This window comes from Bufo gargarizans, chromosome 2, assembly GCF_014858855.1.
Source record: "Bufo gargarizans isolate SCDJY-AF-19 chromosome 2, ASM1485885v1, whole genome shotgun sequence".
Lineage (NCBI taxonomy): Eukaryota > Metazoa > Chordata > Amphibia > Anura > Bufonidae > Bufo > Bufo gargarizans.
In genome coordinates, this window is record NC_058081.1 from 127,645,994 (window position 1) to 127,718,082 (window position 72,089).

A 72,089-nucleotide genomic window follows, 5' to 3' on the forward strand; every position below is an offset into this window, starting at 1 on the left:
TGGTGTAATGGGGTCACTATTTACACAGGGACATGAGAGAACACATAAATAACTTAATACTGTGACACATAAGGCCATGAGAGGACCAGCATAAAGTGCTATATGTGTGTTATCCACAGATCCCCCATAACAGTGTCATCCACAGATCCCCCATAACAGTGCGTCATTCTCAGATCCCCCATAACAGTGCGTCATTCTCAGATCCCCCTATAACAGTGCGTCATCCACAGGCCACCATTAGTACAAAACCCACCAAAAGCACACCTTTTGGTTCAAAATCTTGTTTTTCTTATTTTCCTTCTCAAAAGCCTAGGTGCGTCTTATCAGGTGAATCTTATAAAGCAAAAAGTGCAGTAAATTCCGTTTTTTGGGCGGACCCATTGAAATGAATCGTTCTGCATATGGTTCGCAAAAAAACTGTATGTACATTGAAAAAAAAAATACGTTCATGGAAATGCAAGCTGAAATAATTTTCCAGTATGTACTCTCAAGCTCTACTTTCACATCTGCGGGATGGAGATAGGGCCTTCTGATCCGGCAGAGAATGATGGGAATCAGACTGACACAAATCTCAGCATGCAGCAGTTTGTGTATAGCTGATTCTCAGTATTTATTCCGGAATGTGGCTGGATATCCACCAAACCCTATTATGCTTAATGGGACCAGAAGGCATTCCATTTGCATCCAGAAGTGCCGGATCTGGAGAATTCTGGCAGGCTGTTCTCTGCTGGAGCAGCCTGATGGAATCTATGCCACATACAGTATATTGTGCGTTGCACTTAGTATCCAGCGAGTGTGTGTCCTTAGCAGCATGATGCCGTGTGACGTCAGGCGATTGGGAGTTGCGAGCTGTTCACAACACATACGTCAGGTGACAATGATGACGTCTGGTGATGTGGAGGTATGAACATGTGAGTGCGAACAAGATCCCGCTGATTCCCGCAATGCTAGACGTGCGCGCGATGTTGCCATGTACACACAGGACACTTTGCAGTCAGACATGCACATTAGAGCTTGATGGACGCCAACATGCAGCTGGAATGTATTGTGTCATGATTACTCCTTGGAGGTAAGAACTCAGGTGCGATCATCTACTATGCAAAACAATCATTGGGATTTCTGCCCAATTGGATGTCTGAGTTTGGGGATGGCTATCTGCCCACACACTGCTGATTGGAGTGGATTGTTGGGGGCGGTATAAGTGTTTTACTATTTATATGTGGAATCAATGGTTGTACATTGTATGTTTGACAAAGGCTGAGGACAGCCGAAACGTTGCATTATCTATTTGCACATATACTTTGAAATACTACAATAAAGGAGATCGGTGGAGATGCTGCTGTAACATCATTTTATACAATTGTTCTGTGTCCAAGTGGGATCCGTGGTATTGAATACAGCTGCTGCATTCCACATACAAGCTCTGGGATACCGTTGTGTGCTGCTTTTATTCACCTTGATTTACTATCCTGAGGATAAGTCATCAGTATTAAACCTCTTTAATCGAAACTCTGGGGCCATTAAATTTGAGCTGACAAATTTAAAGAAGGTGTAAAAATGTTACAAGCATTATCAAAAATGATATCTTCTGTTCTTGTTCCCCCTTTTCAGCTGGAGTCAAGAGACATATACGGTACTGTATATCATAGAGGCAAATAATGTGACTGCTATACTGCCCTTGGAGAGAGGTGGGCAGGCCTGGTGGTCACATACCCTTTGTTACTCTGTTTATGACATCACTTTGCAAAGAAATTTTCAGTATACAATGGGGGAAGAGACCCCAAAAAACAGGCTTTTCTTCCTAGGTAAAAAACAAACAAAAAAAACAGCACTATAATGAAGGACCTATTTTTATATTTTTTAATGAGTCACCTTCTCATTTCTGTACGAGTTTAGCTGTTGGGCTTTCTGAGTTCTGCCCCCCATTATAAGGTTTTTATTTTATTTATATATTCTTATGTTTTCACTTGGGTTCACTTCTGGTTATAACTAGAAACAAAAAAACAAAAAAAAACCTTTGTGCAAAAATATACAACAAAATAAACTGCAACAACAGGGCAAAATTGCCTCTAGCATTTTAAGATCAAGACCTGATTCATTATACAAAAGCATGTCACAGCTGGGTCAATACCACAGCTTTGCTTTTATCACTTCTGCATTATAGTGGTTAAAATGAATTCCCATAATTTAGCCCAGCCACAGAATCCCCTGCTGAGGTAAAATATACAAACACTCTTAAACAATTTACAAGGTTGCATAACAAGATCTTTGCCTCATTTTCTTTTAATTTAGCTTTATGTGTGTAACCAACTTATTCTATCAGAGGTTACATATTGTCATTCTGTGTTAAATGGAAATAAAAATGCAGGCCTTTAAAATGCACTGAAGTGACAGAATATAAAGTGCTAAGTAAATGATGTTACTATTCGAGATGAGCGAATCAAAGTTGACAAAGTGGAATTTGATCTGAATTTCAGGTAAAATTCGATTTGCACCGAATCCTTATTTCCTCACGCTTAGTGGTAACGAATCACATTTTTTCCTAAAATGGCTGATGCACATAAGAGGACATGGAGCAAGGAACTCTGAGAAGGCGGGATCACCCATAATGTCATGCATGCAGCTAATCAGCAGCCAGACAGCCCTGTTATGTCACAGCCCTATAAATACCCTATACATTTTGGATTCTGCCATTTTCCAGTGTACTTAGTGCAGGGAAAGAAGTCAGCAGAGGCTACGGACAGTGCTAGGAAACACTTCAGCTAAAAAAATTATTTAAAAGTACAGGGAAAGATTATTCAAGGTGTAGGGAAAGGATAGGGAGGAATCATTCCACAGCATTTTCAATGAGCCGGACCATGGTACAGTTACACGGACACCAAATTATGCAGTGGTTCAGGATATGGGTATAACAGTTTATAGTTTTGTTTGTGACGCCAATTGCAGTGTGCGCAGGGTACTACCTTAGGGCCCTTTAAGGTGTTGTAACTCACATACTAGGTTAGGAATGCCAGAGTGGTATAATGTCTCGGTATGGTAGTAGTAATAGTATCAACTGTGTCTTCTACCTGGGTACGGCTGGACTCCGGGATCCTGGCTCACTTGCAATAAAATGAGTGTGGTGCTAGTAGGAGAATGGAGGAATTTGCAGCAGTAATTGAGATCCAGCAGTAATTGAGATCCAGACCTTTAGTAAAGTTCAAACTTGTCTTTACTAGTTGCAGCTTTCATCCAAGCGAGATACAGCATTAGTCTTTGGTCCCAGCAGGTATTGGCAATGTGTGGCAGGAATATATCTTCTGCTCTATCATGTGCCTGGAGATTTTGCAGGAAAGGGATGTCTGCTTTTTAGCTCTGTAATATGACAGGAATTTGGCTTCTACACTGACTATCTTCTGCTGTCTTGGGGACTGACTTGCTGAGGAGGAATATGGCTTTTCCTGGGGTCTCTGAACGGTACTCACAGTTATCTTCACAGGGTATGCTTCTTCCTGTAACTGGAGTTGTCTGCTTGCTTTCTTCCAGCTGAGGCTGCAAAGCACAGGCTGGGGATTATGATCAATTGTCTCAGCCGAGACAAGATCCTGGCTTTGGATCCCTATATCTTGGAGCGCCTACTCGCACACCCTACACTACAGCACTATAATGAAGGACCTATTTTTATCTTTTTTAATGAGTCACTTCCTCATTTCTGTACAAGTTTAGCTGTTGGGCATTCTGAGGGGGTGGGTTACAAACTGACTCTAACTTCCTCCTCTCCCCATGAGGCAGGACATGGGCAAGCCCACTTCTGCTCATAGAGGTGAAGCTGAACTGGAATGAACTATTCCAGTTCATAAACACTAAACTAGCTAAGTACTTGCTGAACACATTGCCATCTGCTGGTGAACATAGAAATTACAGCAATATATATTTTCAAGGCTTTACAATGCACATTTGTGAGAATATTATGTGAAATGACATTAGATGATAAGGTTAATGCTCTTAACAGGTTGTAGCGGGGTAAAATAGTTTCATAACACAACTCTGTGGTTTTACATTCCCCCTTACTTTGAGTTAAGCCGCCCTCGGCTTATGCTTTCGAGGGAAGAAGAACCAGCTCTGGGGTACCCAAATAAATAAAAAATGCTGCATGTATTACACATAAAGACATACAAAGACAAAACATATAACGGCTATCCCAAGGTTCCTGCCCGCATGAGTAGGTTGTCCTAATTAACAGTTTCCCTGTCGGTATAACCAGTGAACCAAGTACTGCACTAAGCAATAACTACTGACTGACTTTCAAGTGTTCTGAGCTCGGTAAACACCAAAGAAAGCATGGGGGTGTCTTTACTCTGTAGCCCCACCATTATGTAATGAAATGCCCCGCAAATAAAAGGATAGATTTATCCTGTATTCCCCTCCCTGCACCAAAGTCTGAAAAATATGGCTTATAGCACAATCACTATGGTGATGGGTAGCTAAATGTGTCTCTAAGGCTTGAGGTACCATATCTTAGGCAAAGGCTCAGAAGGGGAGGTATTTAGTGTCTCCATGCACTTCTGGCAATGTCATAGGAGGAGGGTATTATAATCCCATGGAACTCCTGGAAGAAACACCTCAGGATAGGAGCAATCCTGAACATTTAACAAGCAGGAAGGAGGGGTCTATGTCTTCTAACCATTCCTGAAGCAGTGGGGTTACCCATGTAGTTACTGGACCTGCCAGGATTTACCACTTGGTCCTACCTGTGCACTATGTGTAGGCCATTAGTATTAAGCGTACACATAACGGCAGTCCATTTAAAGAGGGTGAGAGAATAAGAGCTGTAAAATAAGGCACACTGGAGTAAGTTGCTACATTTCTTGTTAAGTGCAATTTTAAGTGCAATCATCACAAAAAGTGCATGAGTTCACATTGTGGCACCTAAAAGAGAATACACACAATGGGCATATTATTCTTAAACATTACATAACCTGTAAACTGGAAAAATTAGTGAAATTGCATTAAATAGGAATCACAAAGAGCTCAAGTATGCGTTTGAGTCTTTTCTTTGGGTGTAAGCTTTTTACGTTGCAATAAACATTTTTTTTGAAAATAGTGCAAATTTTATTAATGCAAGAGTATTCTCAAATATAGCTTGAGTCCTTTGACTTGAAGTGTTTGACGTAGAATCCTCTGGAAACTTTAAAAAGTCAATTGTAATCCACAGGAATACTACAAGTTAATTGTAATCCAAGGGAAGTATAAAATATCATAAAAGCAGCATATTTTAGAACCGTAGTTCCATAAGGTTATCATGTAACCTGAGAAAGGGGGTAAAACGATGAGCAAACTTGGATGCAAGGAGTTAAATTATGATGGAGGGTGTCCTTACAGTACATGACCATAAGGGTGAGGACAAAATAGGGCAACCTGTTAAAGAAAACATTAAAAAAATGCCAACAGGTCCTCACTCGTCAGGAACAGTCCATGACATGGCTCCCATTAGTATTTATTTTTTGAAAAGGAACCTTTTTAGAGAAGGACGTCCATGTCCTCCTCACTGCTAGAGCTGTTGAAGTGCATTAGGGGGCACTCTTGTCTCTGGTAGCTCAAAGTCGCAGCTATAGTGGTACGCCACTGCCTTCTAGTGGTGTCTTTAGGTGGTGGCTGTGCAGACAGCCTGGAGAATGCAGCTGTGACATGCTGCAAGACGGGATCCCTAGCCGGTGCAGAGGTGGTTAATACCTCCGGTTGAAGGGGTTCTGGAAGACAACTTGAGGGTGCCTGGGGCTGCTTCCAATCTAAAACATATGGCTGCACCTTGGGGTTAAAATTGAGAACAGAGTTGTTTATCTGGCCCACCCGCAGTGTTGGTGAGGCAGCCAAGTCAGGGATGAGTGGCTCAGGCTCAGGCTGAGACTGTTCCTTAAAATGCAATCTGCCATCCTGAGTCTCTTGCAGACATCTCATTTTCCCTGCAGAGCCTGGATCCTCCTGCAAGGTCTCTGGGGTAACTGCAGGGGTTAAAGTTTTGCACAGCAGGGTCACCCCGGCAGCAAATAGGCCATGTATTGAGCGCATGGGGGTGTATTCCACCTGGTCCCCTGAGTACAGATTATGACGGACCTGGGGCAAGTAGTGGCGCTTGACAGAGCGGCGGCCCACAAATAGGAATCCCACTCCTCTTTCAACGGAGAACCAGAGCACAGTCCCAGTGCGTCTGGTTAACTTAGGGTCTCCTGGCTGGGGTCATCTATCACTTGTTTACGCCATTCTTCCATGGCTGATTTATATTCCCAGGCCGTCTGGACATGGGTAGTGATCTCTGTGGGGACCTCTGGGTTTAAATGTCCCGCTCTGGCGGTATTGGTTCTGGGTGGCATAGTGGAAGTTCCGCCCGCCTCCGCCACACCGGTAGGTATCCTTAGCGGAGAAGGCTTGGGCCTATCTGGGGTATCGGGACCCACAGGGAGAAGTGCAGGGACTGTTTCAGACCGGGCATGGGCCTCAGGGAGAGCGTCTGCTCCTACCTGATGTCGCGGCCAGGCGTCCGGTTCCAGTGCCTCCTGGTGGTGTGCGGGGGCCTCTGCAATAGATGCCATCATCAGGGGCCTCTCTGAATGTGCAGATGCCGTCAGTGTCGCAGGTACATTCAGGACCTGGACAGCTTGACTGGCGGTGGTCTCCGCAGGAGCAGGTTTGATGCTGCCATCGGTTTGCGGCTAAGGGATCCACTGCCTCCGAGTCCTGGACTGGAGTTGCAACGTCTTCTTCCGCGGGAGTGGGTTCGGAAACAGCAGCCATCTCAGTCTGGTCTGCGGCGGCTGTCTCTTCACTGGTTGCGGCATGCGCAGGCTCTGGGGACACCCCGAATGCACAGGGGCCAGCTCTCTTCACGAGCTGGGAAACCTGGATCTCAGGTACAGTGGGCTAGTAGACAAGTTCTCCCTGTATGGCTATCTGGTCCCATTTTGGTGGAGGAAGCGATATATTGCTTGCGTCTCTCTTTTCACTTGGTACAGAGCATGAGGGTGGAGCCCAGAGGGAGGAGACTGCATTCCCTTGGCTCGCATAACAAAGTTGTTAGTGGGCAGGCTTTAGAGTTCCCGCTTCTAGGAGGCGTATTCGGCATCTTAGCGCTCTTAAGAAGGCGTTCTTGACTTTTCCCGCTTCTGACAGGAATGAAGAGGCGGCGCCATTTTGCGAATATGGCGAATTAACCCTTTGAGTGCTTGTGGGCACTGCATAGTGCTTTCTGGCACAGCAATAAAGCAATAAAGTCAATTTTCAGGGTTTTGGCACAATCCTCAGATCTTGTAGCCCTGTAAAACATGCAATTTGGTCCTGTTGGCACACAATTGTATTCTGTTCTGTTATGGCGCACAATTCAATTTGTATCCTGTTATGGCAAGGGTAGACACACAATGCAATTTCCTATCATGTTTCAGTGATGCTACTTTATGCAATGAGCCAGACCGTGGTACGGTTACATGGCCGCCAAATTATGCAGTGGTTCAGGATATGGGTATAATAGTCTATAGTTTTGTTTATGACGCCAATTGCAGCGTGCACAGGGTACTAACACAGGGCCCTTTAAGGTGTTGTAACTCATGTACCAGGGTGTAATGTCTCTGTATGGTAGCAGTAATAGTGTCAATGGTGTCTCCTACCTGGGTACGGCTGGACTCCTGGATCCTTGCTCACTTGCAATAAAATGAGTGTGGTGCTAGTAGGAGTAATTGAGGAATTTGCAGCATTAATTGAGTTCCAGACCTTTAGTAAAGATCAAACTTGTCTTTACTAGTTGCAACTTTCATCAAAGCGAGATACAGCATTAGTCTTTGGTCCCAGCAGGTATTGCAATGTGTGGTAGGAATATATCTTCTGCTCTATCATGTGCCTGGAGCTTTTGCAGGAAAGGGACATCTGCTTTGTAGCTCTATAATATGGCAGGAATTTGGCTTCTGCACTGACTATCTTCTGCTGTCTTGGGGACTGACTTGCTGAGGAGAAATATGGCTTCTCCAGGGGTCTCTGGACGGTACTCACAGTTATCTTCACAGGGTATGCTTCTTCCTGTAACTGGAGTTGTCTGCTTGCTTTTTTCCAGCTAGGGCTGAAAGGCTCAGGCTGGGGATAATGATCAATTGTCTCAGCCGAGACAAGATCCTGGCTTTGGATCCCTATATCTGGGAGCTCCTACTCGCACACCCTACCCCTAACAGGGGGTGGGTTACACAATGAATCTAACTTCCTCCTCTCCCCATGAGGCAGGACATGGGCGAGCCCACTTCTGCTCATAGAAGGGGGAGTGAACTGGAATGAACTATTCCAGTTCAGAAACACTAAACTGGCTAAGTCATTGCTGAACACATTGCTGCCACCTGCTGGTGAACATAGAAATAACAGTAATGTAACGGACCGTTTCAGCAGACAAGGGGTTAAGATCCGTTTAGGCGATATGCCCCTTTCTGAGAGACAGGCACAGCTACTGCAGAACACCAAACTCCCGAACTGGATACAAAATAGAACTCCAAACTGGAACCTCGCGATTAGCTGCCAGCAGACGAACAGGAAAAGCATACAATCAGCTTACGCTCCTGGCAATCAGTCTCTAACAGCATACAGGGAATCCCCCCAATAACGAGACAAGGCTCCGTGTTGAGGGTCAAGCAGTGGTCTGACGTGCTGGCACACCCAGCCTGGTTTTTATTACAGTTGTTGTAAATACAGGACAGATACAACACATCCCTACAATGCATCATGGTTTCCTCCTCTCTGTCCCGGAGACAACCGAGAAGTAGTCCAATTATCTCTCAGGACAAAGGGAAATCACCAATACACATGTGGAGACAACAGGACAGACATCACCATTTAAACACACAATGGGACAATGGCACAATGGAAACACACCCAGCAATATTCCTCCCAAGCTGACAAGTTACACTTATTATAAATTGTCCATACATATAACTTACATCAATTTAAACAGTATAACTTGGGGACAAACCTATCCAAAATTCACTTGAATAGGTTCAGGGGTTTAAAAGTTAGTATGGGCCATAATCCTGCGGCAAGAGGCTTTTAAACAGCCCCCTCCAAAACACCGTGGCGAGGTTGGTTTCGCCACAAGTAATATATATTTACAAGGCTTTACAATGCACAGGTTGTAGCGGGGTAAAAGTGTTTTGTAACACAACTCTGTTGTGTTACACATTTATGTTGAACAGGGTTCAGTAGGGGAGGTTACAGCCTGGGTAATAGCAACAATCCTATTACACCTTGCTGCACTGACTGGAGAACCAAATTGCCATTATACAGCTCTGTAATTCCAGCAAACCATTCTTGTTATTGGGATGTTACAGCCATTTACAGGGTTTATTGCAAGGAAATATTTCTATGTCTTATTTGCCCTTGTGTCGTGCAGTTATATGTTCTAAGGCATTTTTTGGCTTGTGTTAGTGGGGAAAAGGGGGCTTATTAGCTGTTGTATGGTGAAGTGCTATAATTGCAGCACTTTTTGTCTTGTATTAGTTGCAAAAGTAAAATATATTTGCCGTTCAGTGGTGCAGTTATATGTTCTAAAGCCTTTTGTGGCGCGTATTAGTGGTAAACAGAAATATTTGTTGTTCAGCGGTGCAGTTATATGTTCTAAAGCCCTTTTTGTCGTGTAGTAGTGGCAAAATAAAAATATATTTGCCATTCAGCTGTGAAATTATATGTTCTGAAGCTTTTTTTGTCATGTAGTAGTGGCAAAATAAAAATATATTTGCCGATCAGCTGTGCAGTTATCTGTTGGAAAGCCTATTGTGGCTTGTATTAGTGGAAAAAGAAAAAAATATATTTGCCACTCAGGGGTGCAGTTATCTGTTGTAAAGCCTTTTACAAGGCTGTATACAGTAAGTGGAATAAAATAATGGCCTATTTGCCGTTCAGTTGTGCAGTTTTATGTTCTAAAGCCCTTTTTTCCATGTATTAGTGGCAAAAGTAAAATATATTTGCCGTTCAGTTATATGTTCTAAAGACCTTTTTATCATGTATTATTGGGGAGTAAAAGGGGCTTATTAGCCGTTGTGTGGTGAAGTGAGAAAATTGCAGACTTTTTTGGGGTGTTTTAATTTCCTTTTTATTTATTTGACCTAACAGTCTGTCAGACAGAGAAATGCCATGCCCTGCACAGGGGAGTGACAGAGGCCTAAATGTTTCTGGTGCAGGCAGAGGTCGCAGAAGAGGCAGGAGTCACTTGGAGAGGCCTGAGCCCCCAGTTTCAGCTAGTGGTCGTGTCTTGACCAGCAACCCAGCAGTTCTTAAATGCTTGACTTAATCTCTGACTTTGTCGCAAGTGACATCAGAAACCCCCAGCCAAGAGTCAGTGGGTTCGTCAGACGCAAACCTTAGTTGGCATGGCCCGGGAATAGGCCCTGTGCAATCACCTATGCTCCACCTGCTTCTGTCCTTTTCTATTCCCTCAGCCGGAGAAGTATTGTATGCTGTGGGCTCAGCTCCACGATACAATGAGGACAAGCTACGAGGACAGTCAGCAGCTACTAGCAAGCCAAGATGTGGAGGAGACATCTGCAGCATCCTCCACTAGGCAGGCAAGTATGATAAGGAGAGTCTTTTTAAGCCGCCGGAGAAGGCTATATGTAGAATCTGTGGGCAGAAGGTAAAGCGTGTCCAGGATGCCAATGCTTGCACCATGGCCCTGCGTCAAAATATGCAGCGTCACCATAAAGTGGCCTGGTATAACCGTGGCTTCAATGTGGTGGTCCAGCCTGTTGCAGCAACTGCTGCATCACCCAGTGGCACGCCGCCAATTTCAGGCAGTCAAGGCTTCACCACCTAGGCCAAAGGGAGCTGTCTGTTCTTCCCATTATCTACTGGTCCTGATGCTCCTGCTCCTTTTCCTCCTACTCATCGTCACTCATTCTGTCAGCAATCGATCACCGAATTAATTGCCAAGAGACAACAGTATGCGGGCACTCATCCAACAGTGCAGAAGCTGAATTTGCTCTTAACCAAGTTGCTGGTGCTGCAGTCCCTCCCTTTCCAAGTGATTGACTCTGCACCTTTCAGAGAACTGATGTCTTGTGCCAAGCCGAGATGCAGAGTCCTAAGCCATCATATCTTTGCCAAAAAGGCAGTACCAGCCCTGCACACACATGGACGGCGATACAGATGACTATGGAGATGAGCGCAATGGAAGCGCTCATCTCCCTGTGCCCTGCTGCTCAGTTGGGGGGGGGGCGCAGCGTGATGTAGGGGGGCCGTGGCCCCCTCTGGCCCCCCTTGGCGATGCCACTGACTGCAAGGCACAGTGTTTTACACCGCTATAAAGGCTCTCTGCAGCCAGAAAATAGTTGTTTTTTTAATCCAATTTGCTGCAAATAAATTCGGATCGAAGCTAATTTTTTAAAAAATATTCTGCAAACCGTCCGAATCACATTTCTGAAAAATTCGCTCATCTCTAGTTACTATACTATATATAGAATGTTTAACACCTATAAATGTACAACACAGCCGTATGAAGTATAAAATAACAAATCTTTATTGTTACATAAACAACATATTAATAAAAAAACTTATATATGCGTGCCAATGCAGACACAGGAATAACACTGGACTACCAATGGTGTATTAATACAGTGAATGCAATAAACCCCATCTACCCCTGATAAATACCAAAGAGATAATAGTCTCAATAGATAATAATAAAGTGTAAAGTGCATGGGATAGGGATAAACATAGGAGAAATAGCTGCTCAGTGCATGCAGACCAATAGTCCTGACCCCGACACGTGTTTCGCTATCGCTTCCTCAGGGGATAAACATAGATTTTGCTCCTAGGTCTTATATACCCCTTTAATTGATCAGACGCTCAACACATGTGATGGAATACAATATCCTGTGGTAAAAACGGGTAGTTACTAGGAAATGTTTATACGTCACTTCCGGTAACACTCCATTACCAAAAACCCAAAGCAATAGCCATATAGAACAAAACAACAATCTACCTTAGGCATCACATTATCAAAGAAGTTATCGGCCTCTCCATGAAAGAAATGTCGGACGGGCGGCGCATGCGCCGCCTGTACTGTGCGACGTGCACGTCATTATCGGCCGCCCATGAAAAACCCCGCCTTCGGTCACGTGAACGCACAAGAGCCAACCGTGCTACGCCACATCACTGTTGGCTACTTGTTTGGGCTCCGCCCACCCGTCACCTGATCGGCCTGGTCAGGTCCTAAAACAAAGTGGTGCTCTTGATCTCTGGATATTATCAACAGGCACCAATAAGTGGATATATAAGGTATAATAAGATATGTATCTTAAATATAATATATAAAAAGATAATTTAAAAAATATATATAAATGGGTAAACAAGTTGTGTAAAAACTGTGTATTATCCAACGGACAATATATTGTTTTATGTAAAACAAAAACCATGTGAAATAAATCATACATGATGCATATGTCACATGTCACATCCATATTTGCGACCTTCTATATATGCCTCACTGGATAAAAGCAATATATATATATATATATATATATAAAATTATAAATAATAAGTAATTGGCCAAAACAAGCCAAGTGCGGGGGGCGGAGCTAGCGCCAGAGCCGGATGGCTGTGTGATGTGAAGCTCTGCTGATAACGATTCCCTCAGAAGCTCTATTCTTTAGCTATTTAAGCCCAAAATGGTCAAGATCGGAGGCCCTAGATCTGCTGACACCCCAGAACCGCCCAGATCGACTTCTCAAGTGGGCGGCATGGAGAAATTTATAAAGAAAGCGGCACAGTCTTATGCGGCCAGAGACTCCAAAATGGCGCCGGAACCACCGCGCACGCCGAGGAGCAAGCAGCAAGCTGAATGCGCTGCTGAGAAGGTGAGAGATGACTCCCCTGAGGCAGACACACTTGCGCTCTCTCGCTCCTTTTTAAAGAGAGCACTATCGGAGGCCCTAGAACCGCTTAAGACCGACCTCAACTCCATTAAGGAAGATGTGAGGCATATAGGCAGACGAGTGGAGGCGCTGGAGGAAGCGAATATTGCCCTTACCTCACACCAGGCTGCGTTCTCTGATCACCTAGGCGCTCACCAGAAACATCTTAACACCCTCTATATGCAGCTAGAGGACCAAGAGAACAGAAGCAGGAGAAACAACCTCAGTTTCAGAGGAATACCTGAATCAGTAGGCACTGAAGAGATTCCTGAGACGGTGATGCAGATATGTCTGAAGCTCCTGGGCCCTGACTCCACTCATGAAGTTCTCATCGAACGAGCCCACAGAGCATTGCACCCCAAGCCTCAGACCACAGAACCTCCCAGGGACATAATCTGCAAGTTTTTTCATTTTCCTGTCAAAGAGGCAATCTTAAATGGGGCAAGGAACACCCCTCAATTGTCATGGGACGACAACCCAATCTCCATATTTCAGGACTTAGCCCAATCCACGCTTAAAAAATGTAAAACCCTGAAACCGCTCACCGATCTACTGAGGAACAAGAAAATCATATACAGATGGCTGTTCCCGTTTGGGCTGTCCTTCTTTCACAACGGTCGCAGAATCTCCATCCAATCGTACGCAGATTTGGAAAAAGCATACGACGTCCTGCAAATCCCAACGCTCCCAATTGTAAACTGGGACTTAGTCCGAGATATCTCTGAGTTACCCACCCTGACCTCAGACGGACCGTGGGAGACCCCTCGCACTCAAAGGTCTCAAAAGATGAGAAGAAATCGCCAATCATCTTCCTCCAAGAGACTGACACTCACTGACGACTGATCAATACCATGTTAATCCTCCCAATCTCCACTTGGGAAAAGGTTGCCTTATCTGGTTTATATGTAGTCACTCTCTTGACAGTTATTATACCACTAAGGTTAAGTAAAAGGTTGAAAAAAGTTCATCACTGAAAATTCTTACCCCTTATTCTTACTCAGAAGTGCTACAATTCTCTCCCTAACCTTAGAGTATTATTTTGGCTGAAACGGGAGCTTAAACTTTTCTCCTTAAAGAGGGATCGTAGTAGTTGCACTCTAGTAAGAGTAATGCAATACCCCCCTTTGCCACTAATCATAGTTGGCTCTCACAGTTTAGTACCACTTTGGTGCTATTTTTGGTTATGTTTGTGTTTTTCCTTCTATTTTGTTAACCTTTTTTTGTCCCCAGATAGGTCTCAAGACTACATTAATATGTATGTTTCATTTGCTGATATACATCTTCTGATCTGCGAAACCCTCTTCCTTCACTGGAGCCATCGCTTACCTCGAAGTGGCACCCTCCCTTCACTCTGGTTAGTTGACTATATGCATTTTCCACCTACACTTTTAGACTCACCCATCTCTTACATCTCTTACAAACATGTCTGATTTAAGAGTTGTAACTTATAATGTTAAGGGGTTGAGGTCCCCATCTAAGAGATGTCAGATTTTATCCCAATTAAACAGAGAGATGTTCTGTAGTTTTCCTACAGGAAACTCACTTTAAGCACGGCAATTACCCAAATCTCTCCTTCTCTAAATTTCCTACTTGGCACCACTGTGGGGCTGGGGGTGGCGCCTCGAGGGGATTTAGTATTGGCTTCCATAGAAGTTTACCCTTCCACTATAACTCCCATGTACAAGACCCTGAAGGCAGGTTTCTAATACTCAAAGGTATGATAGGATGTTCACTTTATACACTTGTGAATGTATATGCACCTAATACGGAACAGATCAGTTGGTTAGCTACATTAATATTACTAATAGAAACCCACAGAGAAGGCATTCTAATTATAGCCGGTGACTTCAATTTAGCCTTTAATCCACTATTGGATACCACCTCCAAGAAATCAGCCATGTCCCAAAAAGCCCTTAGTTTTCTTCAGACTAAACTTCTGGAACTCTGCGTCACAGACATATGGCATTGTCTCAACCCACAGGGACTAGACTACTCCTTCTATTCCCCCTCTAACAGATCCTATAGTAGGATCGATTATATCCTTATCTCAAAAGAACACCTACAACTATGCTCGCTTGCTAAGATTGGAGACATAACATTGTCAGACCATTCTCCTATTTTCTGCGATATACACCCTCCCATCAGATCAAATAAAAAATCCAATTGGAGGTTCAATGAATCCTTGCTAGGGAATGATAAACACATTGCCCATATTTCCTCCCTCCTCGATGAATATTTCTCAATCAATAATACCAAAGATATCTCCCCCCAAACACTTTGGGATGCTTACAAGGCTTTTATAAGAGGCAGACTGATTAGCCTATGCTCTTTTCTGAAAAAACAGTCTGAGAAAAAACTTTCCACTTTTCTATCTAAAATCCACACGCTGGAAAAATAAGATAAACAATCTCTATTAGCCCAACACCTTTCAGAACTCACCTCCCTTAGAACTGAATTAAAAAATCTTCTTAATGAGAAGTCCGCTAAGTACTATCTATCTGCACAGCAGAAAGTTTTTGCCCATGGAAATAAGGCCTCTAAATTTGCTATTCAAAGAATTAAACAGACACAAACTTCCCGTTACATCCAAAGCATTAGATCCCCTCAAGATACCTTATTGTTTAAAGCTAATTAAATAGCTGACCAATTCAGGAAGTTTTATGAGTCTCTATATAATCTTCCCCCCTCAGTACTCCCAGACCCCTCACTAAATAGACATTCTAATATCAATGCCTTCTTATCCTCCCTCAGACTGCCGTCTCTATCTATGTCCCAAAAGGAATCCCTGTCCAAACCATTTACCATTTCGGAAGTAGTAGCTGCCATCAAGTCGACCCCTAAGGGGAAATGCCCAGGTCCTGAAGGGCTTCCCATAACTTATTACTCGACGTTTAAAGAAACTCTCCTCCACTTTTTGCTCCCAATCTACAACCTGGCCTTAGACAAACATCCGCTTTCTGCGGATATGACTAAAGCCACCATTACAGTTATCCCCAAACAGGGCAAAGATCCCACCTCATGTTCGAATTATCGCCCTATTTCCTTATTAAATGTGGATCTTAAATTACTCTCAAAAGTGTTAGCCACTAGACTGCAGAGCCTTCTAACTCAATTAATTCAACCAGACCAAGTAGGTTTTGTAAGGGGCAGAGAAGGCAAAGATAATACCACCAAAGTATTAAATGCATTACACTATGCCTCTCACAGATCCACCCCCCTAGTTTTGCTTGGCACAGACGCCGAAAAAGCATTTGATAGAGTGGATTGGATGTACATATCTCTAACTTTATCAAAATTCCAAATACCAGTACCATTTATCAATGCTATTTTTTTATGTACAATCATTCTTCGGCGTCTGTGTCAGTCAACGATACACTATCACCTAGTTTCCCCATTAGAAATGGAACAAGACAGGGCTGCCCACTTTCTCCCCTTATTTTCGTCCTAGTGATGGAAACTTTACTACAGTCCCTTAGACAAGACCCAGATATTAAAGGCCTGCAGGTTGGTGGCTATGATTTTAAATTGGCTGCATTTGCGGATGATTTATTAATTATTACCACTAACCCTCTTATTTCCATTCCCGTAATTTTATCCAGTCTCAACCATTTTGGTGCCCTGTCTAACTTCAAAGTTAATGCATCCAAATCCCAGATAATCCACATGGGCCTCTCCCCACAAAGTCTCCTATCTCTAAAAAGGAAATCCCCTTTCAATTGGCAAACCCAGCAATTGACTTACCTGAGAGTGAAACTATCCCCAAATCTGGGAGAACTATTCAAACTCAACTACAAGCCTCTTTTATCATCATTAATAACCCAATTAGACTCCCTAAATCTTCCCTACTTGTCTTGGTTTGGGAGAAAAAACATTCTTATGTCCCTGGTAATACCTAGACTCACGTACTTGATGCAAGTACTTCCCATTGAAATCCCCAAATCCTACTTCTCCTCCCTTAACAAACACATCCGTAAATTTATATGGCAGGGGAAAAAAACCCATATTTCTTTTGAAACCCTAACCAAGCCAAGATCCAATGGAGGAATTGGACTCCCTGACCCAGAGACATATATGAAGGCAATTCAACTAGCTAGGGTAGTAGACTGGATTAGGAACCCCCCCCACAAATTGTGGTTAGCTCTAGAAAATGCGTTCCTACCCTCCCCTATTAGAGCCCTCATTCTGGCTGACAGACCCCCTCTAGCCCTCAGCTCTATACCAAATCCCTTGATTCGGAATACCTTAATGATCTGGAGGTGGTTCTCGGCCGGCATGGGTGCTCTGACTCTCCCTTCTCCATTCATCTCTATAAAAGACGTATTAACACTAGCTCCTAAGGATCTGAGGGATAGCTGCCCTCTCTCACTTGTAAATTCAGGGCTTGAGGTATCAAAACTATTCAAGGAAGATGGAGGTATCCTTTTGGATCAAGAAATTTGTGGCCTTTTCAAGGTTACTATTAAAAATCCTTTTCTCTTAAGCTTTATTAGAAAGGAATCGCTCCTTATTGCAAAAAAAGCCTCACCGGCCCAAGACCTCTTGTGGTTCGACAAGATGGTCGGAGCTTCTTTGTATCCCTCTAAAGCCATTTCAAATATATATAAGCAGCTTAAATCTCCCCCCTCTTCTGTCAAACCAGCCACGATTGGGCTCTGGGAAATTGACTTACAGCGGAAATTGACATCCTCCGAAATATCAAATATACTGATCACCCCGCACAAGATTTCCAGATGTATTCTCATCCAAGAAAATAGCTACAAAATCCTGATGCGCTGGTACAAAACCCCAGATAAGACATGTCTCTATAATCCCAACTACACTGATGTTTGCTGGAGATGCGGCAAAGAAAAGGGTTCTTATTTCCATGTTTGGTGGTCCTGTGACCTGATTAAGCCTTGGTGGTCCAATATTGTCAATCTCAGTAATCAGATTTGCCAGACCTCTTTCCCTTGCACTCCTGAGATTGCTTTGCTAAGCCTGGATCTGAGGGGAACTAAGTCTCGCAAATCAACCCTTTTTTATTTTATGATAATAGCTGCTAGACTGTTAATTCCTAAACTCTGGCTATCTCCAGATATCCCTAGTCAGGAACACTGGATTAGTAGGCTTGACCAAATATATCGGTTAGAAGAAATCTCCCACTGGGAACAACGGACCAGACACATCTTTCTCCAGATTTGGACCCCGTGGAGGGAATATAGAAAATTCTCTTAGATTCCTTGAGTTATCCTCTGCTCTATCAACTCCGAACAAATACGAATATTACACACCTATATATTTAAGGTGGTCTAGTTCAAAAAGGCGTGCAGGTCACCACCCTACTTCACTGAGACATATGCCAACGGGTATGCTTCAGATAAAAACGTGACTTATACATGGAGATGTATCTTGAGAGTTGATTTACCTATCATATTGAGACCAATTTGGTCCCCTTTTTAGTTTATGTTTCTTTTTATTTTCCTTTGTGTATTTTGTTGTCCTGCTTCTATTTCTGTGAAGATTGTGCTGTTTTAATACCTAGTCTAGCACTATGGATCACTATTGATTATCTGTACAATCTAATTGACCATTGTTATACATTTTTATATGTAATATGAAAAACAATAAAAATTGTTAATCTAAAAAAAAAAAAAGCCAAGTGCATACAGTTGATTCAAACAGAAAGTGCTAATGAATGTGACATGCAGTGCTCAGTGCAATGTGATCATGCAAAAAAGTGCAAATAGTTAAGATATCCTGCAAAAATATCATGCGACAGTATGACATCTAACAGTGCGATATATATGCAAATTAAAGAGTAGAATGTCCTACAAGGATATTTAGCTGCGGGGGCAGATCTCCTGGGTACTGCTCAGAGAGGTAATAGAAAGTGAAAACGAAGGGGAGCAGTAACAATATTAAAACTTAACTTTTACTAGGTATATTCCCCCAATTGGGGGGTAAGAGACCCCTTACAAACACAAATAACAAAAAGACAGACAAGACCCCTATAGAGGGGGTTTATATGGCGGTATCGTGCAACATAGGTGATACTGCACACCTAGATAGGTCTCGTCCCCTCCCAAAGAAGCCTGTAGAGATTGTCACACAGACCTGTGGTGGAGGGACTGAGTAATCCCAATTGTCTGCCTCCAAATTAGAAACAGACACAATAAAATGGAAAGTTCTTACCAATTTATTTTGGGTCTCGCTTAGTGTCCACATATACGTGGGCTAAGGCAGGAGGAGGTCGCTTGTGGCAGGTAGGTCCTTCGTCCGGTATTCAGGTAAACGGAGAAGGGCGTCAGGGATATCCAATCGGTGCGGTATCAGAGTGGTATCAAGAAAGAGACTCACCCTAGTACCTCCCTGCTTGGCCTGACCTGGCCCTAGTGACCTAACACGGGGTCCGTGCCCCGCAAGGGGTGGCCCCGTCCGGAACCTTACCCTAGTAAACAAACCCTAGATGACCCTAACGAAGGGTGACTAGGGAAAGGTTGTTTAACTTAAAGGCAGGTGAACATAAGTAATAATTGTCAAATGTAAGGATACTGAGGACTGGGACGCACATATAACTGCACGTATCCAAGGATATGTATACGTGTCCCGACGCGTTTCCTTAATATAACATATCTGAATGTATCCACTATTATAATGAGCTAAGACCCCAAAATCATCAGGGGACACGGGGCTTAGTAATGTGGCTCCTGTCAGTCAAATAGTTGCCACTGTAATAGATATCCCAGTGTATCAACAATGTGGGGGGTAATGGGTTAAACGATACCCTCCAAGGTAGAGACTGAGGACCAAGTGAGGCATATGAAAAACCTATAGGGACACATAGAGAGAGGTAGAGTAAATACAGACCCCCATCCAAGTGTCCCTGCTGCCCACCTCTTGTCAGTATATCGCATGTACTTACATTACTGCTGGAGCGGTCTCACAAGTCTCCAGGGTAAGTGGCCCACAGGTTCAGTGTGCCATCATGTGAGGTGTATGCCTGGCTGGTGCGCCTTGGCGCGCTGTATTTGAGAGCGGAAGGGGGGAGGGCGCTGGTCCGTGCGCATGCGCCGCATGACGTCACATCCTCGTGACCCAGCCCGATCATGTGACGGGGTCAAACGGGGGTATGTGGTGTCACTACACGGCGCATGCGCCGTCGGACCGCGCGCTGCCGGAGAGGACTCGGTGCAGGGGAGGAGGCTTTACTGTTGGTGCCTGCCGGTCCGTCCGATGGGCGTCACTCAGTGGAGGGAGGCTGAGTTACCAGACCGCCCCCATGAGATGCGTCCCTGCAGTGTGGACTGCCGATGAAAGGGGGGGGGGTGGAGCTACATGGGGGAGTATCTGTGCCAGCCCTAGTAGCTACAACACTTGTATTCCAGCAGTGTGAACTGCCGATGAAAGGGGGGTGGAGCTGCATTAGGGGAGTATATGTCCCAGCCCTCGTAGCTACAACACTTATGTCCCTAAGGTAGGGAACGATTAACCCCTTATTGTATGGACTAAATGGGACATTTTGGCGGGTTAAGGAACTAACCAACCCCGAAGGGGGAGACAGGGAGAGGCAAACTTACTGTAAATAGGATAATATAGAGAATAGGGTAAGGCAAATATGATTGGGGGAGAAATTAATAGGTCACGGGGAGGAAGTTGTGCCAGTAGTTAAATAAGCTGCACAGGCAATGCTACCGATGGGGGGGGAGAAAATTCAGATATAGCAGCCAAACTGTAGTTGTTCATTTAGGCCGTGAGGGTGGGGCGTATTCAATTTAAAAATCCACCAGCATTCTCGCTGGAGGATCCGCCTATCCCAATCGCCTCCTCTAACAGGTTTATTGATTTTTTCAATTCCCATGAATTTAATAGCTGATGTACGGCCGCCATGCGACGAGAGTACATGTCTGGCTATCGGTGTTTCCCTTCCATTGCGGATGTCCCCAAGATGTTCGCTCATCCGTTTACGGAGTTCCCTCCGGGTTTTGCCCACATAGCGTAAACCGCATTCGCAGCTAAGAAGGTATACCACCCCTACGCTGCGGCAGTTGATGAATTGTTTAATCATGTGGGTTATGTCCGGTGGGTACCCCGTGAAGGACTTGCCTTTAATCAACCAGTTGCAAAAGCTACAATGGCCACACTTGTAGCAACCTACAGTATCACTGTCCAGCCACGTCCTTTGGTTAACCGTGGGACTAAAATGGCTGTGTACTAATCTGTCCCTCAAGTTGGTGCCTCTTCTGAAGGTAACCGAGGGATCAGGGCTCAGGACTTCAGCTAGGTCGGGATCCATCAAAAGGGTCTCCCAGTTGCGGCCAAGAATCCTTTTTACTTGGGTTGCGGCAGAGTCGAAAGTACCTATTATCCTAATGGTTTTCTTATTGTCACAGTTAGACTGTTTGGTGGGACATAACAGGGTGGTCCTATTGTGTCCCAGTGCCTTCTGATATGCCTGTCTCAGAATCCTATCTGGGTAGCCACGTTCACGGAACCTGGTTCTCATGATGGATGCCTGTTGTTTGAACTCGCTTAGTTCAGAACAATTGCGTCTGAGGCGAATATATTGTCCGAAGGGAATTCCCCGTTTGAGTGGGACAGGGTGACAGCTATCCCATCTCAAGAGTGAGTTGGTGGCTGTGGGTTTACGGTAAATGGTAGTCCTCAACCCGCCCACATCGTTCCTTGAGATGGTTATATCTAGGAAGGGGAGATCATCCCTCGTGATGGATGAAGTGAATTTGAGCCCGATAGGGTTGGTGTTGAGCTCCTGGACAAACTCACTGAACTGCCCCTTGGTCCCACTCCACAAGATGAATATGTCATCTATGTAGCGGGACCAAAGGGCAACATGTTCCGTGAATTCACTCGGTGTGTCCCCAAAGACCAAAGTCTCCTCCCACCAGCCCAGGAGCAAATTAGCGTACGATGGCGCACAGGAACTGCCCATCGCTGTGCCCCTGAGCTGGTGGTACATCCGGCCATCAAACAAAAAGAAGTTCCTAGTGAGGATGAATTGCAGGAGTACCAGGACAAAGTCACTGTGTGCCATATATTGGCAACCTCTTGCTCTTAAAAAATGAGCGACTGCCCCCAATCCCTTATCATGGGGGATTGAGGAATACAGTGCCTCCACGTCAATTGACGCCAGGAACCACTCCGGTTCGATGCAGATGTGTTCGAGTTTAGTTAGTAAGTCCCCAGTGTCTCTTATATAAGAGGGCAGTGCTTGCACAAATGGGCTAAGGAGAAGGTCGATGTAAATGCCCGCATTCTGTGACAGGCTGCCCACCCCTGACACAATGGGGCGTCCCCTCATGGGTATTGTGTCCTTATGGACTTTTGGGAGGCAGTAGAATGTAGCTGTCACAGGATGAGGGGGGTACAAGAACTCAAATTCATCCCCATTGATAAGTCCAGTGCTTTTCGCGCTGGCGAGTATTGTGCATAGTTCTCCCTGATAGTTCAATGTGGGATTGTTCTGCAAGGTCTCGTAGCCCTCTATGTCACTCAAAATGGCAAGACACATAGATTTATATATTGTGGTGTCCATGAGAACAATATTGCCTCCCTTATCAGATGGCTTTATAACTATGTTCTTGTCCCCCTCAAGTGACTTGATGATGTCAATATCTTTCTTGCTACAGTTAAGGCGAGTGACAGTTGACTCCAAGGAGCGGAGTTCGGCTACGGTTTGCTTAATAAAAACATCAATGCAGGAGACTTCGCCTAACGGGGGCATCCTGGTGCTCTTCCTTTTGAGGTTAGTGAAGGGTCCTCTCCCCTCCACATTGGCGGGTATGGCGTCCAAACTGTATAGCAAATGGACATCTTCAAGGATCTCCACCGGGATGCCCAGATCTCGACTCTCTTTGTGGTCCTTGAGTCTAAAGTGCTTATGCCACTTGAGTTTCCGGGCAAACAGGTGGAGATCCTTGACCCACCGGAAGACGTCATACCTATGTGTGGGAACAAAGGAGAGCCCCTTCCTCAAAAGGTTAATCTCTCTACTAGTCAATGGGCGGGAGGACAGGTTGATAACCAATTTGTCATCCACTGGTTCTATGAGTATTGTAGTGTTGGGTTCTGATTGCGCAACGGGTAGCGAGTGCCTTGCTCTAAAAAAGAGGAAGAAGAAGAGGAACAGGGCTGTGTAGAGGAGGGTGGTTGAGTGGGGGGGGGGACATTGTGGCTGATTGGCGAATTGTCCCGTGTTGTATCTACCACCTCCCCGTTTCCTACCTCTATAACCCCCTCTGCCACGGCCTCTGTTTCTAGGGTACCTCTCCCTGTCTGAATCCGAAACCTCTGTGTCCGTAGAAGATAGATCGGTTTTTTGGGATGTGTCAGGGTTTGTGAGAAACAAGTAGACCTTATTGTCCCTAAAGTCCTGGAGGTCCCTAGTGAACTGCTTATGTTTTCTCTCCTTTAAGTGGTACTGGTAGCGCTCAATAGTGTTTTGCAATTGGTTCTCCTTAATGCTGAAATCTGTATCTGAATGAAATTTCTTGACTATTTCGATTTGTTCAGCTAGAGTTTTGTCCAGCCGTGCAAGTATGCCCCTTTCCTCTTCTACAAGAAGTTGCATGAACTTAAGGGAACTGCTAGTTGCCTCCTTTTCCCATTTAGCCAGGAGTGTGGGATTTCTAACTCGGTTTGATGGTGCGAGGGAGATACGGAGGCCACGGGGCACTATCCCCTGTTTAATATATTGTTCGAGCCCCTGCAGCTCCCACCAAGAACTAATATGCTCCTTATAAACGCGGGTAAGCTCTGAGAAAGCCCCGTTGAGTGTGGGGGTGTACTTCTTCTGAGTGAAGGACTGGTCAGAGAATATTGTCTTGGCCTCAGCTAACCAGGTCTCCCTATCCAGGCCGGCTGTAAGGAAACCCGCCATGTCCCTATGGCGAAAATTAAAGAGTAGAATGTCCTACCAGGATATTTAGCTGCGGGGGCAGATCTCCTGGGTACTGCTCAGAGAGGTAATAGAAAGTGAAAACGAAGGGGAGCAGTAACAATATTAAAACTTAACTTTTACTAGGTATATTCCCCCAATTGGGGAGTAAGAGACCCCTTACAAACACAAATAACAAAAAGACAGACAAGACCCCTATAGAGGGGGTTTATATGGCGGTATCGTGCAACATAGGTGATACTGCACACCTAGATAGGTCTCGTCCCCTCCCAAAGAAGCCTGTAGAGATTGTCACACAGACCTGTGGTGGAGGGACTGAGTAATCCCAATTGTCTGCCTCCAAATTAGAAACAGACACAATAAAATGGAAAGTTCTTACCAATTTATTTTGGGTCTCGCTTAGTGTCCACATATACGTGGGCTAAGGCAGGAGGAGGTCGCTTGTGGCAGGTAGGTCCTTCGTCCGGTATTCAGGTAAACGGAGAAGGGCGTCAGGGATATCCAATCGGTGCGGTATCAGAGTGGTATCAAGAAAGAGACTCACCCTAGTACCTCCCTGCTTGGCCTGACCTGGCCCTAGTGACCTAACACGGGGTCCGTGCCCCGCAAGGGGTGGCCCCGTCCGGAACCTTACCCTAGTAAACAAACCCTAGATGACCCTAACGAAGGGTGACTAGGGAAAGGTTGTTTAACTTAAAGGCAGGTGAACATAAGTAATAATTGTCAAATGTAAGGATACTGAGGACTGGGACGCACATATAACTGCACGTATCCAAGGATATGTATACGTGTCCCGACGCGTTTCCTTAATATAACATATCTGAATGTATCCACTATTATAATGAGCTAAGACCCCAAAATCATCAGGGGACACGGGGCTTAGTAATGTGGCTCCTGTCAGTCAAATAGTTGCCACTGTAATAGATATCCCAGTGTATCAACAATGTGGGGGGTAATGGGTTAAACGATACCCTCCAAGGTAGAGACTGAGGACCAAGTGAGGCATATGAAAAACCTATAGGGACACATAGAGAGAGGTAGAGTAAATACAGACCCCCATCCAAGTGTCCCTGCTGCCCACCTCTTGTCAGTATATCGCATGTACTTACATTACTGCTGGAGCGGTCTCACAAGTCTCCAGGGTAAGTGGCCCACAGGTTCAGTGTGCCATCATGTGAGGTGTATGCCTGGCTGGTGCGCCTTGGCGCGCTGTATTTGAGAGCGGAAGGGGGGAGGGCGCTGGTCCGTGCGCATGCGCCGCATGACGTCACATCCTCGTGACCCAGCCCGATCATGTGACGGGGTCAAACGGGGGTATGTGGTGTCACTACACGGCGCATGCGCCGTCGGACCGCGCGCTGCCGGAGAGGACTCGGTGCAGGGGAGGAGGCTTTACTGTTGGTGCCTGCCGGTCCGTCCGATGGGCGTCACTCAGTGGAGGGAGGCTGAGTTACCAGACCGCCCCCATGAGATGCGTCCCTGCAGTGTGGACTGCCGATGAAAGGGGGGGGGGTGGAGCTACATGGGGGAGTATCTGTGCCAGCCCTAGTAGCTACAACACTTGTATTCCAGCAGTGTGAACTGCCGATGAAAGGGGGGTGGAGCTGCATTAGGGGAGTATATGTCCCAGCCCTCGTAGCTACAACACTTATGTCCCTAAGGTAGGGAACGATTAACCCCTTATTGTATGGACTAAATGGGACATTTTGGCGGGTTAAGGAACTAACCAACCCAGAAGGGGGAGACAGGGAGAGGCAAACTTACTGTAAATAGGATAATATAGAGAATAGGGTAAGGCAAATATGATTGGGGGAGAAATTAATAGGTCACGGGGAGGAAGTTGTGCCAGTAGTTAAATAAGCTGCACAGGCAATGCTACCGATGGGGGGGAGAAAATTCAGATATAGCAGCCAAACTGTAGTTGTTCATTTAGGCCGTGAGGGTGGGGCGTATTCAATTTAAAAATCCACCAGCATTCTCGCTGGAGGATCCGCCTATCCCAATCGCCTCCTCTAACAGGTTTATTGATTTTTTCAATTCCCATGAATTTAATAGCTGATGTACGGCCGCCATGCGACGAGAGTACATGTCTGGCTATCGGTGTTTCCCTTCCATTGCGGATGTCCCGCTACATAGATGACATATTCATCTTGTGGAGTGGGACCAAGGGGCAGTTCAGTGAGTTTGTCCAGGAGCTCAACACCAACCCTATCGGGCTCAAATTCACTTCATCCATCACGAGGGATGATCTCCCCTTCCTAGATATAACCATCTCAAGGAACGATGTGGGCGGGTTGAGGACTACCATTTACCGTAAACCCACAGCCACCAACTCACTCTTGAGATGGGATAGCTGTCACCCTGTCCCACTCAAACGGGGAATTCCCTTCGGACAATATATTCGCCTCAGACGCAATTGTTCTGAACTAAGCGAGTTCAAACAACAGGCATCCATCATGAGAACCAGGTTCCGTGAACGTGGCTACCCAGATAGGATTCTGAGACAGGCATATCAGAAGGCACTGGGACACAATAGGACCACCCTGTTATGTCCCACCAAACAGTCTAACTGTGACAATAAGAAAACCATTAGGATAATAGGTACTTTCGACTCTGCCGCAACCCAAGTAAAAAGGATTCTTGGCCGCAACTGGGAGACCCTTTTGATGGATCCCGACCTAGCTGAAGTCCTGAGCCCTGATCCCTCGGTTACCTTCAGAAGAGGCACCAACTTGAGGGACAGATTAGTACACAGCCATTTTAGTCCCACGGTTAACCAAAGGACGTGGCTGGACAGTGATACTGTAGGTTGTTACAAGTGTGGCCATTGTAGCTTTTGCAACTGGTTGACTTAAAGGCAAGTCCTTCACGGGGTACCCACCGGACATAACCCACATGATTAAACAATTCATCAACTGCCGCAGCGTAGGGGTGGTATACCTTCTTAGCTGCGAATGCGGTTTACGCTATGTGGGCAAAACCCGGAGGGAACTCCGTAAACGGATGAGCGAACATCTTGGGGACATCCGCAATGGAAGGGAAACGCCGATAGCCAGACATGTACTCTCGTCGCATGGCGGCCGTACATCAGCTATTAAATTCATGGGAATTGAAAAAATCAATAAACCTGTTAGAGGAGGCGATTGGGATAGGCGGATCCTCCAGCGAGAATGCTGGTGGATTTTTAAATTGAATACGCCCCACCCTCACGGCCTAAATGAACAACTACAGTTTGGCTGCTATATCTGAATTTTCTCCCCCCCATCGGTAGCATTGCCTGTGCAGCTTATTTAACTACTGGCACAACTTCCTCCCCGTGACCTATTAATTTCTCCCCCAATCATATTTGCCTTACCCTATTCTCTATATTATCCTATTTACAGTAAGTTTGCCTCTCCCTGTCTCCCCCTTCTGGGTTGGTTAGTTCCTTAACCCGCCAAAATGTCCCATTTAGTCCATACAATAAGGGGTTAATCGTTCCCTACCTTAGGGACATAAGTGTTGTAGCTACGAGGGCTGGGACATATACTCCCCTAATGCAGCTCCACCCCCCTTTCATCGGCAGTTCACACTGCTGGAATACAAGTGTTGTAGCTACTAGGGCTGGCACAGATACTCCCCCATGTAGCTCCACCCCCCCCCCTTTCATCGGCAGTCCACACTGCAGGGACGCATCTCATGGGGGCGGTCTGGTAACTCAGCCTCCCTCCACTGAGTGACGCCCATCGGACGGACCGGCAGGCACCAACAGTAAAGCCTCCTCCCCTGCACCGAGTCCTCTCCGGCAGCGCGCGGTCCGACGGCGCATGCGCCGTGTAGTGACACCACATACCCCCGTTTGACCCCGTCACATGATCGGGCTGGGTCACGAGGATGTGACGTCATGCGGCGCATGCGCACGGACCAGCGCCCTCCCCCCTTCCGCTCTCAAATACAGCGCGCCAAGGCGCACCAGCCAGGCATACACCTCACATGATGGCACACTGAACCTGTGGGCCACTTACCCTGGAGACTTGTGAGACCGCTCCAGCAGTAATGTAAGTACATGCGATATACTGACAAGAGGTGGGCAGCAGGGACACTTGGATGGGGGTCTGTATTTACTCTACCTCTCTCTATGTGTCCCTATAGGTTTTTCATATGCCTCACTTGGTCCTCAGTCTCTACCTTGGAGGGTATCGTTTAACCCATTACCCCCCACATTGTTGATACACTGGGATATCTATTACAGTGGCAACTATTTGACTGACAGGAGCCACATTACTAAGCCCCGTGTCCCCTGATGATTTTGGGGTCTTAGCTCATTATAATAGTGGATACATTCAGATATGTTATATTAAGGAAACGCGTCGGGACACGTATACATATCCTTGGATACGTGCAGTTATATGTGCGTCCCAGTCCTCAGTATCCTTACATTTGACAATTATTACTTATGTTCACCTGCCTTTAAGTTAAACAACCTTTCCCTAGTCACCCTTCGTTAGGGTCATCTAGGGTTTGTTTACTAGGGTAAGGTTCCGGACGGGGCCACCCCTTGCGGGGCACGGACCCCGTGTTAGGTCACTAGGGCCAGGTCAGGCCAAGCAGGGAGGTACTAGGGTGAGTCTCTTTCTTGATACCACTCTGATACCGCACCGATTGGATATCCCTGACGCCCTTCTCCGTTTACCTGAATACCGGACGAAGGACCTACCTGCCACAAGCGACCTCCTCCTGCCTTAGCCCACGTATATGTGGACACTAAGCGAGACCCAAAATAAATTGGTAAGAACTTTCCATTTTATTGTGTCTGTTTCTAATTTGGAGGCAGACAATTGGGATTACTCAGTCCCTCCACCACAGGTCTGTGTGACAATCTCTACAGGCTTCTTTGGGAGGGGACGAGACCTATCTAGGTGTGCAGTATCACCTATGTTGCACGATACCGCCATATAAACCCCCTCTATAGGGGTCTTGTCTGTCTTTTTGTTATTTGTGTTTGTAAGGGGTCTCTTACCCCCCAATTGGGGGAATATACCTAGTAAAAGTTAAGTTTTAATATTGTTACTGCTCCCCTTCGTTTTCACTTGCGATATATATGCAAAAGCCAAAAGTAGTAATAAAAAGAGTAGTAGAAGGAGAATCAGTCTATTATAGACATATCGATGGTGTTGTAGGCCATGGTTGTATGGATAACTGTTTTGGAGATGATCCCAGATATAAAAAATATTATGGGCAACTGTGTATTATCTTCTAGAACACATGAAGATTATAGGTCCTGAGCGTCAATCAATCTAAAACAAAGATGAGAGTGAAGGAAAGACAAAAAGAGAAGAGAACATTAAGTAACACATAATATTATAAACAACAACACATGCTAGATAATGAACAATTAAAATTCTTTATAAAGAAAGGAAAACCTTTATAAGTTAAAGAAAGTGTAATTAAAATAGGAATCACAAGTGACTCATTTAGCTTATAGAACCAACATCTACTCCTAGATTTTTAGAAAAGGAGCAAAACTAAGAAACTTGTTTAAGCCTAGTGGAGTGACTGTATTTAGTCTAAAGATCCTCTTGGCTTCCCTTTCGGCCAGTAATCTTTTCCAATTACCACCTCTCCCTCCAATGAAAATCCTGTCTATACCCCTTACCCGTAGTAGCGATCTGTCACATCCATGATGGACTTTGAAATGTCTGGGTTTGGTCTTTAGATTCGCCAGATCTTCATCTTCTTTCGCTGCATTGACCCCCAGGACGTGTTCTCTGGTACGTTTTTTCAGTTCCCTTGAGGTCATCCCTACATACAAAACATTACATGGGCACGATGCTACATACACAACTCCAACTGTAGTACATGTAATTGTGTGAGTAAAATACAGTACAAACCAAAAGTTTGGACACACCTTCTCATTCAAAGAGTTTTCTTTATTTTAATGACTATGAAAATTGTAGATTCACACTGAAGGCATCAAAACTATGAATTAACACATGTGGAATTATATACATAACAAACAAGTGTGAAACAACTGCAAATATGTCATATTCTAGGTTCTTCAAAGTAGCCACCTTTTGCTTTGATTACTGCTTTGCACACTCTTGGCATTCTCTTGATGAGCTGCAAGAGGTAGTCCCCTGAAATGGTTTTCATTTCATAGGTGTGCCCTGTCAGGTTTAATTAGTGGGATTTCTTGCCTTATAAATGGGGTTGGGACCATCAGTTGCGTTGTGGAGAAGTCAGGTGGATACACAGCTGATAGTCCTACTGAATAGACTGTTAGAATTTGTATTATGGCAAGAAAAAAGCAGCTAAGTAAAGAAAAACAAGTGGCCATCCTTACTTTAGGAAATGAAGGTCAGTCAGTCCGAAAAATTGGGAAAACTTTGAAAGTGTCCCCAAGTGCAGTCACAAAAACCATCAAGCACTACAAAGAAGTTGGCTCACATGCGGACAGCCCCAGGAAAGGAAAACCAAGAGTCACCTCTGCTGCGGAGGATAAGTTCATCCGAGTCACCAGCCTCAGAAATCGCAGGTTAACCGCAGCTCAGATTAGAGACCAGGTCAATGCCACACAGAGTTCTAGCAGCAGACACATCTCTAGAACAACTGTTAAGAGGAGACTGTGTGAATCAGGCCTTCATGGTAGAATATCTGCTAAGAAACCACTGCTAAGGACAGACAACAAGCAGAAGAGACTTGTTTGGGCTAAATAACACAAGGAATGGACATTAGACCAGTGCAAATCTGTGCTTTGGTCTGATGAGTCATAATTTGAGATCTTTGGTTCCAACCACCGTGTCTTTGTACGACGCAGAAAAGGTGAACAGATAGACTCTACATGCCTGGTTCCCATCGTGAAGCATGGAGGAGGAGGTGTGATGGTGTGGGGGTGCTTTGCTGTTGACACTGTTGGGGATTTATTAAAAATTTAAGGCATACTGAACCAGCATGGCTACCACAGCATCTTGCAGCGGCATGCTATTCCATCCGGTTTGCGTTTAGTTGGACCATCATTTATTTTTCAACAGGGCAATTACCCCAAACACACCTCCAGGCTGTGTAAGGGCTATTTGACCATGAAGGAGAGTGATGAGGTGCTGCGCCAGATCACCTGGCCTCCACAGTCACCAGACCTGAACCCAATCGAGATTGTTTGGGGTGAGCTGGACCGCAGAGTGAAGGCAAAGGGGCCAACAAGTGCTAAGCATCTCTGGGAACTCCTTCAAGACTGATTGGAAGACCATTTCAGGTGACTACCTCTTGAAGCTCATGAAGAGAATGCCAAGAGTGTGCAAAGCAGTAATCAAAGAAAAAGGTGGCTACTTTGAAGAACCTAGAATATTACATATTTTCAGTTGTTTCACACTTTTTTGTTATGTATATAATTCCACATTTGTTAATTCATAGTTTTGATGCCTTCAGTGTGAATCTAGAATTTTCATAATCATGAAATTAATAAAAAAAACTCTTTGAATGAGAAGGTGTGTCCAAACTTTTGGTCTGTACTGTATGTATGTATGTATGTAGCTCTGTGTGGTGGCAACACATGTTTTGGTAGGGTGGAATATCTTATGTGCAGCTGCACATGGGCCCTGTTGGCAAGGGACTTCATTACCACAAGAAAAAGGTAAAGGATGTGTTGGAGATCCTTGAGGAGCCACAGGACATCACTTCATTCTTGACAAGTTAGTTATTGGACAGCAAGAGTCCCATAAACAGTTCTTGCATGGTGATGATCTACACTACGTGCAGAATTATTAGGCAAATGAGTATTTTGACCACATCATCCTCTTTATGCATGTTGTCTTACGCCAAGCTGTATAGGCTCGAAAGCCTACTACCAATTAAGCATATTAGGTGATGTGCATCTCTGTAATGAGAAGGGGTGTGGTCTAATGACATCAACACCCTATATCAGGTGTGCATAATTATTAGGCAACTTCCTTTCCTTTGGCAAAATGGGTCAAAAGAAGGACTTGACAGGCTCAGAAAAGTCAAAAATAGTGAGATATCTTGCAGAGGGATGCAGCACTCTTAAAATTGCAAAGCTTCTGAAGCGTGATCATCGAACAATCAAGCGTTTCATTCAAAATAGTCAACAGGGTCGCAAGAAGCGTGTGGAAAAACCAAGGTGCAAAATAACTGCCCATGAACTGAGAAAAGTCAAGCGTGCAGCTGCCAAGATGCCACTTGCCACCAGTTTGGCCATATTTCAGAGCTGCAACATCACTGGAGTGCCCAAAAGCACAAGGTGTGCAATACTCAGAGACATGGCCAAGGTAAGAAAGACTGAAAGACGACCACCACTGAACAAGACACACAAGCTGAAACGTCAAGACTGGGCCAAGAAATATCTCAAAACTGATTTTTCTAAGGTTTTATGGACTGATGAAATGAGAGTGAGTCTTGATGGGCCAGATGGCTGGATTGGTAAAGGGCAGAGAGCTCCAGTCCGACTCAGACGCCAGCAAGGTGGAGGTGGAGTACTGGTTTGGGCTGGTATCATCAAAGATGAGCTTGTGGGGCCTTTTTGGGTTGAGGATGGAGTCAAGCTCAACTCCCAGTCCTACTGCCAGTTTCTGGAAGACACCTTCTTCAAGCAGTGGTACAGGAAGAAGTCTGCAAGGTAAGAAAAACATGATTTTCATGCAGGACAATGCTCCATCACACGCGTCCAAGTACTCCACAACGTGGCTGGCAAGAAAGGGTATAAAAGAAGAAAATCTAATGACATGGCCTCCTTGTTCACCTGATCTGAACCCCATTGAGAACCTGTGGTCCATCATCAAATGTGAGATTTACAAGGAGGGAAAACAGTACACCTCTCTGAACAGTGTCTGGGAGGCTGTGGTTGCTGCTGCACGCAATGTTGATGGTGAACAGATCAAAACACTGACAGAATCCATGGATGGCAGGCTTTTGAGTGTCCTAGCAAAGAAAGGTGGCTATATTGGTCACTGATTTGTTTTTGTTTTGTTTTTGAATGTCAGAAATGTATATTTGTGAATGTTGAGATGTTATATTGGTTTCACTGGTAAAAATAAATAATTGAAATGGGTATATATTTGTTTTTTGTTAAGTTGCCTAATAATTATGTACAGTAATAGTCACACACAGATATCCCCCTAAAATAGCTAAAACTAAAAACAAACTAAAAACTACTTCCAAAAATATTCAGCTTTGATATTAATGAGTTTTTGGGGTTCATTGAGAACATGGCTGTTGTGCAATAATAAAATTAATCCTCAAAAATACAACTTGCCTAATAATTCTGCACTCCCTGTACTCTGTATATCCATCATTGATTCATTTCATGTCTGTGTAAATCAAAACCTAAATACTGACTGCTTTTTACCTGTGCCCTGCCTCCAGTGTCATGTTGGAGAGGCATTTTAGCGTCATGGTGGTGGGGGGGCGTGGTGACATTTTACATGTGTGTCTCCAACAGCTATAGGGTGGATAGCAAAATGCGTCAACTGATCTTCTGCCATGGTCCCCTGCTGCATGAGCATCAGCATCTGTTCTAAGATAAATATGAGAGGGATAACGTTGTTCATGGCACAGTTGTCCCTGCTGACAAACTTTGTGGCCTCTTCGAAGTACTTTAGCACCCGGCAGGTGTCTCAGTTGAGCTGCCATTGCCTGACCTCAAGGAAACATATGCTGATGAGGCCTTCTGGTTCACACCACAATGTTTGGCCCATTGTTCTAACCTCTTTGCCTAGTTGGAGTTGGAAAGGTAATGGCCAGCGAGATTTTTGCTGCTTGATGTACTTGAGCAACTGCTCGCCAGTGGGCCTGCTCTCTCCAAGTCCAATTTGCTGCAACACGGCGTGGCAACGCTTGACCTGACACATGTGATATGATGAAGGGGTAGTGCGAGTGACCCTATGCCTTGTTGCTATTAGGGACGGGAACGTGGCCATGGACAAGGAGAAGGTGGATAAGTGCCTGGTGTGAGATCAAGTCTTTAGATAATAGACAAATCTAGATTCCCCTCAGTAAATGAGGGGAATAGAGAATGGAAAGAAAGGGGTCACAATAGGGTAGTATGTATATACAGCTAAAAGGGATGTAGTGAGGATTATGAAGGCTCACCTTTTAGGGTTGTGCTACTATAGGCACAACCCTATTAAAAGCTTATAGCAATGAGACCTTTGTACCGAGACTGCAGCCGCAGACTAAGTATTATTTTGGATGGGCTATCCAGTCCCCCAAAAATAAAAGTTGCAGTAGATAAGGAAAATTCTGCTTCAGCGCAAATCCACGATGAATACAGTCTCAATGGAGTAGGTTCTTCTTATTTATTGGAAACAACGCGTTTCGGGGAGTAAAACTTCCCCTTCATCAGGTTTTTATAATATAACCTAGTAATATCATGAAACCTGATAAAGGGGAAGTTTTAATCCCTGAAACGCATTGCTTCCAATAAGAACCTACTCCATTGAGACTGTATTCATTGTGGATTTGCGCCGAACCAGAATTTTCCTTATCTACTGGTGTGAGATCAAGACCAACACAATCACAGGGGTCAAAATTCTGGCCTCGTTGCCAGAGTGCTGACTCGCTGCTTTAAAATACATTGACCCAGTGGGCCATGTACTGTCCCTGCCCACATGTACTAGGAACATTTTATTATTTATATTTTTATTGGTTTAACCAACAACAAACAAGGGGTAACAAGGTACCAAGGTAGAGAGGCACGCAGGCCTGTTAAGACATCAATATACGTACATCACATTTAACAAGAGACGTTGTTTAAGGACGAATTACACATTCTATGCATCACGGGAACTACATGGTCAGATGAAGTAAAGTTTTTGGAGGAAGCATATAATTAGACTAGCTCAACACATCGAAGGGGAAAATAATACATTCATGCAAGCATTAAAAAAAAAAAATGTGTAAAACCCTAATCAGTGTCTTATCTACAAAGGGTGAGAAGGCCAATATTTTACCCACTTTCGCTTATCCCACAGGATATGAATCCAGCCCCAATGGCAGCTGAAATAGAAGGCTGTCTAGTGAGTGGACTGCTATGACGAAGGTTGATTCTTTGGGACAACTGTCTGGTGTCATCAGATAAAGGTCAGGTTTGCCTAGGGGGGTTTCTGAATACCGACCAAGGGAGCCACTTCTTGAGAAAGATTTCGTGAGAACGGTTTTCCCATGAAGAAAGCTCTTCAAATCTATGAATTTGGTCCATTTTTTGGATCCAGTCATTCAAGGTAGGGACGTGGGATTGTAGCCAGTGTTTGGGAAGCAAAAGGCGCGCAGCCATCAGCATTTGGGAAAATATATACGGCGGTTTTGCCTCGGGTTCAGGTAGAGGGATGGACAGGAGAGCTAGCTGTGGAGAAGTTGGAACAGAAGTCCCACAGATCTTGTTTGAGTGAGCAAAAATCTCTGTCCACCATTTATGAATGGGAGGACATGTCCACCATATATGAAAAAAAGTACCCTTCTCCCCCATGGCACCTCCAGCATACGACTGAAGCTGAAGTTGAATACAATGATGTCTTGTCAGGAGTATTGTACCATCTAGTGAGGATCTTATAGCTATTTTCCTGAATTCGTACGCAGCGGGAGGCACCATGGGGAGAACTCAGGAGACGAGGCAAATTATTAAATGGAATCACAATATTGAGATCTCTTTCCCAACTACTAACGAATGATGGTTTAGCAAGCATAGGAGGCGAACAGAGTTTGCTATAGGTCAGCGATATGAGTTTCCTAGGGGTGGCGTGACAGGAGATAATCGATTCGAACCACACTATGGGGCGAAACAGATCCCCTACATTTATATGCTGTTTCAGATAAGCTCTGAGATATACGATAGTAAAAATGTCGCAAGGATGGGGGTTTAAAAGTGCATTCGTTGTTTGGTGATCCATCCACTCTCCCGAAGGAAGTGCCAAGGTGTTGATGTGTAGCAAAGAAGACCTAAGCCCTCGGGAGGTCGCAGATCTTATGGGGGAAGGAGCTGTATCAATAATATCCTTTACTGTCAGGAGGGGGAGGGAAAAGGAACAGAGCAGTGTGAGGACGAGAACCATTTCCAGGCCTCTAGAGTGTCTTTTATTATTGGGTAGTGGCCATATTGTCCTGGAAAAGCCATTTGAGAACCAAGGAGTAGGGCCCTGGGAGATATTTTTAAGATATCCAATTCAGTTTCCACTAAGAGAGAGTGCGGGGAGGGCCGCAACCAGGCCACTGCTCGGGAAAGGAGGATAGCCCTACCATACGTTTCAGGGTTTGGCATTCCGATCCCTCCTGCATGTCTGGGCCTAATGAGTAGGGAATACGACAGTCTCGCTTTTTTGCTGTTCCAAATGAAGGCTCTAAATTTTTTGGCGATTTGCTCATAATATTGTTTGGGGACTGGGATAGGTAGAACCTGTTGTAAGTAAGTTAATCGGGGGAGGATTAATGACGTAAGGAGATTCTTACGGCCAAACCAGGAGAGAGTTGGATTGGATTGTGCCAGTTTGTCTATTGGCCTCAAACATGGATTTTCTAAGGGGAATATAGTTATGAGAAAAGAGGTCATGTATGTTTGGACTGAGTTTAACCCCTAAATATGTAATGGTAGGCGAAGACCAGTTAAAGGGTGAGCCTATCATCAACTCGTTCTTTGTGGATTGGGGAATTCCCCTGCAAAGGACCAGGGATTTGCCTGCATTGATTTTGAAGTCTGAGGCTAAGCTGAAGCTGTTTAGGTGGGTTTGTATTCGTGGTAGGGAAGTTTTTGGGTTGGTTGTCATCATGAGGACATCGTCGGCAAATGCTGCAATTTTCTGCTCCCTGCCTCCCAAACATAGACCTGAAATTTCCTCATCTCGCCTAATGTTAGCAAGGAGCGGCTCCAATGCCAAAATAAATAGGAGGGGTGAGAGGGGGCAGCCTTGTCTCGTCCCATTGCTTATCGAGAATGGGGCAGATAAGTTTCCATTAACTTGTACCCTAGCTGACGCTTGTTCATACATGGCAAAGGTTGCCCGTACAAAGGGATCAGGGAGGCCAAATCCGAGCAGGGCGTGTTTTAGATATTGCCAATTAACCCTATCAAATGCTTTCTCCGCATCAGTGCTAAGAAGAAGCAAAGGGGAAGAAAGTCTTTTGGCATGACAGAGGACATTAATCACTCTAGAGGTGTTGTCTTTGCCTTCTCTGGCCCGGATGAAGCCAACCTGATCTCCATGTATGAGGAGGGGGAGAAGGACGGCAAGTCTGTCAGCTAACATCTTGGCTAGGAGCTTGAGATCTATGTTTAGGAGGGATATGGGCCTGTAATTGGAGCATTGCTTGGGATCCTTCCCTTCTTTCGGTATAAGGGAGATATGTGCCATTGTCATGTCCCTGGAAAGTAGGCAGCCTAGTAGAGACTGGTTACAGACTTTCAAGAGATGAGGGAGGAGGAGGCTCTGGAAAGTTTTATAATATGAGAGTGGAAGCCCATCTGGGCCTGGACTCTTTCCTACAGGCATTTGTGACATAGCGTTCTTGAGTTCCAGAATGGTGAAAGGGGCTTCTAATTTAAATTTCTGATCTGGGGAGAGACGTAGCATTTTAGATGTATCTAAGAAACTTCTTATAGCGGGCGTTCTCCCCTCAGCAGAATCAGGGGGGGAAAGGTTGTATAAATTATTGTAATAGTCTCTGAATTGAGCAGCAATCTGGGTAATAGAAAAGATCGGTTTACCATCAGGAGAGGAAAGCTGATGGACATAGTTAGAGGACCTCCTTTCCCTGATTCTACTCATCAGAAACTTTGTGGCTTTATCTCCGTGGGCAAAGAATTTATGTTGCATGCTCATGTAGTATTTAGCTGTTTTGGATGATAGGAGAGATTTGAGTTTCGCTCTGTATTCAGAGAGTTCTTTTAGCTGAGAATCAGTGGGGGAAGATTTATGGCAAGACTCAAGACACTGTATTTTTTTTAGAGCTTCATCTATGGCTTTCTCTTGAAGTTTTTTCCTATAAGACCCAATATTAATAAAATGACCTCTAATAACCGGTTTATGGGCATCCCAGAGGGTGTTAAGAGAGATGTCCGTGCCTTCATTCAAGGAGAAATAGTCCACTAGATGTCTGGAGATTTGGTCTACTAAATCCGGGGAGCCCAATAGGGTCTCATTTAATCGCCAATTAAAACATGAAGGATTTTTAGCAGGGGCGAGAACCGAAATAAATATAGGGGAGTGGTCAGACAAGTGAATGGAGCCTATCGACGCTGCACTACACAAATGGAGATGTTCCTTGGAGATAAAAAGGTAATCCAGCCTGTGATATGTGCCATGGACTGGAGAGTAGAAGGTGTAGTCAATGGTATTGGGGTGGAAAGAGCGCCAGGAGTCAACCAAATGGAGGTCCCAGAGGATTTTTCTGATAAATTTGAGGGATTTGCCAGAGTGGGATGACCTGTGCGAAGAAATGTCAAGTTGTGGGAATAGCGCAATGTTCAAGTCTCCTCCCATTATCACTATCCCTTCTTTAAAAGGGTCGATAATTGGGACCAAATTGGCTAACCATTGGGACTGATTAGAGTTGGGTCCGTAGATGTTGATGAAGGTGTAAACCTGTTGACCAATGGAGCCCTTTATCAACATATACTTTCCCTCAGGGTCAAGTATTTGGTCAGCAAACATAAATGGGATCTTTTTGTGAAACCCTATGCTAACCCCACTTGATGCAGAAGAGTTGCCCCCGCAGTGATACCAGTTTGAGTAATAAGAATGCTGCATGTTGGGGTAGCGATTAAAACGATAGTGCGTCTCTTGGAGGAACACCACTTCGGTCTTGGCTTTCCTTAGAATGGCAAAGACCTGGCTCCTTTTGGAAGGGGAGTGGAAGCCTTTGACATTGTAGGAGGCAATATGCAAATCAGCCATCTGATGTAGTGAATGTGAAGTTACCTCTAAGCCGATGATGTCTCCTCCAAGAGAGAAAAAGGGTGTCGTGCGACTTCATCTCCAAATGTGCAAACAGGGTCCAGATACAGCAATGATCACCTGTTACAAGTAGAAGTGTTTCGTACCTTGGGGAAAGAACAGGGTGAAAAAGTAGTAGAACAAAACATAAAGGAACAAACAAAAAGGAACTAAGCATAATAGCATATGCAAAACACATACGGGGGGGGGGGGGGGGTGGTCTTATGACCATGAAAGAGGTCGTGTAACACCTCTGAAATCTGGTGAGTTGTCGGGGAGAATGAATCTGCCCAGGCGGCAGAGCAGGTACTTTGACGGTATGTCCATTATTAGTAAAATATCAGACATAACATACGTGAGCCTACTCAGGATGAAAAGAGAAAAAGATTAGATAATAGTCCCAATCCTGCAAGAGAAGGTCACTACGGAGCCGCCTGATGGTCCCGGGAAAGGCTTCTAGGGGTGAACTGTAGTCCCCTTTTCCTGGATCTGGATGACTTCGGGGTACGCAGGACCTCAAATGGGACCAGTTTAGGAGGATCTGGGAGGTCACTTAGATCCTGGTAAAGCTCCCAGGTTTCAATTGGCAAGGGGTCAATGTTCAAGACATCATATGTAGCATGTAAGTCTGTAAAGGATGAGACAAAAACTTTTTTCCCTGCGCAAGAGAACGAAAGTCCAAAAGGGAAGGACCAGCGATATATAATTTTTTTTGAACGAAGCAAGTCGGTCAGGGGCTTCAGTGCCCTACGTTTCTTCAAAGTAGAAGGGGCCAAATCTTGATAAATTTCAAGTTTAGAGTCCTCATATGATAAATCTGTACTGTTGCGCGCAGCATCTAAAATGGCGGACTTGACCGGAAAATTCAGGAACTTGCAGATGACATCCCTTGGCGGATCAGAGGGTTTGGGTTTCGGGCGTAGAGCCCTGTGTGCCCGTTCGATGATCACAGCTTGCGGGAAGTCAGGCCCTAATAGTGAGCCGCAGATAGCTAGAACGGTAGTTGGTATATCTCCCGGTAATATCGCCTCTGGGATCCCACGGAACCTTAAGTTGTTGCGGCGCCCTCTGTTTTCCTGATCCTCAATCGCGTTATGAAGCCCATTCAGGTAGGTAGAGCATCGGCGTAAGGCATCTGACACTTCAGTGTGGTGCTGCAGGGACGCTGCTTGGCGTGTTTCTAAGGCCTCCACCCGGTCACCGATGTGTCGTACCTCCTGCCTAAACGCTGAGATTTCCGTGAGGATGGGTTCCATAACCCTGCTCAGGGCCCGATCCAGATATTTTCTGGTTAGGGGGAGATCAGAACTGACCTGGGGGTCCTCTGTATCGCTTTCACCCTCCGAGAGGACTGAGGTGCGCTTTTGTGCTTTCGGAAGTGGTGTCGGCGCCATCTTGGTTTCTCTCTGTGCGATCGTAGCTGCCGCCTTCTTAAGAAATTTCTCCATGTCACCCGAAGGAACTTGACCTTTGGAGGTGGTGGAGTGATCCCCTTGCTTCGGGTTACCGTATTTGACCATTCTCGCCCGGAGGTGCTGATGTTAGCTTGTGTTACACTCAATCCTCTTAGGAGAGCAGTGAACTATGCGGCCATCTCCGTCCGGCGCTAGCTCCGCCCCCCTGTACTAGGAAAATTTTGTTTCAAGGACAGCACCAACATCCCACCTTCTGGAAACGTCATGGTCACCTGCAGTTAGACTCCTTCCCGCTGAAAATAACAGGAATAAAATAAGATCATGACCAGCGTCTTCCTTGTGCAAGATTTTTTATTCCCGATCAACACAGCAAACAGGCCACATTTTGGCTTAACACAAGCCTTTCTCAAGCCATAATAAACATCACACAGCGTGAACTTAAATACCTTCTCCACAAGGGGTTGTACCCATTATCACCAATAGAATACTTGTATACAGGTTAAAATATACTAAAACCAATCATCTGTGTTTATATAGATAAGCATTTATCCTCCCCATACATGGAACCCCTTCCTACATCTTCTCCCTAACGTCATCCATGTGCATGTGAGTTCAAGCATTGCCAGCAGCCGCATGTCTCCTCAGCGTAATCGATAATCTGTGCATGTCCTTATTCTATGTGTTCTTCGTTTTATTCACCAGACTGTGCATGTCACGTTGCGTCTCTCCTAAAGAAAATTTATTGATAGGGACAACAGCGAGAATCCCAGGGAGCGACCCATGTAGTCCTCTACGTGAGAGAACAAGGCAGGGATTGCTTTTTGGGAGAAATAATCATGGCTACAAATCTTCCAGCGAGGCTGAGCACACAACATTTGCTCCCTAAAGGCAGCAGTTCTGACTAAATAATATGGCAGCAACTGCACTGCCAGCAACTTGAGCAGGTGGGAATTAACTTGTTTACCATTGGACTGCTGGGTGCTCAGAATTGTTTCCTAGCCTTGAATTCTGTTATCGATAGAGCAGAGGAGGAGGAGTCTGAGCTGTAGAAGTGGAAAAGGATGAAGACCCCTGCTGCAGTGGTGCCTACATTTGCGTTTGCCAGCCCATGTCTTATATTGCTCTTGCACAACTTGCACAAGGCAATGCTTTTGTCTTCTGGCAGCATGAAGAAAGAATGCCAGACGGGAGATACTCACACAACTGAGGTAGAGGCAGCCAAGCTCTGGCACTTTTTTGGGCCTAACCCCACCCACAGTGTCAGCAGCATCACCGGATCCCAAAGCAGACATAGCCCTGGGTGTTCTTTGGGAGGTATGTTGCCTCTGCTCTTCATTGCTGCCATCACCCTCCTCCTGCTGTTGCCTCCTCCTATACACCTCAATCTGGCTCCCAGGTCCTGTCCAGCACACAATCATCATCAGAGACCTCACTATCCCTTTCACTTCTTTCAGACTCTGGGATATCATGGTGAGTTCTTCTTTTATGGATATGCACAAACTATGCCTGCCCTGACCTCATCATGTTTCTGACTCAGCTTTTTGCCTGATCCATAAGTATTCTGCACCGATCACTCTTACCCCCATGGGTCAGAGACTACGCTAGGAGTTAGTGGCCTGGTGGATCCGCTGTACTGAAGTTCAGTTCCCTGTATAGCAGTTGAAGGAGACAGGATAACAGGATAGCACTTATGTTTAGCTCAAAGTCAAGCCAAAGAAAATTAACTGAAGTTTTTAATATCTGAAAATAATTGATGCAAAAGCTGCATTTAAATGTAACTCTGTCATTTGCAACTGTTGCAGAAGTCAAAGGAGATATCTGGTGGCCAGTATATACATTTTCTATTCATTCAAATAAAGTTGAAAGACTTTAGGATCATAACAAACCATCTAGCCTAGTAGTGCTCGGTACTGTGATGTGAAAAAACAAAACCATAGTCTACCCGTCAGTTGGATATATTAGCTGAAGGCTAAATAGAAATATGCATAAAGTGACATCTGCGGTAATATATTCCTGAAGAGGATAACAGACCTTGACTAAGTAATTCTCACAGGCATTGCGGCTCATCACCGGACGGAAATAGCTTAGAAAGCTGCATATGTGGTAAGAACTAGCAAAACAGAACAGCTTGAAATGTTTAACTTTTTTGTCATCTGAAGCTTTAGGCATCTTGATGAAAGATGTATACTGAAAAGATCACCAAGAGAAATGAATACACTTCCAGTGACAGAAGCCAATGTGTTATAAAGGAAATCATCCTGATGATAATGATGGTGTTGATTAGTGGTTAACTATGATGTAACATTGCACAATGGAATAGTAAGAACAGGGAGCTTCATCATCCTGTATTCCATATATCAGGAAATTGCTGATGTAATTATCTAGCTAGAAGTAAAGAAAGCATCAACGTCAGATATGAATGTTTTGACATACCAAAAGTTATGGTTGATTTAACAACAAATGTTATATCGTAAAAGTACATTGAAAATAGGGAAATTAAATAATTTCAGATAACACATAGTGCGGTGACCTTCAATATTTCTAGAAGACCTCTTGTCATTCTTCACTTTGCTAGTTGCTAGATGCTTGCAAGTTTAACACGAGTTGGACAAGTAATCTATATGTATATCAATAGCAGGCTATACCATTTTGACTAGAGAAGGCTTAAGTGCCTTGATGGAGTTTAGCCCAGAAGACGCTTTTCACATTGCTGTTATGTAAAATTGTATTCCCCCAAGGAAAATTCCACCTTCATCCTGCCATCTTAATTTTCTGCCACATTGCCCTGGTCAAAAGTTCTGAGCTATAATCATTATGACAGAAAAAGATTCAGTTAGCTCTCTGCAATGCATTTAAAGCATGTTATTTAACCATTTAACAGTTGATTTTTTTCAGCTTATCGCTTTCATTTGAAATTCTGTTAATTTTACATGTAGACAACTTAATGAGACTTTTCTTGAAAAATCCATTAATCTTGGAGAAAAACAAAATTGAAATCAATTTTGATTGACCTATAATGAAAAAAAATGAGTTAAGGGTTGCTGATTGCTCTCAAGTGCAGATACTCCATGACAGCTAAAAATTCTACTTCCTACATAATTTTTTTTTTTTTTTTTTTATAGCATTGATGCTCCTAAACTGATAAGGATCACTGTGTCAAAAAAGCCGTTTGAATTTAGACTAAACCTATGGGCATTTCCTGGCAGTCTTCTCATATTAACCTTATAACATAGATTTGGACTTCACTGCAGGGAGGCCACCAGGCTAAAAGGTACCAACAGAGGTCAGATAAACCAGTGTGGAGCACCGAGAGATCAGGCAAAACTTGTAGTCAGTAACATACCGAGATCAAGGCATGCATGCACATACATAAAACAGGTCAGAGGTCAGGGCAGTCGGCAAAAGGTCAATACGGTAATCAAGCACAAGTCAGAGTCAGGAACTGGGCACAAGTTGGTATACCTTATGCAGGGAATAGTGCTGAGCGAACCCAAACTGTAAAGTTCAGGTCCGTACCGAACTTTGCAAGTTCCGGTACCCAGACCCAAATCCGAACTTTGCCGGAAAGGTTTAGCTTTGAGTTAGGTGTTTGGGCATTTAATAAAGCTTTTGAAAGGCTTCTGGGCAGCCAATCAACAAGCTTTTAAGCTCTGGGCACTTAGAAGCCATCACAGCAATGCCTAGTAATGGCATGGCTGTGATTGGCCGGTGCATCATGTGACCCAGCCTCTATACAAGCTGGATCACGTGTATCACCGCCCATCAGCTCTAAGTAGTGCAGGAACAGGAAGCAGGCAGCTGAAGAGAGGGATAGTGTTAGGAATTTGGCTATTTGATTTGTGGGTGACCAATAATTATTTTTTGTGGGTGCATTATACCAGCTTTGCACCCCTGACACAGAAATATAATAATAAATCTGGCTGTTAATTCTGTGGGTGACCTATAGTGATATTTTGTGGGTGCAATGCACCATCTTTGTACCCCTGACACAGAAAGATAATAATTCATCTGGCTGTTAATTCTGTAGGTGACCTATAGTAATTTTTGTGGGTGCAATGCACCATTTTTGTATCCCTGAAACAAAAATATAATAGTGTTATATTCGATGGGTGACATATACCCATTTTTGGTGCAAGATACACATGCACTTTATACAGTCCTGATCAAAAGTTTAAGACCACTTGAAAAATGGCAAAAAATCATATTTTATATTGTTGGATCTTAACAAGGTTCCAAGTAGAGCTTCAACATGCAACAAGAAGAAATGAGAGTGAGACAAAACATTTTTAGAGCATTCAATTAATTGAAAATAACAATTAAACTGAAACAGGCTGTTTTTCAGCTGATCCAAATTTTAGGACCACATGCCTTTAAATGGCCAAATTTGTGCAAAGATGTGGATTCATTGTCATTTTCTGTCAGGTAGTCACACGTTGTGATGGCAAAGGCAAAAAAACTCTCCCTTTTTGAACGTGGTCGGGTTGTTGAACTGCATAAGTAGGGTCTCTCACAGCGCGCCATCGCTGCTGGGGTGGGACACAGTAAGACAGTCATTTGGAATTTCTTAAATGATCCTGAGGGATATGGAACAAAAAAGTCAAGTGGAAGACCCAAAAAAATTTCATCAGCACTAAGCCGGAGGATCCAATTGGCTGTCCGTCAAGACACTGGATGATCCTCGACCCAAATTAAGGCCCTTACTGGTGCTGAGCGCAGCCCCATAACCATCAGACAGCATCTGAGACTGAAGGGCTTCAAAAACAAATAACTTCTTCAAAGACCTCGTCTCCTTGAACGCCACAGAGCTGCTCATTTGGACTTTGCAAGAGAGCACCAAACATGGGACATTCAAAAGGTGGAAGAAAGTTTTATTCTCTGCTGAGATTTTTTTTTACCTAGATGGTTCTGATAATTTCCAACGTTACTGGCATGACAAGCAGATCCCACCTGAGATGTTTTCTATGCGCCACACTGGAGGGAACGCCATAACAGTCATAACAGTCTGGGGTGGTTTTTCCTTCAGTGGAACAATGGAGCTTCGGAAAGTGCAGGGGTGTCAAACGGCCGCTGGCTATGTCCAGATGTTGCAGAGAGCATTCCTCATGACTGAGGGCCCTCGTCAGAGCATTCCTCATGACTGAGGGCCCTTGTCTGAGGACAACGCTACAGTACACAATGCTCGCAGGACAAGTGACTTCTTCCAGGAGAATAACATCACTCTTTTGGCCCATCCTGCGTGTTCCCCTAATCTAAATCCAATTGGGAACCTTTGGGGATGGATGGCAAGGGAAGTCTACAAAAATGGACAACAGTTCCAGACAGTAGATGGCCTTCGTGCGGCCATCTTCACCACTTGGAGAAATTTTCCCACTCACCTCATGGAAACGCTTGCATCAAGCATGCCGAAACAAATTTTTGAAGTGATAAACAATAAGGGTGGAGCTACTCATTACTGAATTCATGGTTGGAAGTTGTATTTCTGTTTTTGGGGGTGTTAGTTTTTTTTGGAGGTGTGGTCCTAAACTTTTGATCAGCTGAAAAACATCCTGTTTCAGTTTATTCGTTGTTTTAATTAAATTGAATGCTCAAAAAATGTTTTGTCTCACTCCCATTTCTTCTTGTTGCATGTTGAAGCTCTACTTGGAACCTTGTTAAGATCCAGCCATGCTAAATATGTTTTTTTGCCATTTTTCAAGTTGTCTTAAACTTTTGATCAGGACTGTACATGACAGGGAAACTAATAAAGTTAATCTGACTGTTAGTTCGGCAGGTGATATATACCCATTTTTGGTGTGAGGTACACATTCACTGCATATGTGATAGGCAAATTAATATAGTTAATCAGTATGTTTGTTCGGTGGGTGATATATTCCCATTTTTGGGCTGAGGTACACCTGCACTGCATACGTGACAGGGAAATTAATATAGTTAATCCGTCTGTTAGTTCGGTGGGTGGCATATACCCATTTTTGGTGAGAGATACACGTGCACTTTATACGTGACAGGGCAAATAATATAATTAATCTGTTAGTTCGGTCGGTGAAATATACCCATTTTTGGTGTGGGATACACGAGCACTGCATACGTGACAGGGAAATTAATATAGTTAATATGTCTGGTAGTTCGGTGGGTGACATATTCCTATTTTTGGTGTGAGGTACTGTACACCTGCACTGCATACGTCACAGGGAAATTAATATATGGGATTAGCACATACGATTTCCTCTGGGAAATGGTATGTGCTCAAATCGATATGACACCTCCAATAATGTGAATAAATGCCATAAAAATAGACAATCGGCACTCATCTTTCTTTCACGCTGAATGCATTTTTAATAATCAATAAAATTTAATATAAAATTCACACTTGTAAAAATCACACACCTATCAATAAAATCCGGATGTTAGGTCAAAATCAATATATCTAGAACAAAGCATGGATTAGGCTAATATTGCAGGCATTGTCCATATGTGCAAATAACCGCGGTGCAAAGTCCCACATGAAAAAATGATCAATGAATGATAAGTAGAGTTGAGCGAACACCTGGATGTTCGGGTTCGAGAAGTTCGGCCGAACATCCCGGAAATGTTCGGGTTCGGGATCCGAACCCGATCCGAACTTCGTCCCGAACCCGAACCCCATTGAAGTCAATGGGGACCAGAACTTTTCGGCACTAAAAAGGCTGTAAAACAGCCCAGGAAAGAGCTAGAGGGCTGCAAAAGGCAGCAACATGTAGGTAAATCCCCTGCAAACAAATGTGGATAGGGAAATGAATTAAAATAAAAATTAACCAAAATCAATTGGAGAGAGGTCCCATAGCAGAGAATCTGGCTTCACGTCACCCACCACTGGAACACCCGGCACCCAGGCAGAGGAGAGAGGTCCCGTAACAGAGAATCTGTCTTCATGTCAGCAGAGAATCAGTCTGCATGTCATAGCAGAGAATCAGGCTTCACGTCAGCCACCACTGCAACAGTCCATTGTCAGATATTTAGGCCCAGCACACAGGCAGAGGAGGGAGGTCCCGTAACAGAGAATCTGGCTTCATGTTAGCAGAGAATCAGTCTGCATGTCATAGCAGAGAATGAGGCTTCACGTCAGCCACCACTGCAACAGTCCATTGGCATATATTTAGGCCCAGCACACACACAGGCAGAGGAGAGAGGTCCCGTAACAGAGAATCTGTCTTCATGTCAGCAGAGAATTAGTCTGCATGTCATAGCAGAGAATGAGGCTTCACGTCAGCCACCACTGCAACAGTCCATTGGCATATATTTAGGCCCAGCACCCAGGCAGAGGAGGGAGGTCCCGTAACAGAGAATCTGTCTTCATGTCAGCAGAGAATCAGTCCGCATGTCATAGCAGAGAATGAGGCTTCACGTCAGCCACCACTGCAACAGTCCATTGGCATATATTTAGGCCCAGCACCCAGGCAGAGGAGGGAGGTCCCGTAACAGAGAATCTGTCTTCATGTCAGCAGAGAATCAGTCTGCATGTCATAGCAGAGAATCAGGCTTCACGTCAGCCACCACTGCAACAGTCCATTGGCATATATTTAGGCCCAGCACACAGGCAGAGGAGAGAGGTCCCGTAACAGACAATCTGGCTTCATGTCAGCAGAGAATCATTCTGCATGTCATAGCAGAGAATCAGGCTTCACGTCACCCAACATTGGAACAGTCCATTGGCATATATTTAGGCCCCGTCACCCAGACAGAGGAGAGGTTCATTCAACTTTGGGTAGCCTCGCAATATAATGGTAAAATGAAAATAAAAATAGGATTGAATGAGGAAGTGCCCTGGAGTCCAATAATATATGGTTAAGGGGAGGTAGTTAATGTCTAATCTGGACAAGGGACGGACAGATCCTGTGGGATGCATGCCTGGTTCATTTTTATGAACGTCAGCTTGTCCACATTAGCTGTAGACAGGCGGCTGCGTTTGTCTGTAAGGACGCCCCCTGCCGTGCTGAATACACGTTCAGACAAAACACTGGCCGCCGGGCAGGCCAGCACCTCCAACGCATAAAAGGCTAGCTCTGGCCACGTGGACAATTTAGAGACCCAGAAGTTGAATGGGGCCGAACCATCAGTCAGTACGTGGAGGGGTGTGCACTTGTACTGTTCCACCATGTTAGTGAAATGTTGCCTCCTGCTAACACGTTGCGTATCAGGTGGTGGTGCAGTTAGCTGTGGCGTGTTGACAAAAGTTTTCCACATCTCTGCCATGCTAACCCTGCCCTCAAAGGAGCTGGCATTGACACAGCTGCCTTGGCGACCTCTTGCTCCTCCTCTGCCTTGGCCTTGGGCTTCCACTTGTTCCCCTGTGACATTTGGGAATGCTCTCAGTAGCGCGTCTACCAACGTGCGCTTGTACTCGCGCATCTTCCTATCACGCTCCAGTGCAGGAAGTAAGGTGGGCACATTGTCTTTGTAGCGTGGATCCAGCAGGGTGGCAACCCAGTAGTCCGCACAGGTTAAAATGTGGGCAACTCTGCTGTCGTTGCGCAGGCACTGCAGCATGTAGTCGCTCATGTGTGCCAGGCTGCCCAGGGGTAAGGACAAGCTGTCCTCTGTGGGAGGCGTATCGTCATCGTCCTGCCTTTCCCCCCAGCCACGCACCAGTGATAGATCCGAGCTGCGTTGGGTGCCACCCCGCTGTGACCATGCTTCATCCTCATCCTCCTCCACCTCCTCCTCATCCTCGTCCTCCTCGTCCTCCAGTAGTGGGCCCTGGCTGGCCACATTTGTACCTGGCCTCTGCTGTTGCCAAAAACCTCCCTCTGAGTCACTTCGAAGAGACTGGCCTGAAAGTGCTAAAAATGACCCCTCTTCCTCCTCCTCCTCCTCCTCCTCCTCCTCCTCCTCCTGGGCCACCTCCTCTTGCATCATCACCCTAAGTGTTTTCTCAAGGAGACATAGAAGTGGTATTGTAACGCTGATAACGGCGTCATCGCCACTGGCCATGTTGGTGGAGTACTCGAAACAGCACAACAGGGCACACAGGTCTCGCATGGAGGCCCAGTCATTGGTGGTGAAGTGGTGCTGTTCTGTAGTGCGACTGACCCGTGCGTGCTGCAGCTGAAACTCCACTATGGCCTGCTGCTGCTCGCACAGTCTGTCCAGCATGTGCAAGGTGGAGTTCCACCTGGTGGGCACGTCGCATATGAGGCGGTGAGCGGGAAGGCCGAAGTTACGCTGTAGCGCAGACAGGCGAGCAGCAGCAGGATGTGAACGCCGGAAGCGCGAACAGACTGCCCGCACTTTATGCAGCAGCTCTGACATGTCGGGGTAGTTGTGAATGAACTTCTGCACCACCAAATTCAGCACATGCGCCAAGCAAGGGATGTGCGTCAAATTGGCTAGTCCCAGAGCTGCAACGAGATTTCGCCCATTATCGCACACCACCAGGCCGGGCTTGAGGCTCACCGGCAGCAACCACTCGTCGGTCTGTTGTTCTATACCCCACCACAACTCCTGTGCGGTGTGGGGCCTGTCCCCCAAACATATGAGTTTCAGAATGGCCTGCTGACGTTTACCCCGGGCTGTGCTGAAGTTGGTGGTGAAGGTGTGTGGCTGACTGGATGAGCAGGTGGAAGAAGAGGAGGAGGAAGCCGAGAAGGAGGAGGTGGCAACAGGAGGCAAAGAATGTTGCCCTGCGATCCTTGGCGGCGGAAGGACGTGCGCCAAACAGCTCTCTGCCTGGGTCCCAGCTGCCACTACATTTACCCAGTGTGCAGTTAGGGAGATATAGCGTCCCTGGCCGTGCTTACTGGTCCACGTATCTGTGGTTAGGTGGACCTTGCTACAGATGGCGTTGCGCAGTGCACACTTGATTTTATCGGATACTTGGTTGTGCAGGGAAGGCACGGCTCTCTTGGAGAAGTAGTGGCGGCTGGGAACAACATACTGTGGGACAGCAAGCGACATGAGCTGTTTGAAGCTGTCTGTGTCCACCAGCCTAAATGACAGCATTTCATAGGCCAGTAGTTTAGAAATGCTGGCATTCAGGGCCAGGGATCGAGGGTGGCTAGGTGGGAATTTACGCTTTCTCTCAAATGTTTGTGAGATGGAGAGCTGAACGCTGCCGTGTGACATGGTTGAAACGCTTGGTGACGGAGGTGGTGGTGGTGGTGTTGGTGGTACATCCCCTGTTTGCTGGGCGGCAGGTGCCAACGTTCCTCCAGAGGTGGAGGAAGAGGCCGAGGCGGCAGCAGCAGAAGAGGCCGAGGCGGCAGCAGCAGAAGAGGGAGCAGGGGGAGCCTGAGTGACTTCCTTGGTTTTAAGGTGTTTACTCCACTGCAGTTCATGCTTTGCATGCAGAGGTGCCTGGTCATGCAGGTTGTGCTCAGGTTCAGAACGTTAATGCCTCGCTTCAGGCTCTGATGGCACAGCGTGCAAACCACTCGGGTCTTGTCGTCAGCACATTGTTTGAAGAAGTGCCATGCCAGGGAACTCCTTGAAGCTGCCTTTGGGGTGCTCGGTCCCAGATGGCGGCGGTCAGTAGCAGGCAGAGTCTCTTGGCGGCGGGTGTTCTGCTTTTGCCCACTGCTCCCTCTTTTGCTACGCTGTTGGCTCGGTCTCACCACTGCCTCTTCCTCCGAACTGTGAAAGTCAGTGGCACGACCTTCATTCCATGTGGGGTCTAAGACCTCATCGTCCCCTGCATCGTCTTCCACCCAGTCTTGATCCCTGACCTCCTGTTCAGTCTGCACACTGCAGAAAGACGCAGCAGTTGGCACCTGTGTTTCGTCATCATCAGAGACATGCTGAGGTGGTATTCCCATGTCCTCATCATCAGGAAACATAAGTGGTTGTGCGTCAGTGCATTCTATGTCTTTCACCGCTGGGGAAGGGCTAGGTGGATGCCCTTGGGAAACCCTGCCAGCGGAGTCTTCAAACAGCATAAGAGACTGCTGCATAACTTGAGGCTGAGACAGTTTCCCTGGTATGCATGGGGGTGATGTGACAGACTGATGGGGTTGGTTTTCAGGCGCCATCTGTGCGCTTTCTGCAGAAGACTGGGTGGGAGATAATGTGAACGTGCTGAATCCACTGTCGGCCACCCAATTGACTAATGCCTGTACCTGCTCAGGCCTTACCATCCTTAGAACGGCATTGGGCCCCACCATATATCGCTGTAAATTCTGGCGGCTACTGGGACCTGAGGTAGTTGGCACACTTGGACGTGTGGATGTGGCAGAACGGCCACGTCCTCTCCCAGCACCAGAGGGTCCACTTACACCACCACGACCATGTCCACGTCCGCGTCCCTTACTAGATGTTTTCCTCATTGTTATCGTTCACCACAACAACAAAAATATTATTTGGCCCAATGTATTGTATTCAAATTCAGCGGGATATAAATTTGAGGCCTAGTATTTAGGCGCTGGGTGACCGGTATGGATTTAGTGACAGAATTAGACTTGGAAATGCACAGTAGCGTGTGTGTGAAGTTATTCTGAATGACCCTATGTGCACCTTGAATATTATATACCCTTTTAGGGATAGATTTCAAATAGCTCTGATATAGCAGAAACCACTAAATTATGAAATTGCTAAAATTGGGAATTGTATTTCAACCCAGAACAAAAAATGTGCTTTGACGGACACTAAATAACTTTCCCAGCCACAACAGGACAGCGGTAACGAGAGATTTAGCGGGATATAAATTTGAGGCCTAGTATTTAGGCGCTGGGTGACCGGTATGGATTTAGTGACAGAACTAGACTGGGATATGGCCAAAAAATAACCACACTATTGCTGGTTAAATGCACTTGGTGACGGGCGCAGCTTGCCCCTGATGTAGTATATGGCCAAAAAATGAACAGACTATTGCTGGTTAAATGCACTTGGTGTGATAGCTTGACCAACCACACTACTGAGGGTTAAATGCACTTGGTGACGGGCGCAGCTTGCCCCTGATGTAGTATATGGCCAAAAAATGAACAGACTACTGCTGGTTAAATGCACTTGGTGTCACAGCTTGACCAACCACACTACTGAGGGTTAAATGCACTTGGTGACGGGCGCAGCTTGCCCCTGATGTAGTATATGGCCAAAAAATGAACAGACTATTGCTGGTTAAATGCACTTGGTGTGACAGCTTCACCCTTATGTAGGCTTTAGCCAAAAAACAAACGCACCATTGAGGGTTAAATGCACTTGGTCGCAGCTTGTGCTGGCGCACCACAAGACACAAAATGGCCGCCGATCACCCCAGAAAAATGTGACTGACAAACGGTCTGGGCAGCCTAAAAACAGTGAGCAATTGAGGATCAGCAGCTCAATGATCCACAGCTGCAGATCGATCAGTTAATCAAGTCCTTTGGAGGAGTTAATCTGCCTAATCTCGCCCTACTGTCGCAGCCGCAACCTCTCCCTACGCTAATCAGAGCAGAGTGACGGGCGGCGCTATGTGACTCCAGCTTAAATAGAGGCTGGGTCACATGGTGCTCTGGCCAATCACAGCCATGCCAATAGTAGGCATGGCTGTGATGGCCTCTTGGGGCAAGTAGTATGACGCTTGTTGATTGGCTGCTTTGCCTTTAAAAAAGCGCCAAGAAAGCGTCACAAAAGCGCCAAGAAAGCGACGAACACCGAACCCGAACTTTTACGAAAATGTCCGGGTCCGTGTCACGGACACCCCAAAATTCGGTACGAACCCGAACTATACAGTTCGAGTTCGCTCATCCCTAATCAAAAATCATATGTACCCCAAAATAGCACCAATAAAACTGTCACCTTATCCCATCGTTTTTTGTGTGGTGTCCCACGTGTTGAACAGCTAGTCTGCGCTTACCTCTGAGATCCCGTTGATGTCTCATAAGATTACCGCTGCTGTGCGGCTCTGCTACAAACTTCAAGATCCCGCTGTCATCTTGTGGGATTTGTTGTTGCTGTGCTTTCCCGCTACTGGCTGGGAAGTGAAGGAAGTAGGAATTTATTCATCGATTTCCTTTACTGTTGTGATTGCTTTGGTGATTTTCGGAATGATTGTCTATACCGGCATAATAATATCGATCCTCTGTTGAATATTAGGATACTTAATAGCAACCAGACGCGTTTCGGAGCAATATTGTGTCTGCTCCTTCTTCAGTGGTATAATGTTGCTGCCAAGGGAACCCCTTATATATCCCATAACTCCGCCTTTAAGGTTTAAAATACTCTCCGGATAGGATCCTCACCCTTGAAACTTAAAGTCACTTTAAATTAATAAAATGCAGGTGCTTGTAGGCGACGTTCAGCATCTTTTTGTAGGCCAGGATATCGATGTACGAATGGTGAGGCCAAAATAAGTAGAGGCGGTAGTAGGATTCTTTTCAGTAGGAACAGTGAGACTATGGAACTCTCTGCCTGAGTAGGTAGTGATGGTAAGTTCACTAAAAGAGATCAAGCTGGGCCTGGCTGTATTAGTGGAGTGTAATAATATTACAGGCTAAAGCTAGTAGAGAGGGGTCGTTAATCCATGGAGTTATCTGATAATGGAGTCGGGAAGGAATTGTTTCCGCCTTAAGTGGGGAAAATTGGCTTCTAATTCACAGGGTTTTTTTTGCCTTCCACTGGATCAACTTGCAGGATAACAGGCCGAACTGGATGGACAAATGTCTTTTTTCGGCCTTATATACAATGTTACTATGTTACATTGGATGCTAGACAGTGCCTGCATTTCCTTCACATTGTCTCCCACCCAGTCCCCTGCGGAAACCGCAGAGTTGGCACTTGCAGACCATGGGCATCTGTCGTTAACCTCACCCCCTTGCAAATCAGCAGCCTGAGCCCCAAGTCATGCAGCAGTTTCCTATGCTTTTTGATGACTCTAATGGCAGGGTTTCTGTGGGCCATCCACCTAGCCCTGCCCCAGAAGTTGAATAGATTGAGTGCACTGATGCCCAAGTACTTATGTTTCAGGATGTGGACATGGAAGGACCACTGTAGCACGTCTCTGATGATGATGCCAACTGCTGCGACTTCCTGCAGTGTGCAGACTGGCAAGGATGGCAGGGGTGAAGAGTGGGTTGAAGATGATGTGGAGGATGATGAGGTCCTAGATCCCACATGGAATCAATGTCATGTGAGTGACGTGTGCAGTTCAGAGGAAGAGGCAGTGGCCATCCCCTAGCCATAATGCCTGTTACTGCCTATCGCATGCAGGGACTGAGCACACCAAAGCCAGTTCCATAAATGTTCTAAAACTGAGCACCACCTGCATGACCAGGCATCTAAATGCAAAGCACAAGCTGCAGTGGAGTACACACCTAAAAAAAAAAAAAAATATCTCAGGCTCCTCTTGCTCCCTCTTCTTCTGCGGTCTCAGCCGCTTCCTCGCCCTATGGAGTGACAGTGGCACATGCCACCCCGCAAACAGAGGATGTGGCAGCAACACCACCACCTCCACCACCATCACCCAGCATGATTTTTTAAAACCTTATGGCGGTGGCTGTCCCACAGTACGTGGTTCTCAGCCGCCACTACTTTTACAGGCAAGTTATCCCTGCTCTGCACAACCAAGTGGTGGACAAAATCAGGTGTGCACTGCACAATGCTATGGATGAAGTAGAGTTAACATTCCTGTTTTCTGAGATTTCTGAGTTGTGTTATCTAATCTAAGCAAACACCTTCAATTGCTTAAGAAGTTAAGAAATTTGAGTTAAGAGCTGGAGTGCTAACCCTGCTACATCTGAATCTGTGGCAAGATCCACATAACTGCAAATACGTGGACCAGTAAGCATGGGCAACTGCAGACTGCACACTGGGTAAATGCAGTGGCAGCTGGGCCTGAGGCGGATAGCAGTTTGGCGCATGTCCTACTGCCACCAACGATTGCATTACATTTCTCGTTGCCTCCTACTCAGCTTCCTCCCTTACTGCCTCATCATCCGGTCAGCGTAACAACTGCACCACCAACTTCAGCACAGCCAGGGGGAAACGACAGCAGGCTGTTTTGAAACATATCTGTTTGGGGGAAAAACCCCACACCAAACAGGAGCTGTGGACGAGCATGGAACAACAGACCGATGAGTGGTTAGTGCTGCTGAGCCTCAAGCCTGGCCTGGTGGTGTGCAATAACAGGCAAAATCTCATAGAAGCTCTGGGTCTAGCCGGTTTAACCCACATCCTTTGCCTGAAGCATGTGCTGAATATTGGTGGTGCAGACACTGCAGAGGTTTCTGAAAAATTATCCCAATATGTCAGAGGTGATGCATAAATTGCAGGCCAAGATGTGCGAGTACAAGCGTACGCTGGTAGACGAGCTACTGATGGCATTCCCACCTGACATTGGGGGATCAGTGGAAGCACAAGGCGAAGGCAGAGGAGGAGGAAAAATAAGTCGCCAACGCAGCTGGGGCACCACCAGCACCTCAGAAGGGAGGGTTAGCATGGCCGAAATGTTATAAAGCTTTGTCAGCACACCACAACAACCAACACCACCAGCTGATACGGAACGACTTAGCAGGAGGCAGCATTTCAGAAACATGGTGGAACAGTATGTGTGCACATGCCTACACATACTGACTGATGGGTCTGCACTATTCAACTTATGGGTCTCCAAATTGAACACATGGCCTGAGCTTGCCTTTTATGCCTTGGAGATGCTGGCCTGCCCTGCACCAAGTGTATTGTACGAAAGTGTGTTTAGCACGGCAGGGGGGGGGGGGGGGTAATCACAGGCAAGCACAGCCTCCTGTCCAACGTGGCCAAGCTCATGTTCATTAAAATGAAGCAGGCATGGAACCCACAGGACTTGTCCATACCTTGTTCTGAGTAGACAAGTATACCGGCCGCACCCAGCTATTTTTATACTCCAGCACACTTTCTCTTTGCATTCTCTTTTCTATTTCCCAATGTTTTGGGGCATTCACAAATTTATAAGAATAAATAAATAAAGTAAAAACTAAAGAGACAAAAACAGTGTTGGCTACCTCCCTCACCGCCGCTTCCAGATACACCACCACCTCAACCTCCTACTCCACTTTAACCTCCTCCTCCTAGTTCAAGATATATATTTTTTTTTCTTTTCTATGTTGTTTTAGGTCATTTCCCTATCCACATTTGTTTGCAGGGTACCTGTACTGCTCTTACCCTCATTTTGCTTCCTTTTGCAGCCCTCTAGCCCTTTCTATGACTATTTTACAGCCATTTTAGTGCACCAAAGTTCAGGTCCCCATTGTCTTCAATGGGGTTTGGGTCAAGTTTGGGTCCCGAACCCGAACTTTGACCCGAAGTTCGGCCAAACACGGCGAACCTGAACATCCACGGGTCCACTCATCCCTAGCAGTGAATAGCAAGCTAGATCAACTTATTGCTCCCATAGGGGAAGGCACCTTAAGTACCCTCGGAAGCCATCTATTTGCTGGAGAACATATAGGTGCTCGTTCACTGTCCCCTCAAGAGCCAGAGAGCGCATGCGCAAGCACATGATTAATACGGTAACAAGCCTCCATTGACTATATCCTCTGTGATGATAGGACTGGACAGAGTGCAGAATTCTCATTAGCATTTCCTTGGCAAATATGATGTACTTGCAAGGTTTTCCTCTCCACATGTGGCTTTAATCAGCATACTCCATGCTTCTCCTTTCAAGAGGGATGCCATTGAGTTTTACCATTTTAAAGCACAATAAGCAAATTATTATATTGTCATTCTCTTCTCACAATCATTTGGCATGAAGACCACATTTGAAATAGCCCATTTAAAGCAGCAGAAAATAGAGCAGTTCTTATCGATGTTGGTTCGTTGGGCATAGGACCAATTTAAAATGCAAACAGGTGGGAAATTACTGAACATAGATCACTCAGATTATAGATGAAAGTATATATTTTAGTACCTATTACTAAATAACTTTGTTATTTGATGCATTTTCAATAGGAAACCTTTCTTTTTTGTGTTTGTTACTGTATGTCCCTGATTCTTTTTTTATTCAACCTACAATATTCTCATTTTCAAGAGGTACAAAATACTACATGAAAAAAAATTTAAAAAATTATATATATATATATATATATATATATATATATATATATAGTACAGACCAAAAGTTTGGACACACCTTCTTATTCAAAGAGATTTCTTAATTTTCATGACTATGAAAATTGTAGATTCACACTGAAGGTATCAAAACTATGAATTAACACATGTGGAATTATATACATAACAAAAAAGTGTGAAACAACTGAAAATATGTAATATTTTAGGTTCTTCAATGTAGCCACCATTTGCTTTGATTACTGCTTTACACACTCTGGGCATTCTCGTGATGAGCTTCAAGAGGTAGTCACCTGAAATGGTTTTCACTTCACAGGTGTGCTCTGTCAGGTTTAATAAGTGGGATTTCTTGCCTTATAAATGGGGTTGGGACCATCAGTTGCGTTGTGGAGAAGTCAGGGGGATACACAGCTGATAGTCCTACTGAATAGACTGTTAGAATTTGCATTATGGCAAGAGAAAAGCAGCTAAGTAAAGAAAAACGAGTGGCCATCATTACTTTAAGAAATGAAGGTCAGTTGGTCCGAAAAATTGGGAAAACTTTGAAAGTGTCCCTAAGTGCAACTCACAAAAACCATCAAGCGCTACAAAGAAACTGGCTCACATGCGGACCGCCCCAGGAAAGGAAGACCAAGAGTCACCTCTGCTGCGGAGAATAAGTTCATCCGAGTCACCAGCCTCAGAAATCGCAGGTTAACAGCAGCTCAGATTAGAGACCAGGTCAATGCCACACAGAGTTCTAGCATAGTCTCTCCCATCCAGGTTCTGTGCAAGCAGGCTGCTCCTATTTCCCCTCTTCACCATCTCAGGGAATTTAGGGTTTTGTCAGCCCAGGCACGAGGACATAAATGTCTTGAAGCTCATCAAGAGAATGCCAAGAGTGTGCAAAGCAGTAATCAAAGCAAAGGCTGGCTACTTTGAAGAACATAGAATATGACATATTTTCAGTTGTTTCACACTTTTTTGTTATGTATATAATTCCACATGTGTTAATTCATAGTTTTGATGCCTTCAGTGTAAATCTACAATTTTCATAGTCATGAAAATAAAGAAAACTCTTTGAATGAGAAGGTGTGTCCAAACTTTTGGTCTGTACTGTATATATACACTGCTCAAAAAAATAAAGGGAACACTTAAACAACACAATGTAACTCCAAGTCAATCACATTTCTGTGAAATCAAACTGTCCACTTAGGAAGCAACACTGAGTGACAATCAATTTAACATGCTGTTGTGCAAATGGGATAGACAACAGGTGGAAATTATAGCCAATTAGCAAGACACCCCCAATAAAAGAGTGGTTCTGCAGGTGGTGACCACAGACCACTTCTCAGTTCCTATGCTTCCTGGCTGATGTTTTGGTCACTTTTGAATGCTGGTGGTGCTTTCACTCTAGTGGTAGCATGAAACGAAGTCTATAACCCACACAAGTGGCTCAGGCAGTGCAGCTTATCCAGGATGGCACATCAATGCGAGCTGTGGCAAGAAAGTTTTCTGTGTCTGTCAGCGTAATGTCCAGAGCATGGAGGCGCTACCAGGAGACAGGCCAGTACATTAGGAGACGTGGAGGAGGCTGTAGGAGGGCAACAACCCAGCATCAGGACCGCTACCTCCGCCTTTGTCCAAGGAGGAACAGGAGGAGCACTGCCAGAGCCCTGCAAAATGACCATCAGCAGGCCACAAATGTGCATGTGTCTGCTCAAACGGTCAGAAACAGACTCCATGAGGGTGATATGAGGGCCCGACATCCACAGGTAGGGGTTGTGCTTACAGCCTAACACCGTGCAGGACGTTTGCCATTTGCCAGAGAAAACCAAGATTGGCAAATTAGCCACTGGCACCCTGTGCTCTTCACACATGAAAGCAGGTTCACACTGAGCACATGACAGACGTGACAGAGTCTGGAGACGCTGTGGAGAATGTTCTGCTGCCTGCAACATCCTCCAGCATGACCGGTTTGGCATTGGGTCAGTAATGGTGTGGGGTGGCATTTCTTTGGAGGGCCGCACAGCCCTCCATGTGCTCGCCAGAGGTAGCCATTAGGTACCGAGATGAGATCCTCAAACCCCTTGTGAGACCATATGCTGGTGCGGTTGGCCCTGGGTTCCTGCTAATGCAAGACAATGCTAGACCTCATGTGGCTGGAGTGTGTCAGCAGTTTCTGCAATACGAAGGCATTGATGCTATGGACTGGCCGTTCCCCAGACCTGAATCCGATTGAGCACATCTGGGACATCATGTCTCGCTCTATCCACCAAACGTCACGTTGCACCGCAGACTGTCCAGGAGTTGGCAGATGCTTTAGTCCAGGTCTGGGAGGAGATCCCTCAGGAGACCGTCCGCCACCTCATCAGTAGCATGCAGAGGCGTTGAAGGGAGGTCATACTGAGCCTCATTTTGACTTATTTTAAGGACATTACATCAAAGTTGGATCAGCCTGTAGTGTGCTTTTCTAGTGTGACTCCAAATCCAGACCTCCATGGGTTGAAAAATTTAATTTCCATTTTTTTATTTTTGTGTGATTTTGTTGTCAGCACATTCAACTATGTAAAGAACAAAGTATTTCAGAAGAATATTTAATTAATTCAGATGTTATTTTTGTGTTCCCTTTATTTTTTTGGGTAGTGTATATATATATATATATTTTTATGTATTTTATATTTTCACAATTTTAGGGTGGAGTGCACCCTTGGTAACTAGGATATTTGCACATTACATTCATTGTCACAGTTTTTCGCATTTTATGTGCTTTATTCACACATTTATTTGCTTTTTTCACCTTTTCGGACACAATCAACCAAATACAAAGAAATAGAAATATAAAAAACTAAAAAAAAAAAAAAGGGAAGGAAAAAAGAAAGGCTCTTAGCACCATTTATTGTTTTCAGTCAACAATACACACATTTCACTCAATTGTGTGTGCACTAGCAGTTATTGGATTTTTACATTTTTACTTTTGCTCAATCTCACTGCACACTTTTTTACACATTGTTTCACAATGTTTTATTTTCACTTATCATTTTTTATTTCATATTCATATTTTTTTATTATTCATTATTTATCATTTATTATTTTTTAAACTTTTCCATTATATTCATACATTTTCACATAATTTTGTTATTTATTATTCATTATCTATATAGATTTATTTTATTTCGCCCTCCCTTTTTCTTGCACAATCTGGGATGATTTCCAGCCTCACTTTCCTCATCCAACATGGCGCTTGTGGTGCGCATGGATTCCGAGCACATGCGTCATGAGTGCGGCGTCGCTCTGGGCTCCGTGAGAATGGGCCTCACGCGAGATTTCGCGTGACTCCCCTCCTTCGGACTTCGGTGTTGACGTGCGCTCCCGGACTGCGTGGCGGGAAGTCCATGCGCCATATTGTTAAGCTGAGCCAGCTGAGTATTTTTACTTTACAGATGAGGCTTGGTCTGCAAATTATACTTTATCTTATTGGTGCCTTTTGTACATAGGTACCAGACCTCTGATTGGCTAGACACCTTGTTGTAATAGCCCTCCCTGTCCTATTTATATCCAGCGCTATCACCAGTCTAACTACCCCTTCAGGAAGCAGCACGCGAAACACGCGTTGGGGAGTGGATTGGTGGTGCCTGCTTGTGGAGGAATATTCTTTTCTGGTCAGTACAATGTTCAATATGACCTATCAAGTGTGGGTCAAGTAATCTCATTACCCATTTATTCAGCTTGTTGTACCTTTGCTTGTTATTTATAGTCTCTGTTTGTATTTGATTATATGGTATTGATGTATCTACCTGTGCTACTTTGTGCAGGGCTGTTTGAAGGAATTTGGGGGCCCCCAAGCAAAATAGACATGGAGGCCCCCCCCTCCACGCCTTCCCCACCTTACGCACGCAAAGCCTACAGGAACCACATTAGAGCCATACAGTTTAAGTTCACCCACACTTTATTTAAATAAAAAAGGAGGTTTACAGTGCAAATACTGCTGTTGCATTTAATGTGGATGAAATTTGAACATTTTCAACAAATGAACATTTGCAAAAAACACCACTGTAGCATACAATCCAATATACATTAAAAAAGTGCACAATAACTAAATCCAACATACTTAAAACACACACATTAACATTTCAGTTCTTACAAACATGTGCAAATGATCTAAAACTGCTGTTTGCGAACCTTGTTTTCTGCAAAGGCAATCACAATGTCCTCCATGTCCAAAGACTGGCGAACATCACGCTCAATTGATGTAAGTGCCAGTCCTGTGAGCCTTTCTTGGCCCATAGTGGACCTCATGTAATTTTTTTATCAGCTTCAAAGCTGAAAAGCTCCTCTCACCAGAGGCCACTGACACAGGGAGAGTCAGGAGTAGACGCAAAGCAATGCTTAAATTACTGTACAAATCCAGTAGCTTCTCACTGTATATGTAATTAAGCATGTCAAATGGGGAAGTGGCTACATGGTCTGGAAAAGTGTAGAGAGATGAATTGATCTCAAGTGCCAAGTCATCAGCATCAATGTCATGGACGGTTTGTCCTTCTTACTCCCCCTGCCCCTCCCTGTGTCCTTCTTATTCCCCTCCCCGTGTGCTTCATACTCCCCCCTCCCTTCTTATTCCCCCCTCCCCGTGTCCTTCTCTACCTCTACCGAGCTCTCCTCCTCTACCTCCTGGCTGTCACTCAGTCCGGCCGGGAACCGCGTGGTACAGGTCAGGAGATTCAGTTTCCTGTTCCCGGCCGCGGCCAGAGTAAAAGGAAGTGAGCACTCACTCAGTGTACACTTCCTGTCAGTCTGGCCGGGAACAGGAAACTGAATCCCCTGTTCCTGTACCGCGCGGTACCCGGCCGGACTCAGTGACAGCCAGGATGTAGAGGAGGAGAGCTTGGCCACGCTACAGAGCAGCAGTCAGCACAGCAGAGGAGGAACTTGGGAGGTAACCAGGAGTGCTGGAGCCGCCTGAGGCTCTCTATAGAGTGCTCAGGCGGCTGCAGCCTTAAAGGAAGCAAAGGAAGCAAAACAAGCACCGGCTCTGCTTGGGGCCCCGGGCCAGCTCAGGGCCCCAAGCAATTGCTTGTTTTGCCTGTCTGTTAGCGACGGGCCTGACTTTGTGTAGTGGTGTGAGTCCTAATCACTGATATACCCACTTTGGTGTAATCTGTTCAAAACCCTGCTTATTCCTGCAATTTAGCTGATTCGGCAAGGCTATGACTCACACTCACTGCCACTTTTTATCACATTGGATGTATATAGCTTTGGCAGTAATTAGATACTCTGCCTAGCTTTAGCTATTATACTCTACAGTATCATCTTAGAAGCCTTACATGGAGCAATATATTTACTGACCATGATATATTTGCACTAGTACTTTATATATGCAGTTCTATCCACAATAATGGACCACCAGTCATTTGTGTTTAAACATTTTAATTGTTGTGTATTGTCAATCATGTGTAGCGATTAATTGCAATGATATACTAATAAATATGGATTTTTGATATGAACATGGTGTTGATTTAGTCATTTATATGGCACATTTTTTGCAGGGTTTGTAGTTGTGTGATATAACTCCTTTTGGGAATAATTTTTTTGTTATTAAGGTTCGCCTGCCATTAAGGCCTCCTGCACACGACCGTTGTGTGCACCCGTGGCCGTTGTGCCGTTTTCCGTTTTTTTTCACGGACCCATTGACTTTCAATGGGTCCGTGGAAAAAATCGGAAAATGCACCGTTTTGCAGCCGAGGCCGTGATCCGTGTATCCTGTCCGTCAAAAAAATAGGACCTGTCCTATTTTTTTGACGGACAACGGTTCACGGACCCATTCAAGTCAATTGGTCCGTGAAACAACACGGATACACACAAGATTGGCATCCGTGTCCGTGATCCGTGGCCGTAGGTTGCTTTCATACAGACGGATCCGAAGATCCGTCTGCATAAAAGCTTTTTCTGATCTAAGTTTTCACTTCGTGAAAACTCATTTCCGACAGTATATTCTAACACAGAAGCGTTCCCATGGTGATGGGGACGCTTCTAGTTAGAATACACTGCAAACTTTGTACAAGACTGCCCCCTGCTGCCTGGCAGCACCCGATCTCTTACAGGGGGATATGATAGCACAATTAACCTCTTCAGGTGCGGCACCTAAAGGGGTTAATTGTACTATCATATTCCCCTGTAAGAGATCAGGGCTGCCAGGCAGCAGGGGGCAGACCCCCCCCCCTCCCCAGTTTGAATATCGTTGGTGGCACAGTGTGCGCCCACCATCGCCCCCCCCCTCCCTCCCTCTATTGTATTAAATCGTTGGTGGCACAGTGTGCCAACCACCATCGCCCCCCCCCCCCCTCTATAGCAGTAACATTGGTGGCAGTGTGCGGTCTCCCATTCCCCCCCCCCCCCCATCATTGGTGGCAGCGGAGTTCCGATCGGAGTCCCAGTTTAATCGCTGGGGCTCCGATCGGTAACCATGGCAACCAGGAAGCTACTGCAGCCCTGGTTGCCATGGTTACTTAGCAATAGTACAACAGTAGAAGACTCATACTTACCTGCTTGCTGCTGCGATGTCTGAACGGCCGGGAGCTCCTCCTACTGGTAAGTGACAGTTCTTTAGCAATGCGCCGCACAGACCTGTCACCAGTAGGAGGAGCTCCCGGCCGGACACAGACATCGCAGCAGCAAGCAGGTATGAGTCTTCTACTGTTGTACTATTGCTAAGTAACCATGGCAACCAGGGCTGCAGTAGCGTCCTGGTTGCCATGGTTACCGATCGGAGCCCCAGCGATTAAACTGGGACTCCGATCGGAACTCCGCTGCCACCAATGATGGGGGGGGGGGGGAATGGGAGACCGCACACTGCCACCAATGTTACTGCTATAGAGGGAGGGGGGGGCGATGGTGGTTGGCACACTGTGCCACCAACGATTTAATACAATAGAGGGAGGGAGGGGGGCCGATGGTGGTTGGCACACTGTGCCACCAACGATTTAATACAATAGAGGGAGGGAGGGGGGGCGATGGTGGGGGCACACTGTGCCACCAACGATTTATTACAATAGAGGGAGGGAGGGGGGGGTGATGGTGGGCGCACACTGTGCCACCAACGATATTCAAACTGGGGAGGGGGGGGGGGGGGTCTGCCCCCTGCTGCCTGGCAGCCCTGATCTCTTACTGGGGAATATGATAGTACAATTAACCCCTTTAGGTGCCGCACCTGAAGGGGTTAATTGTGCTATCATATCCCCCTGTAAGAGATCGGGTGCTGCCAGGCAGCAGGGGGCAGTCTTGTACAAAGTTTGTAGTGTATTCTAACCTGAAGCGTCCCCATCACCATGGGAACGCCTCTGTGTTAGAATATACTGTCGGATCTGAGGTTCACGAAGTAGCTCATATCCGACAGTATATTCTAACATAGAGGCGTTCCCATGGTGATGGGAACGCTTCAAGTTAAAATATACCATCGGATTGGAGAAAACTCCAATCCGATGGTATATTTTAACTTGAAGCGTTCCCATCACCATGGGAACGCCTCTATGTTAGAATATACTGTCGGATATGAGCTACTTCGTGAACCTCAGATCCGACAGTATATTCTAACACAGAGGCGTTCCCATGGTGATGGGGACGCTTCAGGTTAGAATACACTACAAACTTTGTACAAGACTGCCCCCTGCTGCCTGGCAGCACCCGATCTCTTACAGGGGGATATGATAGCACAATTAACCCCTTCAGGTGCGGCACCTAAAGGGGTTAATTGTACTATCATATTCCCCTGTAAGAGATCAGGGCTGCCAGGCAGCAGGGGGCAGACCCCCCCCCCTCCCCAGTTTGAATATCGTTGGTGGCACAGTGTGCGCCCACCATCGCCCCCCCCCTCCCTCCCTCTATTGTAATAAATCGTTGGTGGCACAGTGTGCCCCCACCATCGCCCCCCCTCCCTCCCTCTATTGTATTAAATCGTTGGTGGCACAGTGTGCCAACCACCATCGGCCCCCCTCCCTCCCTCTATTGTATTAAATCGTTGGTGGCACAGTGTGCCAACCACCATCGCCCCCCCTCCCTCTATAGCAGTAACATTGGTGGCAGTGTGCGGTCTCCCATTCCCCCCCCCCCCCATCATTGGTGGCAGCGGAGTTCCGATCGGAGTCCCAGTTTAATCGCTGGGGCTCCGATCGGTAACCATGGCAACCAGGACACTACTGCAGCCCTGGTTGCCATGGTTACTTAGCAATAGTACAACAGTAGAAGACTCATACCTGCTTGCTGCTGCGATGTCTGTGTCCGGCCGGGAGCTCCTCCTACTGGTGAAAGGTCTGTGCGGCGCATTGCTAAAGAACTGTCACTTAACAGTAGGAGGAGCTCCCGGCCGTTCACAGACATCGCAGTAGCAAGCAGGTAAGTATGAATCTTCTACTGTTGTACTATTGCTAAGTAACCATGGCAACCAGGGCTGCAGTAGCTTCCTGGTTGCCATGGTTACCGATCGGAGCCCCAGCGATTAAACTGGGACTCCGATCGGAACTCAGCTGCCACCAATGATGGGGGGGGGGGAATGGGAGACCGCACACTGCCACCAATGTTACTGCTATAGAGGGGGGGGGGGCGATGGTGGTTGGCACACTGTGCCACCAACGATTTAATACAATAGAGGGAGGGAGGGGGGGCGATGGTGGGCGCACACTGTGCCACCAACGATATTCAAACTGGGGAGGGGGGGGGGTCTGCCCCCTGCTGCCTGGCAGCCCTGATCTCTTACAGGGGAATATGATAGTACAATTAACCCCTTTAGGTGCCGCACCTGAAGAGGTTAATTGTGCTATCATATCCCCCTGTAAGAGATCGGGTGCTGCCAGGCAGCAGGGGCAGTCTTGTACAAAGTTTGCAGTGTATTCTAACCTGAAGCGTCCCCATCACCATGGGAACGCTTCTGTGTTAGAATATACTGTCGGAAATGAGTTTTCACGAAGTGAAAACTTAGATCAGAAAAAGCTTTTATGCAGACGGATCTTCGGATCCGTCTGTATGAAAGCAACCTACGGCCACGGATCACGGACACGGATGCCAATCTTGTGTGCATCCGTGTTCTTTCACGGACCCATTGACTTGAATGGGTCCGTGAACCGTTGTCCGTCAAAAAAAAATAGGACAGGTCATATTTTTTTGACGGACAGGATACACGGATCACGGCCTCGGCTGCAAAACGGTGCATTTTCCGATTTTTCCACGGACCCATTGAAAGTCAATGGGTCCGCAAAAAAAAACCTGAAAACGGCACAACGGCCACGGGTGCACACAACGGTCGTGTGCAGGAGGCCTAAAGTGAATGGGGCCCGCTATTCGTGAACATTTGATCGCGTTTGCTAACCGTCCAGGCCGATGTTCGTCCATCACTATACCAAATGTTTGTTCATCCATTCCAAAGCCAAGAATTGGATGTCAAGACAAAATATTAGAGTCAGCAAGTCGGCTAATGACAAGGTCTATCAGTTCTGGTGCAACAAACACCGCATGGGAGGTGGCTTTTATGCTTCATAATAAAATCACAGACGTCCATGCAAGCACCCTGTAGTGCGCATTACACATGTCTAGAATGTTGACCCAAAAAAAGGTGAAGAAGCCTTGACTTCAATATCGTCATATAACCATGTTATAAGGGAAAATAATTACATCTACACAACCTTAAACCCAAACCTGAACTTCAGTGAAGAAGTTGTGGTCTGGGTACCACATTCAGTTTTTTATCACGCGTGTGCAAAATGCATTGCACCCGCGCAATAAAAACTGAACAACAGAATGCAATCGCAGTCAAAACTGACTGCAATTGAGTACCTACTCGCGCGGGTTTGCCGCAATGCACCCGGGACGCACCCTGTGAAAGAGGACTAAGACAATGACACTAAAACAGCAAGCAACATATTTTTGTTTTTGTTTTTTTTAAAGACGAACAGCGCTAAGAATAATCCCTGCCTAGCACACAAAACCCTAAGACAGTGACACTAAAACAGTAAGCAAAATACTTTTTTTCTTTCAAAGAACGACGCTGATGCTAATCCCTCCGTAGCACACAAAACACTGAAACAATGACACTAAAACAGCAAGGAAAATACTTTATCAGCTACAATATTCTCTAACTAGCCTACACTGATTATCTCCCACCAACTATCTGTATAATATAAATATATGAGCTAACTAAACTAACTAACTATTTAATGATACTATATAAACTATTAAATAAAGATAAACTTTATTCACCCGTGTGGTACAGCAACATTTCTGCTCAATATGCTTGAGAAAGGCTCTGTTGAGCCAAAACATTGCTGTACCACAAGAGCGGCAAACTCAAATTTTCACAAATGTTCGCGAACGGGCCAACCGGGAAAACTGCCATTGACTTCAATAGGCAGGCGAATTTTAAAACCCACAGGGACTCTTTCTGGCCACAATAGTGATGGAAAAGTTGTTTCAAGGGGACTAACACCTGGACTGTGGCATGCCGGAGGGGGATCCATGGCAAAAATCCCATGAAAAATTACGTAGTTGACGCAGAGTCGGGTTTTAATCCATAAAGGGCATAAATCACCTAACATTCCTAAATTGTTTGGAATAACATGCTTTAAAACAGCCAGTGTGTGTATACGATCAGGTATGATGTTGTATCGATCAGGTAGTGCAAGGGTTACGCCCGCTTTACAGTGACAGACCAAACTCTGCCAGACCAAACTCCCCGTTTAACGCACCGCAAACAACCGCAAACAGTCCTTTTGCACAATCGCAAACTCCCCATTTGCACAAGGTTGGATACCAAGCTAGCCATGTCCCGTTCCTTGTCCTCACTGACGTCATTGAAGGTCTCTTCCTCCACCCAGCCACGTACAACACCAAGGGTCCCCAAAAGGTGAAAACAAGCCCCCTGGGACGCCTGCTGTGGTTGGTGTTCCACCTCCTCAAAGCCACCTTCCTCCTCTTCTTCAGACTCCTCTCTCTGCGTTGCCGCAGGTCCAGCAATCAACGACGACAAGGCTGCTTCTGGTGGTGATGATGACCATAACACTTCCTCTTCATGCTAATCTACTGCCTGATCCAGCACTCTTCACAGGGCACGCTCCAGAAAAAATGCATATGGGATGAGGTTGATGATGTTGCCTTGGGTTTGACTGACCAGGTTTGTCACCTCCGCAAAAGGACGCATGAGCCTACAGCCATTGTGCATGAGCGTTCAGTAACGCGGCCAAAAAATACCCAGCTCCGCAGAGGCTGTCCTCTTTTTCTTTTAATAAAAGAAAATCTGTTCTTAACAGTTTAATCTGTTTTGTCCCCATTCAGGGGCCGGTGTATGGAATAGATTTTAGGAACCGGGAGATGGAAAAAGATGCTTGGTTGGTCCTGCTACTTCCAATTTGGGGCACTGCACGTGCGCCGTGCAATGTACTATGCAATCCCAATATGAATGGTATGTTAAGTAGTACTATTCCTATCTGTTTAATCCCTGTTACCTATCAGGGACGAGTATGGAATAGATTTTAGGAATAGTGTTGATCACAAATATTTGAATTTCACATTTTTAATGCGAATATAGGTAGTTCAAAAATTCGCGAATATTTCGAATATAGTGATATATATTCACAATTTTGAATATTCAAATTTTTTTTTTAATCAGTACACATGATCCCTCCCTGCTTCTAGCTTGTGGGCCAACTTACAACTATTAGACAAAGAAGATTATAGCACTATATTAGCTAAATTGCTCTATATTCGTTTAGTTATTTTTTTTGAATATTCGCTATATTGCTATAACTTTGTTTTTTCGAATATTCGTAATATTCTAAAACAAGAATATATAGCAATATAGTGAATATTCGAAAAAAAATATATATAAAGGAATTTAGCATATATATTGCTATAATCTTCTCATCTGAAGTTCAGATTGGAAAAAAATTACAACTATTAAAAAAAAGATTATAGCACTATATTACCGAAATTGCTCTATATTCGTTTTTTGTTTTTTTTGAATATTCGCTATAGTGCTATATATTCTTGTTTTAGAATATTACGAATATTCGAAAAACAAAGTTATAGCAATATAACGAATATTCGAAAAAAAAATGAATATAGAGCAATTTAGCTAATATAGTGCTATAATCTTCTTCTGTCTAATAGTTGTAAGTCGAAAAATTTGCTATAATTACATGATCATTACCTTGCCGATTTTTTGAGTAAAAAAAAATCGTAGAATATAACGAATATTCGAATTTGCGAATATTCAACAAATATTCTACAAAATATTTGCTAAATATCGCAAATTCGAATATGACCCCTGCTTTAGCAACGGCCAGAAAAATTTATGTTTTCCAGACAGAAAGTGCACTAAAACATTGTGGCTTGAACCCTAGTTGGTGGCGGATAACTCATGCAAGTCATCCGGCATGCAGAGATAAAATACAGCAGCGTGTGGACCATTTTTAGCCCAAGGCAGCTCATCTCATCAGGCCTATTTTAGTCAAATGTATCGCCCACTGTCAGTCCCTTCAGGATCCATGCCTCATTCATATTAATTAAGGTGAGGTAATCTAGACTGTTTTGACCTAGGCAACTTCTCTTCTCAGTGACTATACCTCCTGCTGCACTGAAGGTCCTTTCTGACAGGACACTTGAAGAGGGGCAGGCCAGAAGTTCTATCGCAAATTGGGATAGCTCAGGCCACAGGTCAAGCCTGCACACCCAGTAGTCAAGGGGTTCATCGCTCCTCAGAGTGTTGATATCTGCAGTTAAGGCGAGGTAGTCTGCTACCTGTCGGTTGAATCGTTCTCTGAGGGTGGACCCCGAAGGGCTGTGGCGATGCGTAGGACTTAAAAAAGCTCTGCATGTCCTCCATCAACAACAGGTCTGTAAAGCGTCCTGTCCTTGCCGGCGTGGTCGTGGTAGGAGGAGGATTACTTTCATCTCTTCCCCTGTTAGATTCCCATTGTGCTGTGACATCACCCTTATACTCTGTGTAAAGCATACTTTTTAATTTATTTTTGGAACTGCTGCATCCTTTCCGACTTCCGGTAATTCGGTAACATTTCAGGCACTTTCTGCTTATACCGGGGGTCTAGTAGCATGGCCACCCAGTACAGGTCGTTCTCCTTCAGCCTTTTTATACAAGGGTCTCTCAACAGCCACAACAGCATGAAAGACCCCATTTGCACAAGGTTGGATGCCGAGCTGCTCATGTCCCATTCCTCGTTCTCAATTATCTCACTGAAGGTCTGTTCTTCCCCCCAGCCACGTACAACACCACGGTTATAAGATAGGTGACAACGAGCACCCTGGGATGCCTGCTGTGGTTGGTCTTCCTCCTCCAAGCCATATTTCCTCCTCTGACTCCTCTTCCTCAGACTCCTCTTCCAGCATTGCTGCAGGTCCAGCAAGCGATGCTGATAAGGCTGTTTCTGGTGGTGATGGTGACCACAACTCTTCCTCTTCACGCTCATCTACGGCCTGATCCAACACTCTTCGCAGGGCACTCTCCAGGAAGAAAACAAATGGGATGATGTCGCTGATGGTGCCTTCAGTGCGACTGACTAGGTATGTCACCTCCTCAAAAGGACGCATGAGCCTACAGGCATTGCGCATGAGTGTCCAGTAACGTGGCAAAAAAAATCCCACGTGCCGGGCTGTCGCAAATCAAGCGCCTCACTGGCATGTTGTTTCGCCGCTGAATATCTGAAAAGTGCGCAATGACCATGTAGGAACGCCTGAAATGGCCGCACACCTTCCTGGCCTGTTTGAGGACGTCCTGTAAGCCTGGGTACTTATGCACAAAGCATTGTACGATCAGATTACACACATGTGCCATACACGGCACATGTGTCAACTTGCCCAAATTCAATGTCGCCAACAAATTGCTTCCGTTGTCACACACCACTTTGCCAATCTCCAGTTGGTGCGGAGTCAGCCACTGATCCACCTGTGCGTTCAGGGCGGACAGGAGTGCTGGTCCGGTGTGACTCTTCTTTCAGGCAAGTCAACCACTAGACGGCGTGACCCTGTCATATCTGGGATGTGGAATAGCCCCAGGGAAGCTGGGGCGGGTGCAGTTGATGTGGAGCAAGACGCAGCAGCAGAGGAGGATTCAGACGAGGAGGTTAGCGAAGAGGATGGAGTAGGAGGAGTAGAGGAGGTGGCAGCAGGCCTGCCTGCAAGTCGTGGCGGTGTCACCAAGAGCCACGCATTCCATGCTTGGCAGCCGTCAGCAGGTTTACCCAATGCACAGTGTAGGTGATATATCTGCCCTGACTGTGTATTGCAGACCAGGTATAAATGGTCAGATGGACCCTTGCCCCAACACTGTGTACCAGACATGCCATGACTTCCTTTAGCACAATAGAGTACAGGTTGGGGATTGCCTTTTGTGGAAAAAAAATTCGGCCGGGTACCTTCCGCTGCGGTGTCCCAATATCTACAATTTTTTTGAAGGCCTCAGACTCCACCAGCTTGTATGGTAAAAGCTGACGGGCTAAGAGTTCCGACAAGCCAGCTGTCAGACGCTGGGCAAGGGGGTGACTCTGACATTGGCTTCTTACGCTCAAACATGTCCTTGACAGACACCTGACTGTGGGCAGATGAGCAGGAACTGCGCAAGGCGAGAGGCGGAGTGGCGGGTGGTTGAGAGGGGCAAGGAGGACAGCAGTGGTTGATGTGGCTGAAGATGTTGGACCAGGAGGAGGATGGTGGCTTTGAGTTTGTGTGCTGCTTGTACTCATGTGTTGATCCCATAGGCGATTGTGCTGTGAGATCATGTGCCTTCGCAAAGCAGTTGTACCTAGGTGGGTGTTGGACTTCCCACAACTCAGTTTCATTTGGCACAGATTGCAATTGGCATCGCTGTTATCAGAGGCTGACACACAAAATAAATGCCACACTACTGAGCTTTGCAATGACGGCATTCTGGTGGTGGCAACAGCATGCGTTGATTGGCGTGCTGTCTGGCTGACCCCGGGTGCCGATACATACTGTCTGA